We start from the raw sequence: 72,089 nt of genomic DNA on the forward strand, positions 1-72,089 counted from the left end.
CAAAATCAATTTTCAAGTTTGTTTAAATAAAACAGTAAATTAAAGGCTAACATTACTCCAGCTGCATCTTCTATACTTCTCTATCTCCAGACTCTTCTTAGTTTCAAGCCTCCCATCCTCCATTCTTTTCCTTTCTGGGATTTGATACCCTCTAGCTCCTTAAACAAAGAGCTACTTCTGCCTCTGGAGCCCTCAGCAGCCACCAGTCAGCTGCCTGAGGAAGCCCCCAAGTTTATGGCTGAATTCACTCTCCTCTAGTTTTTATCAAGCCATCCAGTCCCCAAGGCTCCCTTTTCCTCCAGCAAGTAATTCTGCCCCTTCAGAAGTTATGCTTTGGAAACAAATCTCCCCTCTGCCACAAGCCTTGTCCCCTTTAGCACTGTCTGTCTTTTAACTGCATGCCCCAGGCTCCAGTCCTGAATCCAAGTTCTTCAAGATGTTTTTTACAGACATTTACAAGACAGAAATAGAGAGCATGTAATTCAACAGCCATTTTTGTAATATTGCTCTTTCAGAATGAAGACAGTTTGAAATTAAACTAACTGGAGCTTGACTTATCAGTCAAACTAGCTAGTGAAGAGCTGTGATACTTCACCGACACGCATCTCTGCCACGGACCAGTACAGAGGTACATAAACTGTCACGCTGAGTGTGAAGTGCATGAGGCTCTCAGTTAAATTCAGTGTCATGAAATGCATCCACACAAGTAAAACACATCAGTCTCATTTCCACCTACAGAGTTAACTGTGTGCATTTTGGGGCTTACCTTCTTAACAGGCATAAGTTTTATTTCTTTGTGTATATGTGATTTAGCATTTTTTAAGATGCAACATGGTAGGTCAGCTTCTTCAGCTGGTATGAAATGTGTACAAGGCCAGAAGTGACTAGTCCCTGGCCCTGCTGCCTGCATAAGAAAATTCTGACACTTATCTGGCTGACAAAAGCACATGGGAAACAGTCACTTCAAGTGAAGAAAATTTAAATTGCATATCACATACATCTTTTAACAGAGAAGTGTATTAACCACTAGAAAAACTACTTAGGTGGAATGACCATGGAGAATATCCCATTGCCTGATCTTTTAAAAAAACAAGAGCAAGTATTTTTTGGTAACATACACTCCAGTTCCAGTAATTGTCATCAGACTTGACACAGGAATCACTTTGTGAAATTCTGAGGTTTATTTCACATGGGAAGTCAGAAGTGCTGATGGCAATAATGGCTCCTTCTAGTCCTAAAACCTATGAATCTATTAAGTCCATGGAACAGCGCCAGTTCATATCCAGCTCCTAATGTGAATTTGAAGAGGACAGTCCTGTAGTGGGGCTGCTGCTTGTCAGCTGTAACAATCTCTGTATGTTGTTCATCATTCAGTAGACAACAAACACAAACTTAGCTGCTTAGGTCACTGCACAGGGAGTTTAGTCAAGAAACATTTTTTTTAAAGTGCTGGCTCAGAAAAAAAGTATGAGCTATTCTAAAAACAGATGTAGAAATATTAAAAAGAGGACAGAGTCTAACACAAGGGATAAGAAATATTTAAACAGAAGACACATGGCAAAGAAATCAGTGCTTCCTTGTTCCCCTTAAAATGGGTATCCAAGGTGTCAGAAGGGCACTTTACATGAAGATGGGAGAAACCCCTGCAAAAGTCATCCAGCACACAACTCTGTGATGGGCTGAGGAGGTTGGACACCTCACTTCAAGATGGGTGGGCAACACATGGTGCACAGCAAGGAAGAATCCTGTTCTCCTTGACACTGAAGCTGCCCAAACCCCAGGCTGCTGTTTTGAAGAAGGCAGAGTGCAGAAGTGTGATATTTGAGTAAAGGCTAATTTCTCCAGATTCTGCAAGATAATACAACACAAATTCATCCTGCAATAAAATAACATGCAACTGCAGTGCAGTTTTTAACTTGCTTTTGCTGAATAGAAAGCACTAGAAATAAAAATAGCATTCAGAGATGCACTGCTACAGGAAGTACTTAATTTTTGGGTGCCTTTAACACTACTCATGTCCACGAAGTGCACATAAAACGAACCTGTTGTAAAGCAGATTCATGGTAGCCTGACTTGAACTTCAATCAGATTTGAATGACAAACTGGAGCATTGTTAAATGCAAATAAATCTCATAACATGTACTCCTAAGATGTAAAATAAAAATTTCAAGCCTCTGTACACTGCAAAGTAATTACATTGCAGCCCTCTTTTGCTTTAAGTCCTTGCTACTCCTGACATTCTCAAAACTCCCTTTACCCTCCTTTTCTCCTAGCAAGAAAGATTTCCCTCTCACCCTTATATTCTTAATGACTTCATTGGAATTACAGCTCGCTGCCACTTTGTTTAGACTTGAGCCACATAATTATCATTTTTTTTCATAGCCACTGAGGCCTTTATCATGCCAGGAAGAGAGCTGAGAACCTTTCGGATAGCTTAAGCGATCCTGACCTGTTCTTCGTAAGCACTCTGACGCAAACACATACAATATTTAAACATTATTTCATTCTTCCTGTTTTTCAGCTGTGTGATAGCTCTGCATGTAAAGCCCTGTCCTGTGCACACCCTGCACTCTCTGAAAATAAAGGACATGCAAGAGTTGCTTCTTCTCCAAGCTCCTGGAAGCTCTTGGTCTTGTAACTCTGCACATCTTTGAACGACTCAGAGCAAACATCTTCCCACAGTCATTTTACATATAATGATATAATGATAAAATCCATCAGCTGAACGGGGATATTTTGACTTATCTGTTGCAAAGGTCATAAATGAGGATTTTAATGGTGTGAAGTATAATAATTGGGCTCACAAGGCATCAAAAGGTGCATTTAATTGATGAAGTATTTATGAAGTATCTAGCATCACTTACTGGAAAGGCTGTAATTTATAGGCTGATATAAAATACAGCTGCTTAATGAGGTTACAACAGCAGCTATTCTGACAGCTATTGGTATCATCCCCTCTCTGCAGATTCAGCCACAGGGTTTGCCATCTGTTATTTCACCTCTTCTCCCAATGGAAAATCAGAGCTAAATTCTGACCCTATCTTCATAGACCCTCTCTTGAATCTGAGTTGTCCCAAGGTTAACTAGAAAAACAGCTAATGTGCCAAAAAGAGGCAACCCCCCAATGCAAGTTATTCAAACACGGTCACATCCCAATCCACCAGGAAGACAGGAGCAAAGGGCAGTTATTTGGGCCACCAGTTTCAGCTCTTCTAAATCACAGGTAACAGTGCAGAAGGTCTCACAGGACACTTTCTACAAGCTCAGCTCTATCAACGGCTGACAGCAAACTTAACACTGTGGAGGGTTTGCCTTGATGAAAGGCCAGACTCCCATCCAGCCCTGCCAGTCATTCCTCAGCAGGATGGGGGGAAAAGCAGGGTTGAGAAAAGCAAACAACTTGGTGAAAACCAATGTCACTTACTGCCGGTTAAAACGCCAGTAACAAATAACGACAAGCTCCGAGCTGGTACCTTTCCCCATGGGGCCTCCCCAAGGCCCCACTTCACCCCACTACCACCACAGGGGATGGATGATGCTCTGCATTTACTGGTTTCTCCGTCTGCTCCTTCTCCCTCATGGTCTCCTCTACCCCTGCCATGGGCCTTCCGCCGGTGACAGGGCAGATCTGCTCCAACCCTGGGCGCTGCTCAGCACCACCTACCCCTCCATGCTCTTCCCTGTCCTCTCCCTTGCTCTTTTTCCCTCACACCTCTGCTTGACCAGCGCTTTTTCCCCTTCTTTCACAGGTTTCGGCCCTTTTTGCCCCTTCTTCCACAGGTTTTGGCCCACACCCGTGGCTGAAGGGCTGTGCTGGGCTGCTGGTCATTGGAGTGGCTGGAAGTGTCTAGAACCATCTGGAACCAGCCATGGCCAGACCAGGGTTGACCCCCAGCCTCCTGCCCCAGAGCTCCAATGGCCACCCCACACTGTTGGGTGTGAGGAAAGAGTGGAGGCGAGGTACAGGGCAGCTTCTCACAGCTCTGGGCTGACATGGGGGAGAGAGAAAGGGCAAATTCACCAGCCCGTGGACCAGCCAGCCTCCTGCCATGGTCACCAGCACCTCGCCAGAAGTATGTCTGCCCAGCCAGGACAAGTGAGGAGTCTCCAGTGTCCTGGCCTTCAGGCAGGTTGGCCAGAAGCAGGCAGACATTGTAGCTGGATCACCACGCACACGGGCCAAGCACAGCAGAAACTGCAGCGAACATCCTCAAAAGTGCCTTCAGCATCTTGAAGGCCCTCCTCTCTGAAACACCCTCTGCCCCCAGAATTTCAGAAATTTCAGAATTTCAGAAAATAAGTCGTAAATTCTGACAAATTCAAACATGCTTGGACAGCCAGCCCAGAGGCAGGAGCCCGTCGACCTTTGGAGGCAAGCGGAGTCACATCTGGGACTTGGCGCCTACCATCACTGCCCTGGACACCCAGTAAAGGACAGAGACAATTTCAGAAGTCTAATGAAAATTCAGGAATTGGAAGTATTATTTAAAAAAAAAAATGAAACAAACACAAAACTCCTGTTTTACATACATGACATAATGACAAATATGCAAAACATCTGCAGGGAGCAGTAAGAAATATGTCTGAGAAGCAGTGTCTGAGAAGGATTCTTCATGGGATGGGGACCTGTTCCTGTGTTGAAGACCTTCTCTTATCTCCTTCTCTATAAATAATATACCAAGGCACTAACTAATCAGCCTTGGAGAATTTTGTTGGGACGATACAAGAAGTAGCTGTACTCCTGCCCAACTCTTGCAGGCACCTATGGTACAGCCACATCTTCTCGTTGGTGATCCTGCTGAGTGGCCAGCAACCTCTCCCATCAGTTCCTTCTCATTAAGGGTACAATCATCTTTCTCTGCTGTAAGGTGAGGCTCTCACATGACCATGCAGACTTTGATAGGACTTACCCCAGTGTCTCTCTCAAATCTGAACCCTACTTCTTGGACACAGCAGTTCAGAAGTCATCACTCTAAGAAGTAAAATCAACACTACAAATCATGCCAACCTCTTGTGACACCAAAAGTGTGGCATTTTGGAAAATACCATCACTTTCTTTTCAAGCTGAAGAAATGTCCCATGCTTAGATAGTCATCTCGTTCTTTTCTGAGTGCTTATATGGTGAGGTCTGTGAGGGCTTGGTAACTCTTGTCAAGACCCAGGTTTGTGGATGGAGCAGAGGAAGTGGAACAAAGACTCCTATAGATTCCTCTCTGCTCTGCACAGGAATTCTTTTTCTACTGAGTGCATCTAAGCCATAATTTAGACGCCAGCTCAAAAATTAAGCCTGCATGATTAAAATTCTCCTCTCATTGCAGGAAAAACGCAGATATAAGAACTCAGTAGTATTTTATCTGCAGAATGGATGAAATGCAGAGAGCTAAAGTAGTAAAAGGCTTCTTGTAGCTGGCTGAGGATCTGCAGTGACAGAATGTGATCTGTAAAAGGTACTGAAAAAGTGCAAAAAAAATACGTAACATTAAAATCATTCAGATGCAAAATTCATGTCAGTTGCTAAAGAGCAGAGAATGGGAGAAAGGAGAAGAAAAAAGGCCCAGCAAAAGGCCCTCCTCTCCCTTTGACCTGACATGAAGGAAGCATTTTCTTGTACTGAAGACCAAACTATTTTAAATTCAGCTAACAAGTCTCGGGCAGGCATCAGTCTCCATTAAGTATGAGGGTGGAAAGATTTTGCCATCTGGGGACACTGAGTGGTCCTGCATCTGGTGTCTGTTTGGAGAACAACAGGAAAAAGATAGGAAAAAAAATGCATAAGGGGAATATCCAGAAATCCTGGAATAAAGGACAATAAAAACAGGTAATATTTTTCAGGAGGTACCATAGTGCAAGAGAAGAAAAATAGTGAATGATTGAGGAGTTCAGACAAGGGAATAATTTAGAATGAGTATCTTAGACTGACTAAATCAGAATAGCTGGGGAGAGAAGTCAGGTATTATGACAAATTAACAGGCTAAAAATGTCTTGCTTTAGAGGGATTGGAGCAGAATGAATGAAACCAATGAGAACAGACACATTTCTCTATTACTTGAATGCTTCAAACCGCCTTCAGCCTATTTCTAGCATACTCTGTTCAAGCAAAATGTCTATGTAACCAATTGCATGGGCATCAACAACAGCCTTCCCCTGCCTCCCCCCAGTCCCCCAGTTACCAGTCACTGGCAAATAGTGCTTTGTGTTGTGTGCAACAATTGAGATGTTTTCATTTTCAGTCCCCATAAATGTAGAAATCTCCCTGAAAATTCATGTGCAGACACATGTTCATTTCATGTAACAATATCCATTTATTCTAAGTGCCCCAAGTTCATTTGTGTTGTGAAATTGAGAATTTCCAAGTCAAACTGTAAGCTACAGACATTAGACTTCCTTTTTCTTTGGCAAAAACTCCAATTTTCAGAAAGAAAGTTTGCAGGAGCTTTTTTTTAAATTTTATTTTATTTTTACATCCAAACACATAGCAACCATCTCTTTTATCTTAATTTTGCTGTATCTTTATGTTCTCTTCTCATCCTATTGTCCCATCAAGAAAACTTGGTCATTCCTGTCTTTGGATTATTTCTGAATCTGGAGGAAGTTTTTGTTAGCAAATACCACTTAATTTTTACCTCCCTTTCACCTGTTTTTCCCCCTTTCCTTGCTCTGCTATGCTACACTCCATCTCACTCCTTCCTGGTCTGTCAAAGCTATTTCACACTGTCACAGGAACACCAACTATGTCTCCTACAGCAGAAAGGTAGGAAATGTTGCTTTTCAAAAGATAGGTAATGAACCTGGCCTCCAAAGAGATGTGCCAGTACCTCCTTTGTTGTCAAGGGTGGAAAAAGGTGGTCACCTGGGAACCTGTATTCTGAAATGATTTAGTAAGCACAGTAATGCAGCAGGGGGGAAAGGAAATTAAAACTAAAGCTGACTGACTACTCAATTATTAATCCTATTCATAAAGAATTTAGCCACTGCTTTGTTTAGCCAATAATTTGCAAACTTGTCCATTCCTCCTGTGCAATGTGTTTGTTATTTGAATGGTATGGAAAATGTTTTTCAGATAGAAGGCTTATCTATGCTTTTTCCCTTCATCATTTCCTTTTTGTTGTAGCATGGTGCATACATGTTGTCCAGACAGCAGTAGTGAATTCATGCCTGGAAGTTTTAAATGGGGGCAGAAGGAGTACATCCAAAAATTTATCATTTTTTTGCAAATTATCAGTCAGGATGAAAAATACCAACGTCCTGAATTCCCACATATTTTTCACAAATACTAAGCAGTGAATTGTATGCTTTTTAATAATATATATTGTGTTTCAGTCCTTCCTGTGAATCTGCTACTATGGACTCTCAGAACCATTACAATTGGAAGAGGCAAGGGGAAGTTTCTAGTCCAACCTCCAGCTCACACCTCTATCAGCATATATTCATGTCTGAATTCACACTGAGACCTCAGGATCATGCAATATCCAGTCATGTTTCAAACCCTCCCAGGATAGACATCTTACAGCCTCCCTAGGCCCCTGCTCCTCTGCCAGGCTGGCTGGTTCTTTCTTTTTTCAAATCAAAATCTCCCCTCTTCCAAATTATAACCATTGCCACTTAGCACAAATCAAACCCAATCAGATTTCATAACCATCAGATATGTAAAACTCAAGAAAATAATTCACTACTCAGTAGTCTTTATTAAAGCTTTGGTTGGCCATTTGAGCTTTGATCTCTTCTCTAGTGGTTCTTAAGGGGCTTGGAACTCTGGAAAAGTCTGGTTTCAGTTTTTGTTGAGTTTCTGAAATTTAGGACAGTGGATCATGGAAGCCTCACTTAAGACTGTTTAGATACAAGATTCATGCAAATTCACACCCATTATGGCAGTTGTAAGAGGGTAATTTTACAAAGAGGTCATAAGGGAAAAGGCCTCACATAATGGTGACTTGTTTCAGAATACTTATCTTTTTTTTAATTTATTTTCTGATCCTAAACCATAACCTAGCACCTTCCTATTGTTGTGTCTTCTTCTGAGAAGCGTGCACACAGATGCAACAAGCCCACACATCCATAAGCCTTTCATAGATACAATAAATGAGCAACAGAGAGGAACAGCAAAAAATCACTTGTGTGATACAATTAACTTTATAGGAATGTTCTGATGAACTGATGCATGAAACTTTTGCAGTTATTTGCTTCTTTCATAAAAGGCATTTTAAAAAAAATTATTTTTAGTTTTTTTACAAAAACTCTTTACAGAACACAAGAATTTAACAATGCTTTCCTTGTATTCCATGAACACGGGAGTTTGCCATCTAGCAGGAAATACTTTTTTACAAACTTCAGAATGGTTTTTACTTCACTATTCTTTGTGTTGACTTTCTGAAATGAAGTCCTGTTGACCAAGCTCCAAACCAGAGAATGGCTATGTCTTCAAAGGCATTATATCTTCTAACTACCCTTCTTCCATCCCAGAGGAGGCAGTTTCTGTAGGTCAGGATGTAATAAGGAAAGTGTTAGTGCAGCCTTGTACTGTAGCATCTCTTCCTAAACCAATTGCCCATAAGCAACCAAAATTAGCATTGAACTACTTAAGAATAGACCTGCAATGCTTCCGTTTTTGACATATGTGATTTGATCTTGTATTAATGACAACAGTAAATAATGTAAGGTATTTCTTCTTAGTAAAGGACAAATCTCTTGCAATTTTTCTTGAATTGAACAAGGATCTTGTCTTACAGAGCAGAATTGAAGGCAAGTTGGGGGACAAAAAAGAGGGTTAGATAAATGCAAAGCTGGGAGAAAAAATGCACTCAGCCTTCATATATCGGTGAAACAATCTGTCAAGTGAAATTCCCCAGAAGTATCTCATTCAGTATTTTCATTAGTGACTGAAACTATGGATCCATATTAAATTTGCAGGCAGCATTAAGCTAGAAAGTCTCAGTAACATCAGAAAATGAGATTAACAATTCAAAAAGCTTCTGATTAATTGGGACAAAACAGCGCTGAATACATAGAAAAAGTTTGATAAGAACAAGGGCAAAGTTCTATTTGAGGGTCAACATAACTGCACAAATTCATTTAGGGAATTGTTGACTAGTCAATAGTTCTATAAAATAGCTGAGCAACTTACTTATTTGATTTGAGGATGCATGAGCTGTGCCCTGCTGCTCCAAAACAAGGAAGTGACATAGTGGGTGACACAAAAAAGAGTGTCATACCCAAAGCAGAGAAAACTATACCTCGAAGCCTTGGAGTCCAGAGAGAAGAGAAATGGCAAATTAAGGGGGAAAAAGAAAAAAAAGAAAAAAAAAGGAAAAAAAAAAAGGAAAAAAAAGGGAAGGGAAGGGAAGGGAAGGGAAAGGGAAAAAAAAAAAGCCCGGGGCTTCCTAAGTAGCCCTTCTTAGAGGGGAGGGAGAGAGAGCAAGAGAGAGAGACAAACATCTGGGGATTGGACCATATGCTAAAGCTTTGTCTTGTCCTTCAAAGTTAGGCTGCCCTTGAAGTGATTTGTCAGGCGGCCTAACTGTGACAGGGAGAATATGTAGCAGGGGAGGGAAGGGAAGGGAAGGGAAGGGAAGGGAAGGGAAGGGAAGGGAGAAGGTACATATTACATAATAATGGAAAAAAATAGGATAACTTAGTCTTCAAGAACAGGATAGCAATCTTAAAGCATGGAAAAGTTGCCCCAGAGTTGTGGATCTTAAACTGCATCAGATTTTAGTCAAGACTTTAAGAAAATATTTCTAACTGGAAGGAAAGAGAAGCATTGGAAGAATCTGCCTAAAGACAAACTCATACAGTGAAAACTACATCAGTGAAAGGTTTAAGGGGCATGTTTTACAAATATCTTCTAGAAATGACAACTGCATAGTTGATCCTGCCTGGAGGCAGCAGACCAGACTAATAATTTTTGAGAGGCTCCCAGCTTTATCTTTTCCATCTCTTTGATAGTTTGGCTTGCAGCAAAAAGAGAGGTTCGTTGTTTTGGTGTGGGTTTGTTGGTTTTTTTCCTCTTGAACTTCTTGGGTAATTAGCTTTTATGCTGGAACATGAGAGGCATCTTGTCTCATGGCTTTGCCCTCTTTGTTAATGATGTTTAGCTAATCATTAGTTGGAAAAGTAGAAGCTGGCAATGTACTCAGAGACCGATTGACACAGAAGTCCCCTACATGACTGGCAAAATAAGCACAGGCTGGTCGTAGCCTGTAAATCAGCCCCTTGCTGCAGTGCTTCAGCAGCAATCAAGAGAAATAATTACGGTTTGCAAAACAACAGTTACTTTGCTACTCCTTGTCAGGAAGCTAGTAGTCTATTTTATAAGCCTGTTATTACAGCTCCCAGGTCAGTTTATCTCAGTGCAGACTGTGCCCTCATTCCCTTGTGGCTCCCAGCCTTTATGCAGAGCCGTATCTCTGTTTGGGTGCATGCTCTGAAAAGCTATTTTAATGCCATAATATTTAACATATCGTTTCTCCCAGCCCAGGAGAATGTCTCACATCAAGGATTAGGTGTCTTTTCCCATTAAACCCAGTTGTGCTTATTTGTCTGTTTAGTCTATGTTCCCTTTCTTGATCACTCTTTTGTAATTTCTTATCTTCCTGTATTTTAAAGTACAAACCAAATAACCTAATAGTAACCAAGGCATTCTGATGATATGATGCTGCAGTTACAGATGAAGATAAAGGTTATGATGAAAACTGAATGGAAAAAGAAGTACTCAGCCCACTAATTTATTTTAAAAAAGCAAAATCTAAACATCTTTTATAGGAAATCATAGTGATAAAGATCCTTCTGGATTATATTCCCTAACAGCTGATTTCCACAAACACTGTTTCCATACGTGCCGTCATAAGATTATACCCAAAAGTCAAAGTCACCTGCTGCACACATCACAACTCATTTAACAATAGGCAGTGAAACTCGAATCACTCATCTGTCAGAACAACACAAAACAATGGAGCAGAAAGTGGATTCATGCAATCTGCCTTTGGGCACCAAAATCAGGAAGCTTGATAAATCATTAAGTCTTATAGTGATGGAAAACAGTGTTCCTCCCTATTAATCAAAGGAAACTCACAGTTCTGGAGCTTTCCTCTCTCCCCTGACTGCTTCGACACTGAGTACCAAAGCAACCTCAGGAAATTTCTGAAGCCTGGGGAATACAATAGCTGCAATGGCCTCTGCACTTCCTGAAAAAACAAAACAAACAAACCAACCAAACAAACCAACCAACCAAACAAACAAAAAAAACCACCCAAAAAAACCCCAAAAAACCCCACCCCAAAACCCAGAAAAAATTACAGATTTTTCACTCAGGAACTTTCTGTTTTTACCCCTGAGACAGCATCATGTTAACTGAAAGATGCAGTTATTATCACAATTATTCCCTAGTATTTTGCATCCTGTTCTGCAAACCTTTCGTAAGCTAGTGAATGTTTATTTCACCAGTAATGCTACTGCATTCTTCCTCCTCCTGGCTGGGAGGGATTTGCTGTCCCTCCCCATTCTGAAAGCGCAAAGAGATGACCTAGCTGGTGAGACCCCTGGCCGCATGGACAACCTGATCTTCGTATTGTGTTTGTATTCAGCAGCAAAAATACAGAGACCAAAACTTAAAATACTCATCATGGAAAATGATGGATAGGGAAAGAAATTTTTTTTGCAAATAATAGATTCTTATCTTCATCACCTTGTGCTGACTATTCACATAACTTCTGTTTTAATCCTATCAGGCTGTATTCTGCCTAAGCTTTATTTATGTTTATCATACAGCTGTCAGAACTGTTTCTCACTAATGAATAGAGTAAAAGGTTGTCATGCCTCATATATCATGATGTACAAAAATGAGCTAAGTAATTGTGGCATCAAATGTATGCTTTGTACAGTTTTAAAATTGTTTAAATTCCTCCTAAGCCAAATCAATTTCTAAAGCTTGTAAAACCAGAGTCACCCCTCAGCTGAATCTTAACAAAGTGTTGTTTCTAAGAAACAGTACTTTTTCCCTTCGTTTTTTTCTGTTTTATACAACGGGAAAGCCCACGTAGAAATAATTTGTTTTTACAACAAACATCAGAATGCTGACAGAAAAAATCCCAGACTCAGTTAACATTACTCAATAAAATTGCAGCATGTTTGGACAGCGCATCTTCTAGTTAGTAGGATCTGAAACAATAGCAATGCATATTCCCAAACGTATGCAACAGTGATTTAAGAAGACTTTGAATTAAAGCACTGCAAAGATATGCATCAGAAATCAGTAAAGCTTTCTTGTCACATGACCATAATTTATCCAACTTTTGGCAATCTATCACAGTCCTAGGAAGTCATTATATGCTCTTGCACATAAAAGACTCATGCAAAAACAACATGGAGAGCTCTCAGGTGCCGTGAGCCCTCATTTCTGGCCATCTAGCCATCTCAAAAGGTTCTTTTCTCAAGTCTATTCTGAAATCATCATAGTCAGAAACGAAGCAAAAACCCTGCCATGTCAAAGCCCATGACAGGGAGCTGGATCACAAGAGGCATACCAGATGTTAGCATCTCTTAGTAAAGCTGGCTTGAGGCTTCTAATAAGAGCAATTCATGCACCACAGGAAGCACATAAACTTCTAGTACCTTCTTTACTCTGGGAAACAGGCTCCTGATGAGGAAGAACAAAAGCAATTTTACATTCAAGCAGCTCCTGTTATCTCTGACATAATGAAAGCTGCCTCATTTCCTCCAAAGAAGGTATAAGGAGCCAAGAACTGCAGACAGAGAAGTTAAAATATTCCTTAGAAAATGCCCTAAAGAGAAACATTGCTGTCTGCTTCTCTTCCACCAGATAAATATTTCTCACCAGATGAGAAATATCATGTTATTCATTTACTTTAGCTCATTTACAGTACAAATCCATTAATCTGAACTTCTCAGGACACTGCGAGAGACTCAGATGAAAGCAGTTGGCTTTTTCCTTGTAAACTCTTTATCTCTTTTTGTGAATTAACATGTAATTTGTGAACATACTTTATGCAGAGGGCCACAGATGGAAGAACATGTTCATCTATGTGGTTTTGCTAAATTTAAAGATAAACTGTTCTTAATTTTCATTGCTTCTCAATCCTGCTCAGTTCAAGCTAATAAAAACTACACTATTATTGCTATTTGGCCTTCTGATTGCTTATTAAAAACTGGATTAATAATAAGCTCATGAATGACACTCTGTGAAAGATATAACATCTTCTCTGTTGATCTTTAAAAGAGAAGTCAGTGTAAGGCCTCTCCAGAAGAAAAAATTACAAATCCTGAATAAGAGGTAAAAATGTATAGTTAGTATTACCAAAACCCTTGAAATTATTCAGCCAGCTCTTTAGCTAAGGATGCTTGCATTGGCTTGTGAAACTGGAAAGAACATATTTAAAATATAAAATTAAGATGGTCTGCATGCTTCCTGCAGTCAAAAAAAAATATTGAGGGATGAGAGTAATATTTTTTTCATCATTATCATCTTACGTAGTTCAGATGAATAGACTTTAAATCTGAACCACTATTCTTTTCATGGGTTGTCAAGGGATATGTCGTTAGCCACACAAAAAAAAAAGAAAAAAAAAAAAAGAAAAAAAGACCAGCTGCGATTGACTGCAGTGATCTACTGATCTACTTCATCTTCCTTTACACAGATCTCCTGTAATCTTGATTCACCACTCACTTGCTGTTTTATAGTGAGCATTAGAGTCACACTTATCAAAGCCAGCCTCAGTTTTTTAATAGACTTCGATGGCTAACACACAAATCCAGGAAAAAAGCTATAAAAGGAAAAGGGTTCCTTCAAGTTTGTGTAGTGACAAAGTTAACGTGATGAGGACATCTGAGGAGTGTTAATCTGCTCACAACAGCGTATTGATTGTATGCCAGTTAGCAGTGGTCCTTGAAAGAAAGAAATTTATACCTGGGTTTTACATTGAGTCTGTAAACAATTGTTTCACAATTGCTTCAGTGGAATTTCTGCCAAACGGGGTATCCTGAATGTGGTTTACTCCTAATGCTTCAGAGAAACCAAATTTAGTACTTATTTACATAATATTTATTCAGTGGACTGCCATAGGTCCTCTTCAGACAATGTCCCGAATTCAGGCTTTGCCGAGCCTGGGAGAGTGGGAGGGGGGTATCCCACACAGATTGAGGAACGGTGACAGTGGCCACACAATAGTCACTGGAGCCTGGCAAAGTCCCACTTCACTGGACTCATTTGCATTGAAGGCACACTAGTAATTGTCAGCAAAACTGATCCCCATGTCCCAGTTCCTAGTTTGTGTCATAAACTTTCCCAAACCCAAAGGCAATGTCTTTTGCAAAACACTTTCTTTATGTATGGCAGAGATTTTTGACTGAGCTTACTTTTTTTAAAAGATAGAGTATTAAGGGCAATAGTGGATGCTGTAAGTAACATCGTCACATTTGTTCTCTAACTTGTGTGTTAGTCAAGCTCCCGCTTTCTAGGCAGAAATTTCCCTTCTTCCTAGACTGTTCTTTTTTAAAATCTTGTTGAATGGTGAAAAGGTGGAAGACAAAAAAAGATCTGCAACCTTTGATAGAAACTTTTTTTTCTTTCAGTAGAAGAGGACCTTCCATTTCTATGGATAGATCAGCAATCAAACTGGTAAGTGCTTGAGATATTAACCCAGAACTGAATAAGCAACCCAGGGAAATCAGGAGATTACTTAATTAGATGATGCATGCAGAGCACATGCCCTTTAATTTCTAGATTTCTCATTTTCTTTCTGCTTTCTAGCTGCACAAGACGACATAGTTACTGCTGCATGTAAAGGATTGGTGCCATTGACCTTCAACCTGCCATTATGCAAATCCACTACTCAATATTGTAATTATCTGCATGATATAGACAAGCATATATTAAGCTTATATGTATAAGCATTTCCAATGTTTAGCGTTTTTCTTTCAAAGAGAAATCAGTCTCTAACAGTCTTTTATGTAATGAAATGTAATTTAACTGCTCAATTGTAGATGATTATTTCTAGCAGAAGAAGTTACTTTCTCAAATGTTCAAAAACTACTTGATTTTGAAATAGTTTTTCTTGGCTATCCAAGTTTTAATTTGAGGAAGCTGTGTACAGTGTTCACAAGGGACTCTGTAGTGTTCTCTACGAGCACAAAAGAAAATAAATAGCAATTACATTGGTTCTTTATTAGAAAAGTCAAAACTATTTCTCACAAAATAATTGGCATTGTCATCTAGCTACTAGAACTGTTAAACTTACTACAGCAGGAATGCAGAAGAAAACTCTATCAGACTGGCAATTTCATATCAATCTTGAAAAAAAAAAGCCTTTGCAATGCTACAGCTATTTTTACTATAAAGCTATTTTAGAGTTTCAACCAACTTGTGTAAGCTTGATTTGGGAGTGGAGTTCTAGGTCAAAGAAGACTGACAGTATCCAAGCAACAAGTGATTAATTAAACGATACTTTTCAAGTTGTCATTTGTAAGAAGAAGGTGTACATATAAAAAGTAAAGATAAGGGGTGAAAACAAAACAGCTCAAACCACAATCTAGATATAGTCACATTTCATCCAAACTCATGGTATTTTTCTGGAAAAAATCTTGGAAGCTCAAAGCGTAGCCTGTCAGCAAACCACCACACTCCACCATTTACTTGTGAGGGAGATTATTTACACACACCTCGCATAATGTGATCCTTCTTCTTAGACCTCATTCTAATATACAACTTGCCACAGGTGGGGGAAATGGGAAGAAAACTTTTACAAATTGCTTTGGTCTCACTGGAGCAACACTCCATTACAATCCTGGAGAAAATGCAGGAGTTAACTTATTTTTGTGACTCTAGATACCATAATGTCACAGCTTTGGAATCACAAGAGCAATAATTGAATACTTTTTATTTAGTGCCACTGACTCTGTTCACTGTGATCTTCTTTATGCTTTTCTGGGAATTTTCCAAAGGTTTTGACAGCCCAGAATGCCAAGTTTCTCAAAATATTCAGAGCAGGTAAAGAGATCATCAGGAGAGCTTAGAGGTACAGCCCAGGCTGATCTGAAATATCAAGAGTGAAAGGCGAAAGGGTTTTCATTCTTGTTCAAATTCTTATGTCACTTGTTGAAATCATCATTATGACATCATCTGCTTATCTGCCCTGTGCATTTTATGACATACATCTATCAATGCACCTGTCAGATTTTCTGAGTATACCAATGAACATATTCTGCCCATCAAAAAATATTAAACCAAATTAATATAGGATTTAGATTATATTAATTGAATAAATTTTCATTTTAACTTTTGTTTCACCTGGATTCTGTAAGAGAGGAGTCCTCTTCATCTCCTAAATACTCTTCTATAGTAACTTCCTTATTTCTGGATATGATTTTTTTCCTATTTGAAATGAAAATATTTTTTAAATTTCCAGCGATCTGAAAATGCCACAGATCATTTCTGATGGAAATACCAGCACAGAGCATTTCTATTTCTGCTGCTGTATACTTTCTAAGATTCTAGAAGCATAGAAAGATTGGAAAAATTTCAGAAAGTATTAAAATTATTTACATCAAATTGAGCAAGTCTTTGGACAAATGAGAGGTTGAAATTCACTGATATCTGAGTTTTGTATCTTTGCGTTTTAGCCTTTGAGTTATATGTTATAGGGAGAAAAAGAGGATTCATCAACATGGACTCTCCTTACTGCATCTTCCAACATTTTTGTTAGAAGATACATCTTTTGCAGGCACATCACAAATCTCAAACAGCCCTCTTTTTTGCACCACCTGTCTTTTCACCTGAATGCTACCATCTCCACACACGTTCTTCATTTCTCATTCAGCCAGTTTACTGAAATTGATGGCACTTCACAAAATAATTTTAGTCACATTGTTTTCTTGGCAAATAATTTACAAATCCAGAAGAAAAAATGTGCTTGGTTGAGCTGCATAAGTTTAAGAAGCTGAATGCCTGGGATTCAGAGGCAGCATCTGCTTGCAACAAAAAGAAGCTGCAAGGCAACGTTCAGCCTTCCAGTACCTAAAAGCTACCTACAGGAGAGATGGGGAGGGACTCTTTATGAGGGAGTGTAGCGATAGGATGAGGGGTAATGGTTTTAAACTGGAAGAGGGGAAATTTAGACTAGATATCAGGAAGAAATTCTTTCCTGTGAGGGTGGTGAGGCACTGGAACAGGTTGCCCAGAGAAGCTGTGGCTGCCCCATCCCTGGAGGGGTTCAAGGCCAGGCTGGATGGGGCTTTGAGCAACCTGGTCCAGTGGGAGGTGTCCCTGCCCAGGGCAGGGGGGTTGGAACTAGATGAATTTTAATGTCCCTTCAAACAGGAACCATTCTAGGATTCTGTGAGGATCAATTCATGCCCATCACATCATACTGAACCTAGGAATTAAGCCCAAGGAAGAAAAACCACACACCTGAACCCTGAAGTAGTTCAGAAAGAAGGACAAAGGCAGATGAGTGGGAGAAGCAAAGAACATTTTCCTGTGTAACCAACTAGGTATTCAGTTAATATCTACATTATGTATTCTTTTATGTTCTTTCAGTACTTGCCCAGCTACAGTAACATCTAAGGGTGCCTATGCTAATCTGCCTTATACAGCAGAAATCTTAAAACCCCTGCAGGTTGCAGGAGAACAAGTCAGGGAACTGCTATACTTTTATTATTTAACTTGAATGTTCCTGTAAGAACCCTTTCCTAGTTTGACACCTGTTATCTCTGTGACTGGGCACTGATGTTCTCATCTGAAAGAAATGGTACATAATGCTTTGACATTTCTGTAGTGCAATATGATTTATTGTGTTTTGAGCTTCTTACTTTTCACCCCTTCTTCAATGAGTAAAACCAGCCCTGATTTTTGTCGTGGTATACCATGCGGAGTCCACAGTCTTGGTTAAACAAAATGTCAGTTAAAAATATTATTTTCTTTGTGAAGAATCAGCTCTCTCATAGATAAAATCTTGACCTTCTAAGAGTGACTGTTACATTGTTTATTAGAATGCAATTAAATTGTAAACAGCACTCTAGGAAAAGGTGGTATTTTCTCTCTATGTCATAGTGCCAACTCTCAAATATATCGGCAAATAACTGTAATAAGAATCAGATTATATTATTCATCACGATTGTATCCAATTTTTAATAGGCAAGAAGAGTAGCAGGACTGTAAAATTTCTTCATTTACACAAATAATAATGCAGGTATTTGCAGTCTTTGAATAATGCAGGTATTTTCTCATTTAAAAGTTATGATGTGATATCACAAAATTGTATCTACTTAGGCAAAATGTAGTTACTACTCTTGAACTTGTAACTAACTCCCCACTACCAGAAAAATCCCTTAAAGCTGTTCTTTTGTTTGACATTCAAACTTTTCAAGTGTTCCAATGAATAACAGCTATTCATTTCAGCCAGCATATATTTATGGGGCAGGGGAGAATTTCATGCACCTCTCTCCCAATCTTCCACAGAAATTCTGAGTAGTCTTTTTTTGCTGAGAGCCCTCCCAGCTGAGAAGTAACACTTTAACTCACCCTGCCAACATGTCTTTGGCTTCTGCTCCCAAATGAGGAATCAAAATGTTATCCCTCCCCTCTTTCTGTGGAGAATATTTTTTTGTTTCTTTCTCCTATTCCTTTTTTGTGATTTCCTGATATTTTTTTTTGTATGACCTGAATCAGTTTCTTTAAGGAAACTGCACCTTGTCACCAGACATAAGTGCTACATAGTAGGCAATTATTTATCCGAGGCACTCTCCCTGTGACCAGAGAACACCAAATTTTACTATGACCTGTGTGTTCTACTCCTTTGAAAATTTAGTTCTATGTGCAAGTTAAAGAAAATCAAAACTTCACATTCAAAATGGATGTTGTATTCTGACACATGTATGTTGCTTTCATCAGACAGAATTCATGGCTGTACACTGACACATTTCCCAATAACATGGTATCAGTACAAATCAAATGATGCAAAGCAAGGCAGACTTAGAGAATTTCAAAAGAAATTTAATAAGAGCCTAAAAGCTGTTTGCTGAAAGTTTTCACAGTAGAACTGTAATTTTAACAGCTGAGATTTCCGTATATTAGGCAAAATCTGTCTATCTGAAATGCACTATAGAAGATGAAAATTGTCCAGTCAGGACACTGCCTAATGCTATTGTTAAATATAAGAGAGCACAACAGACAACAGGTTTCTTCCATTCCCTAACTCACTCAAAAGATATGCTTCCTTCAATTGCTTTTGGAAACCTGACAGATATTATTTCGTACAGACATTTGAGATTACATGTAATCAGTTTTTACAGATAAAATAAGTATTTTTAAAAATAAGTATAGACTCGTACAGTGTTTATGCTAAGGAAGGACAATCAGAGTGAAAAACAGTGGTTTTTTAGTTTTATGGCCAAGGCATTAGAAGAAACCAGTTACTGGAAACTGCAATAATTGTTAATAGTGCTTCAGGAAAGTTTTTAAAGAACAGCACAAGTGTGCTTGCTCCTGCCCCAGAGAAAGCAGACAGCCTAGGTAAATGTGAGATGATGCGTTGGTAGGTAACAATCAGTGTTTTCTAGGATTCAAATAAAAACCAGGATTATCATAGTTCTAGCAATACAAACTATGGTTTCTCAGTCCATTGCTAAAACACAAGGTATCCAAATACTCAAAAGGGACATATGGCTACATTTTCAGTTTTCTTTTTTAAAATACTTTCAGACACGTGACTTTCATTAGAAATACACAGAACCCTGAGTAAAGGAGGTGCAAAGTAATGCCTCCAAACACTTAAGAAAGAAAACACCTTTTATTTTCTATTAGTCTTGCCACTACATTCATGTGCAAGAAGAAATACCCAATTAGAAGAAAAGATAGTGCTCTCAAATAGGGGCACAGAAAGGAGATTTTAGGAGATAAAATCTGCTTGCTACATAAACAGTCAGGCACCCTATCCAGTTCAAATGAAAGGTCTAATTGCAAAGAACTGAGGTATAACTTGGTCTTTTGTAAGCTTTTGTGAGCTGAGCAACAGGAAGAGTCAGAAAAAAGATTCTATGCAGAAAGACTCGAGACTATGTGGAAAGATAGTCATGACAAAGAAGACCTATCTTCTTCTCAAGAAGACAGACTGCATGAAAATGTACTTCTTTGTCCTAGGAAACATTCTGCTGTGAAAACACATTCAGCCAACAAACTACTTGCATAAGCCTATGCAGATCCATCCAGCTGACTTTCTGCAACTTTCCTTTTAATTTATCCAACAAAAAGACATAGGTCTCAAAGATACTGCATTTGTAACAGCTTTCTACAATGGGCAATGAGCAGCGGTGAGAACCCTACTAACTGCTCGAATGGGAGAAGCAGGAGGAAACCACAAGACACCTCTCATCAGGCACTAGAGAGACTTCATAGAGGTGCACATCAGCAACACTGATTTTTGGAAAGCCAGCTTTCCTTAATATCACTATTTGCTTTTAAAACTGTTCATACTATCATCTTTTTCTACAGACTGGGAGGACTAAAGAAGTCGAGCAGTGATTATCTTCATGCACACTGGCTGCAGAAAACAATCTGCTGTCCAACCTGCTATCTAGCTAGTTTCAACTTCCCACAGAGATGCAGGACAACGCTAGCCTATGTAACTCTCATTTTCTAGACGAGGGAGGGCAGCTTGATACTCCACTCCTACTCCTGTGTACTGAGAAAAAAAAAAAATTACTAAAAAGGTTTATAATTCTTGCATTTAGAATATATCCATTTCTTCTTAGACCAACTTTTTTCTATCATAGGCACAAATTGAAATACAGAATATTCCATTTTAAAATATGAAAAATACACATACCTTTTTTACAGGGAGAGGGTCAAACACTGTAACAGGTTGTCTGGAAATATTGTAGAGTTTCTGTCCTTGGAGATGTCCAAAACCCAACTGGATACAACCCTGAAAAATCTGCTCTTCCTGCTTCTGCTTTGGGTCAGGAGGGTTGACTAGATGATCTGCAGAGATGCCTTCCAACCTCAACTGTTCTCTGATACAGAAAAAAGAACAAGCATATCAGAAAAGAAAGGAGATACTGAAATAGATGCAGCTGCACACAGATAAAACCCACTGTTTAAGAAAGGAAAAAGAACAGTGGTAAAACACAATGTTTTTTGCAACCATCTGGTGCTTTCTGGCTTTTGTGTGCTGCCTGTCTTGGTTGTTATTCCCTGCGAGAAGTTCATCAGTCTGAGGAGCAGATCTACTTTCTACGGAGTAGGCTATGTGAAGGAAAATTAAATAGGAGTATGGGAAAAGAGAAAAGGCCTGGAAGAAGAAAAATAAAGTGTTTGTAAAAATACTAATTCTTTCTAGTGGTAAATGTGTGTAATTGTGGTCATCAGCTGGTCAAAGTTCTTTCCCACTGTCCTGTTCCATGTATGTTTCTACACTCTAACATATTAAAGTCTTTTTTCGTTTGTTCTCAATTAGTCTTTTATAATATGAGAATTTAAGTATTTGCCAATGGAAAAAAACCTTTAAAATTGATGAAAAAATTTCAAGCTGAGCTGGTGAAAATTTTAACACAACATCTTTCTTGACTTAAAGCACTTGATTTCACGCTTACTCAGTGTTCTCCATAGTTTCTGTGTGCTTTTCAAGAAGAGGCAGCTTCTACACTGATCTCCCACTCTATAAGGACCCCTTCTGATAGCCACCTTTCTAACAAATGAATTGTCTCATGTTAAAGGCTGACACAGAACTTAGGGTTGATCTCAAGTTAGTCAAACTAATTTGTCTTTTGTAATGGGTTTGTGCTTGAACTTAACATTCAAAACATTCTGGGTAAGTGGTCTGTGGGGCAACTGGCTCTCACTTTGGTTAATCTAAGTAACCTTTACTAGTAATCACAAATGATGAAACCTCAGGAAATCTGTCCTCTTTGGGAGGACTCAAAGGTGTGAATAACTTCAGCTGATCTTTCTTTCTAAGTAGTCAAAAAGAGATACCATGTGTGCGTCCCTAAAATCCAGAAGGTTACTTACAGAATAAACTCTAGGTAACTTCTGTTGGCAAAGGCCACATGTAAAGCTGATGTGGTTCACAGAAGGAGACCTGGGGGCGTGATGACCAGAAATCATTCCATCATTCCATCTTCCCACCTCCCTTTCTGTTTCCAAGATCAGCTAGGTTACTCAAGTACTCCAGTCTTGAATTACTGTCTGTTAATGGCATCCACATGAATGTCTTTGGGAAAATGATGGCGATGTCAGATTCAGTTGTCCTGGAAATGTCCTTCAGTTCCACACTAAATGAGAAGCTGTAAAAACTAAATCACAGTACTAGCAAGTTGAAAAGGCAAAACAATGTAAGACCTCTATAGTCTAGCAGAAGGAAAATTTAGGCTTTACAAACATCTGTCTGTCCCTGAAGTTTGTTTCTAATGGCTTCTCGGAAAGACTAAGTTCTGTCACTAATCAGAAAATCATTCTTTAAAAAGCCATTAAAAGAAAAGGGGAATAATTTGGGTTTAGTTAATTACAAACTCTCCTGGCTGTGTTCCAGATAGGTTTGTGTACAGTTGTATGAATACCTAAGTATTCTAGGGAGGTGAAAGAACTTAGGTCTGCTTAAAATTAAAGGTCTTGAAAGGAGACTATTTAAACCAGGATGGGCAACACAGTAACTGCTGCAAGAGAAAAAAAAAAGCCTTTGAAGAGCGATATTCTCAGCTTGAATTACGGGACATAAATTTGTCCTGACCTGCCAACAGTATTGTGTGGACTCCCCCATACTCTCTAAAGGTAATATGAAAGGGTTTAGCAGTGACAGAAAAGCAAAGATGCTAGAGAGATCTGTGGGACTTCAGTGCTATCTAATGGGCTGTTATACGTACAGACAAGTAAACCTTTTCACAGAACTGTGATTAAAACATTTCAGCTTTCCTTTCTTTTAAATCTAGTTAGAAAAAAAGTAATCCTAAATTATATCTGTTCTCTCAGCCAACAAACACAAATTTTATGTTTGACCTGAGGAACATGCTAGCTGGCCAGTGAGGAATTTTCAGTGAGTTATGAGCACAATTAAAAGCTCATCTCAAATACTGTGATAACTTTTAGTTTTATGACTGCTATGTCGTAAAGATATATAAGACCCGTCATTACCTATAATATCTGAGCCATAAAGACTTCTGTATGTGCAAACTGAGGAGTTTAGAGCCTCATAGTTCTTAAACGATATAGTTGGCAAAATAAAACATGAGGGATCGTGGTATGAGATAGTAGCTACAGAATACTTCTGTTTAACTTGTAACTTTTTGTCTCAGAATGAGGATGTCTTAGAGGAATTAAATCTCAGGAATGACTAGAAGGTGGTGAGTGTACACATTAGAAAAAGGAAGTCAGTAAATAATATTAAAAATTAAGACAGCAAGAAACGTTCTTGGTAAGAGCTGTAAATGTACTGCTTAACCATAACTGGGACAGATAGAAGTGGCAATTGTTCTTGCCATTTCCTTCTTCAGCCTTCCCTTTTTTTTATATGTCAGAATAAAAACCTTAATTTGACTGATGCAGTTGTGTCCCACATACAATAAAGAAGCTGTGATCTTCATTTGACAAAAGGATGCTTCTAGCTGGATCTGTCAAAAACCTCCATCTCGAGGGTGGCTGTTTCTGAGAGCTAGAAATTCAGGGCACACAAAGAACTAGTAGAGCCAGTTCCTGTGTGTCACTTCCATTCCTTCCCACCTGCTGCAAGGGATGAATTCCTTCTGGAAACAGGATACTTTGTAGACGCAACTTCAAATATTCTGTCATTGCAGGTACTTTTCCCTTACCAAGGACCCGGTGAGAATACTGAGAGGGCATTTACTGGCACACTCACACTCTCCTTCAATGACTTTGAAGGGATTGAAGCAAAGATGAAACAGCTTTATAATGGGATCACTCTCAGTGGCTTCAAGTTCAGAAACATTTCTCTTGCTACCTCTTCCCGAACTTCACCATGTTCTCTATTGAGCAGGACAAAAATTTTTATAAAGCGGATGTTACTGATTAAAACAGGTGAAAATGACAGTGATCTGCTGCATCGGATGTATCTTTCAACAAACTTGTTAAAAGACACAATATAACTTTGATCAATAGTATCACAGGAGGGGATCTTGCCCTCCAGTCCTTGTTATCCTTAAATTTCTGGAGAAACCTATTACAGCTGAAGGATATCTCTACTTGGCAACATAAATTCTTCTTAATCATGCCAGAACCAAGCATCCATAAAGCCTGACTTAATTTGTCATGAACTTCCTAACAGAGAAGTTAGTCTTGAGGTAGATTCAGTTCTGGATAGAAAAGAGTGGAAATCATGGCACATGTAGACCCTTCTGTACACACACTAGCTCAACTGTAATTTGAACACATTCACACTAGGCTGTAAATCTGTAGTTTATACACAAGATACTTAAATATTCTTTTATTGGGATGTGTTGGTCAAAGAGGAAGAATGTAAATGGTACTTTCAGGAATTTGTCCATCATCAGCCACATGTTGATAGCGTCAACTCACTTCTTACAAGCTGACCAGTGGTATGAATGTAGTTTGCAGTACTTTCTGATCTCAGAGAATGGACTCAACACCTCCTATTTGCCTCCCCAAACCCTAGCTGGGCTGATCCAAGGAAGTGGACAAGAACCTTCAAGGCACCAAGGAGAAGCAAAAGCAGCTCTGGCTGGAATGGAGTATGCAGCAGCCTGGAAGAAGCAAAGACCTGGAATCTGCTCAGACAGGGGTATATCACCAAGCAGTACAAATTGATGCTATCCTAATGGGTAAGCATCACTGAACTCATACCATGATTTTTCTGCAGAGAACATTAGGTACTGTGTCTCTGATTTTCTGACTCCCTTTACAGCCTATAGAGTCTCAAGCTCTGGCAGCAGTTTGTAGTATTATCCAGTTCTTTGGGGACACCTGTCTTGGCCTGTCGTCTGGCATCCATGGTTTCCCAGCTGACATCCAAGAACAGGTGCATCAGATCAAACACCACATTGAAGTTTCCCAGGCCTCCTTCTCTGATGCCACATCCTTCCAAAATCTTTCTAGCAATGATTTCTGCCAGAGTAGAGAGAGAACAAGTAGAAGAAAGCAGTGTCTGGATGTCCTATTGGACTACCTAATTCATAAAAAGCATTTAGGACCCTTCACTCCTTCTGATAAATCTATGGAGGAGGAGGAAGAAGAAGGCTAGATAACTCCAACTAACGCATTTTGGACTTGACAATGTAAAATTGTAATCATGCTTCTTCTCTGTAGAGTATCAAGAATAGTCAGAAGGTCTAAGTATCAACTGTTATTTTCTTAGCTTATGTAAAAGTGACTGGTTCAGTACACCTAGAATGTATCCAGAAGATAAATCAATATTTTTACATAAGGCCTGCAGCCTTAGGTCTTCTCCTCTGCAAGGAGTACCCCTTGTAGTCACTCATTAAGCTGCAGATACCTGTATGACAACAGGATTTATACAGAGCTAAAAAGGTAGGAGGGAAGGGTTTGACTACTGTGCTTCAGCATGGAGGGCACTAGTGTGTGTAGTTCAAGGGTGACCACATATGTGGCTCTTACATTTTTTCCTCTGTACTAAAGCTCTTTCAACATAAAAAGCTTTTATGTGTGATGTAATTTATGTTTATGTGTGACCTATTTATATCCTGCCTAGCTAAATAGACTAAACACTTGCTGTCAGTCAACACAGCACTAAGCACGCAAAATGACATTAGTCGAACCTGGCTGTTGCAAATGACTTATCGATCTTTTGGAACAGATCCCCTGACTTACCATAAAACATGTTGATTTTAAAATGTTCTAGACAACAGTTCTTGCTTCAGAGTAAATAATACCCGTTCCATTCTTAAATTACTGTCTCATTCTTTCAAAAGTAAACTTATTTGTGTTTAAGAATCAGGAGGCACAGTTGAAAAACCCTTTAAATAAATAGCACTGGACCTTGCAATAGTTCTTCTATCCTGATTAGTGATATCAGGGTGCTAATGCACGTAGCTAAGGCTTATAATGATACAAGTAAGTTCTAGACAACAGCAGCTCCATTACCTCTTGAAGCAAGGCTGTGGATCTTCAAAAATGCAGCCAAGCTCCTGCTGCCTCCTGGGTTAACAGGATGACCATCTCCAGTCAACCCATAATGTGTCCTCCGACATATAGTTCAATAAACTTGCAGCCTTTGGCTATTTTCTTTGTTATATTATCTTGATTTAGATAAAACACATTCACTACCAACACCACCAGCTTCCTCCCTGGCTCACTCCCAACACCAAGATCAGGACTGGGGAGAAAGTAATGAAAGTAAAGAAAGTAAAACTTAAGGATCTGTGGCAGAAAAGAGAATGGTGCTTCTACCATTGCTTTCCCTCTTGCTTGCAATTGCAGCTGAGTTAGCAATATGTCTATGAACTTAAATTTTGATGTAATTATCTTTTCTTCTCCCCATCTATTTTCCTCAGAGCCTTCTTTTCTTAACAAAAAGGACGCTTTGTATGGTACAGTTTATTCAAGACTTGCAGTATAACCATGTAACTGCTGAAGGTACATTGTTTCAGCACACCTGCTGGTACTATACCCCATTGTGGGCAAGGTCTACATCTACCCTCTGTAAGGAGTAGTATGGCTTTCAAAGAATAAAGGCTGAGTCAAAAGACTGGCAGGTCTGCCTATTGTCTCTTTCATTTTTCTTTTTAAAAGAGCATTTTATTGTAAAATGAAGTTGTCTTTCATTCCATTAACTGAACCTTGGTCCATTTCTGATTTCTTCTCATCATTTTGTGCTGTTTGATCTTATCTTTTATGCCCTTCAAAACAATAAGGTTAATGTGATGCATTTCGGTTAGTACTTCTGTTACGCTGCCACAGACTCAATGCCAAAGTCCAAGTCACACTTTTGAATGTAGTGGCCTCCTATGATTACATGAGGCTTAGTACAAAGTATATCTATGCTGAGAACAACTCTTTTCTCAAACATCCATCCATAATGGATTATGTTATGTTCCACTTTCAGCTTCAAACAGAAGCTATCCTCGCTGAGCACAGATATGTTAACTTTGCTGTTTTAAGAAGCTGCTGACTGCTTAGACAGAAACTCTTCTCAGTCAGCTTCTGTGCAATCACTAGCTGTCAAAAAGGGTTGGTTGTGCTCTGTCTTGCCCTATATTGTTCCTATGTGCGTGTATACATATAAAGTCCCTGAGACTAAATTATGGTATGAAAGTAAAAACAAGTTTTGACCCTGAGACAAAGAATAGTAATAATCTCTACTATGCCTGTCTCCAACACGTATGTGCTATGATGAATCTGGAGACTGAACGCAAGCACCCTTCCCCAAGTTTGGCTCTTTCTCTTTTGCAATTGCTGTCTTTATGGCAATGTTCATAGCTGGAGCACGTCTAAAGAACACTGACAAAACACTTTACTGTTGTGAAAACTACATACAAACCCCTTTTGTTAACTGTCTTGGAAATGGTTAGTATTCATTCCTGTCCCACTCCAGTATGTGCAGCACATCCATGAAAATGTTATCATCTACTGACAACTACATAGGAGCATCCAGTCCTGCAGTAAAGAACTCCAAAAATTTATGTCAGGAATCCTCCTTGAAAAAAAAATATATTTTTTTTTAGCATAACTTTGCTCCAGTATTACTGTCTGTCCTTTTATCAAGATTTGAATCATTACATAGTATAGCTGGAGGGAAGGGGGGACACTTTTTAAGTAATAGTGAAGTTTGCACTGTCAGATAGGGGATTTGAAGTGTCAGAATGTTAATTTATTCCCACTACACGTATAGAAGCTATTCTGTTTTTAATCAGAAGATCATCATCCTCCTATAATAAAGCTCCATCAGCTTCTATGCAATCATTAGCTACTTTCCAGAATCAGGAATAGTAGCAGTGTTACACAAAGCTAGGTGCAGAGTCACTAGTTTATTTTTTTGTAGCAGTCAGCACTACAGGTTATCACAAAACTGCAAGACAAATGGATCCAACAGAAAACAACTGCCAAATTCATATCAGGTTTTTCTTTCGGGGTTTTTTTTTGGTGAATGATGGATGTTGCCTCATGTTTTGGCTCGTAAACTTGATTAACCAAGAATCTGTTTTTAATACTCTCCAGTTTCATCCTGTTATGCCTCACCTCTGAAATGAAAATAATAAAATTTGAATGTGTTGAAAATCCTGGAGGATAAACACTTTAGTATTCCATGATACCCAGACTACAAAGCATCCTAAAGGAGTCTAATTCTATTTTCAGAGAGATGCTATAAAAGGTGTAAAATAAAGTGCTTTCCACAAACCTCAAGCCCTTAAGCTCCTCATCCCAGACCACAGCCTCATTTGAAGAGAGAGCTCTGGATTCAGCTTGGTCCTCACCACTTCTTCAAGAAATTGTACATTTCCTTTTGGACACCTGAAGGAAGTCTTTTTCACTGTAACCTGGAGCCTTTCAGAGTGTCTGTATAGGTACTTCAGGAGACCTTGAAGAGATTTACTAAGCTTTGTCCAGCCTGAGGGGCCAGTTCAGAGATTGTCCTGGCTTAACCCCAGCCAGCAACTAAACGCCACACAGCTGCTTGCTTATTCCCAATAAGCAAGGTGGGATGGGGGAGAGAATCGGAAGAGCAAACTCATCGGAAGAAAACTCATGGTTTGAGATAAAGACAGTTTAATAGGTAGAACAAAAGCAACAGATATAAGCAAAGCAAAGCAAGGAAGTCATTCAGTACTTTCCACCAGCAGGAAAGTGTTCAGCCATCTCCAGGAAAGCAGAGCTCCGGGTAACATTTGCTTGGGAAGATAAGTGCCATAGCTCTGAACATCCTCCCCTTCCTTCCTCTTCCTCCAGCTTTTATTGCTGAACACAATGGCACACAAAATGCTCACCTTTCAGCCTAAAAATAACTGGAAAAAAAATAAAAAGGAAGAATCTCAACTCCAATCAAAGTACTTTGCTGTAAAAGAGATGCTAGAGTGCAGAAAGACTCCAGGTGATGATTTCATGTGGTCCCAGTATAGGTATGGATCCCACTCTTATTGTTGTTATCCCTGCCTCAGGTACAACAGCTCCCTCATATCAGCACATCCTCTTGTAGTACATCCATCACACTGAAAACTGGCAGGAGACACCTCTTTCTGCTGACATCAATTAAGCACAAAGTCAGGTCTGCGAGCACAGTTTTCAAGAGAGTTAGTGGAGTAAAGCTGTACAAGAAGCTGTACAACTCTCCTGAGCATTCCCCTGTGACAGGAGAGGAACTTCACTTTCAGCTCACCTCAATAATTGCATCTGAAACTCCCTCCCCACCCAGTCTCAACGCATCCTCCTGAAACTGCTCCCAGCAATGCCAGATAACTATGATGAGATAAAGAAGCAATTGGCTAAATATTTGTTTTGTTCTTTTTAGCTGATTGAAACTGTGGCTTATGAAAAAATTTCCACTGATAGACTTAGCCATACTGAAAACAATTGTGTTTATATCCTCTCTACAGCATGGACTTCATATCCACAGTTTTCCCTTTCCCAAGCCATCCTTGATTACTGATGTTCTAGTATTCTCTATTGATTTTGCACTGGAAATTGTGATCTCTGCAAGAGGACAGAGGAGATAACTTGAGGAAGAAACCTCTTAAATTGCTACTGCAAATCTGTGAGAAATCATCTCTTATGAGTCCCTAAGGCTTCAACACTGTGGTGAGAACTGACTTGGCGAGTTGACGTAACCTGAAAGAAAAAGTTACTTTTTCTCCCCTGGAAGGTTTGGCCTCCTGTTAACATTCAGAAATGTCCACTCCAGCAACAATCTACCTACGCGAACCTGACTTTGGTGTCCTAACAGCAAGCAATTCTGACCTGACCTGTTGTGCTATTTCAGTCAACTTTATCACTTATTCTCAAGAAATATTTTTATTCTTCAGTTCTCAGGAGAGCAGTCATGAACGCATCAACCACCAGACCATGAACAAATTCAATCAGCACTAAAGTGCCATTCTAACATACATGTGAGTGCAATTCATCCTTCTCACAGGTGGTCAAGCCAAGCAATTAGCTTAACAAAGACATCACAGGAAACCAATGAAGAGCTTGATACCAGCTGGATACAAGCATATCAGGGACTAATTGGGCCCAGCATGCTAAATAACTCCATTGACTTAACAGTGTGACATCAGAGATGAACTTGGTTCATGGCCAAGAAAAGAGAAGGGCAGAAAGAAGGAAAGGGAAGAGATGTTCAGAAGTCATTAGAATAATTTGGTACATTATAGGGGAACATTTTCTCAGGCAAACAAAAAAGATCCCAATATTTTGAAGTGCAATTCCACAAGCATCTAGACACATTGCATATTACAGTTTATAGGTCACATATAGAAGAATGCTTTCAAAAGCAAATATGAAACTAATGATGAAATTTAAAGTGGGAAAGTTAGTTGTATGAAACAGCAGCCAATAAGTCTATTAGAGTATCTTGAAATTACTTTAATGCCACATCCCATTCCATTTCCTAGTCCATTAAAGGTATTTCCTACAACATGCAGTTTCCACAGAAGTCTTTAAAAATTTTTTTCTTTGTCCAAATTTCTTTTCTCATAGAAATCTTCTATTGCTTTCTCTTTTTTTTTTTTTTTTTTTTAATACACATATGTCTTATAAGATTAAAGATAAGAGACTCTAGGTGCTCCTTGCAGTTTTATTGAATACAGAGCTACAACAAGGTGCTATGACAGAGAAGATTTTTGTCACCTGGGTCTTTGGATGCAGATAAAGAGATACAGCAAAGGCAACTACCTCTGGCAAGACTTCAGTCTTTTCTCTGTACAGCAACAAGATTTAAAATTGTTTAACTGAAAAGCATACAACAAAAATGGTGAGATGTTACATTTTTATCTTTGTCAGATTCTCCCATCTTTCACATGGATGAATGGCAGCAATGACATTCCTTATTTCTCACTCATTAACAGACTGCAATGTTTGTTCTATTTAGGACCAACACATATGTTACTCATAGGCATAATACCTAGCAAATGCAAAGAAATTTTTTGGATTTACACCGCAGCAATTCTATTTCACTTTTACTAGTGAAATATGGTAAACAGCATGCATTGATGCACACTAATGTGTATGCCTTCAACTATGTGAAAGTATTCAGTTTCTTAAGAAAGTGACTTAAACAGATTTTTTTAATTAAGATTTGCTTGAATTCCAAACTGATATTTTTTTCTTCTCAAAAAAGGAGAAACTCAAGTGAGTTCCCATTTTGGAATATTTTTAATACAAGTCAAACACTACATTTATAAAATTGGAGAAGGATGGAATAAACCTGCCACACTGAAGTTAAGCGCTAACATGGAAAGCAAAGAAATAAAATCCTACAACTTTCTACAGAAGCAAATAACTTTCCTTGCAAGAGTTTTCCAACCTTCTAGAGGATTAACCTTATAAATGTGACTTACAGTGTTCTGCAATTAACTCATTTCAGTTTTGCCTGTTGATGCATTATATACTTAAAGAAACTGAGACTGAAAAAACTCAGTAGTCAATAGAACACATTTAAGAGGATTGAAAACTTGTTTGCAATTATTCTTCTAACTTCTGCTTGACCTATCCTCGTGGAACTGCCTTGCCCTGAGATATTTAGAAAGTTTTGTTCTAGAGCCTTTCATATACTACTTAAGGCAGACAGTAATAATGTGTGGCACTTTGGATCCAATCCAGCTGAATCAGGCAAAAGAAGATTCAAAGTAAGACTCCCACATCCCAGGAGAGCGTGTACCTGTTGTAACACTTCTGCCTTAAAGAAGGTCACACAAGCATCTCAGTATTCATTCAGTCCAGTGATTCAGTTCATTGTTCAAAATCATACAGATGATTGTTTGACCAAAATTGTATACAAATCATTCACCATAATATCTCCCATGTTCTAGTTTTCATAAAATAAAGAATCAAGACCTTCACTAGGAGGCTTATTTTTGAGCATTCAGACCATAAGTGAAAGACTATCCCAAGCTACCCAGTTAGAGGTCTGTGGTATTTATAAAGCCAAGAGGCACAGCAGATTTCCAAAGCTGCACTCTTAGAATAATATGCTGGAAAAGCAGATTTCCCTGGCTAAATATTAAGGCAAAAATTGAAATTGGGATAGACAAGACAATAATACTGTGTATATCACAAATACAGAAAAAATGTAATTTGTTTAAGTCTGTAAAATAAGATTTTGCTTGTCTTTTCCTAAACATGAGCTTTCACTTCTGTTAGTGAAGATCCATCTAACCCTTTTCGGCTTATGTATGGGTTGTTCTGAATAGGTAACCTCCATTTACTATTATTTACTGGAATACAGTAACCATTTCAATATGTCATCTGCCACAGGGGCCTTATTAACACTCTTCCACATACACACAACTTCTAAAGTAAGAAACCAAAATGTGTGTTTGAGCAAGTAGGACAGAGTCGCTAGGGCAGAAAGTCTCTCTAGCTCTGAGCCCCGTATTCAACTCACAGGCCACAGACTTGTGCCATTAAAAGTTAAAATTACTTGGCATTGTTTCAGTTCTTTTCTTGCCAGAAGGCGGTACAGCTGGCATCAGCGGTGATACGCTGCGCACACAACTGTTGTCTTCCCAGGTCACAGGAGAAAGGCCTGTGGCTAAACCAGTATTAGTCTGTTGTTGGGCTGAGGCATAGAATAGACAAGGAGAAAACCCTCACGACCCTAGAAGAGTTGCAAATATATAGGATGTGTCAATACAGCCATACAGAGACTATCAACAGAGATAACAATAGGCTGGACACTAATTAGAGAGAGGGAGGCCTCTCTCACCCAAATATTTGGACATAGGTGGCCTACTGTCCTCTTGTACTTTTGACCCAATCTATCATGGAGACACTCAACCCTTCCATGAAAGGAGTAGCCCACATAAAATAATTACTTCTCCTGTACGCAGGAGCGAAACAGATCTCACTGTCTTTGCTATTTAAAGTTTAAAATCAAATTAAGCTTAAAGAATAAAGGAAATACAACAGTTGTAATTAAATGTGTGCTCTTTCTCTAAGACAAATGTGCTAAAGCATGGCCCCTGTGCCACACTTTGTGAGAATGTGTTGTATACAAGCCCCAGAGGTGATAAGGATATATGGGAGCACAGTGAGGTTGGTCTGTGAAGAGCAAAAAGTGGAAAGGACTCTCCAGAAACACACTACCTAAAATACTGTGCAGAAAAACCTCAGAAGATTTTAATCTAAAGTCCCATTTATTCTGTTCTATATGGCACTGTTAACTTCAGTATGATTAATCCAGTATTCACTGGTGGTGGATTAAGCTCAGAGAAAAAATGCAAGAGCTTCATTCAGGAAAGGAAATGCAAAGTTCACCTGAGAATGAAGCAGAGAAATAACCTGTAAGAAACAGAAAAAAGGGATGAAAAGGAAGCACCCATTGCACCAGCAGTGTTCCCCACTGTTCCCCAAGCACATCTAAACCCAGGAGAGCCCATTTCCAGCTTCTGAAACAGGCGGAAGATTTCCTGACAGAAAACATAACACACTGTTTACAGAAAAGCCTTGCTTTTAATCTATTGTTTATAGAAACATCTGGTTATGAAAAAGAGAAAGAAAGGAAGGGAGGAAGGGAAGAAGTGACGAGGGAGGCAAGGAAGAAGGGAGGTGAGGAGAAAGACGTGAGAGGAGTAAAGGAAGGAAGGAAGGAATAAAGAGCCAGCATCAAGGGAAAGAGCTGAGGGTCTTTTGCAAAGTGAAAGCGCTCTGCAAAGAGTACATTTCTGAAACCAGACCAGAGTATCTACACAAGGAAAGCTTGACTTCAGGGCATAGAGGAACTATGTCATTTGTATTTGCGGAGAGTGAAAACCAGTGCTGTACAGAGATATCACACATTGTCCCACACTTTTACAATTACTTTCATGACCTGAGAGTTTGGTGGGTCTTGAGCAGTCACCACACAGGAAGCAAGAAAGGCTGCTATTTCAGAATATACCTGGAAAACTATAGAACAGGGAGAGCTTACCCATCTATACAAAGTATAGGAAAAGCTATCTTATTAAGCCTGTCACTCGGAGTCCAGCATGACACATACTTCAGTGGAAAGGAAACCTTGTACAAGCGCAGAATCTTAAAGAGAACCCTGCTCCTCCAGCACAGGACACAGGAGCCACCATGGAAAAACACTATTTCTTGCATTTCAAGGACTGTGATTTGCAGTGAGTCATAGCTCTCTTCAACTAAGCTTATAGAGCAAGATAGCGATTTCACTGTCTGCATATAGCGGTAAAGACAGCAGCCTGTTCTTTTCCAGCCATTTCTGCCCCAATCCTGGGAGAAGGGGTACAGGCCCCTTTTCAGCTCCACCAGCACCACCAGGAGAAGGACAAGCTGGGGCTGACAGACACACCAAGTCGTCCAGTGGACTCAGTTCCTCCCTACACCCTCTGCAGCTGGAGCAGAAGGGTGTGGAGGAGAGGGACTGACACCGACAGCACGCATCCTACAGGCATTCATGCAGTCGTTGGACCTCTGCTCAGCTGGAACCTCTCTACAGCATGACATTTGGCAGAGACATAATGTACCCTTCCAGAGCACTCAGAGCACGCTCCCTTCCTCACCGTCCTTTGGCTTTCAAGAGCCATTATGTAGCTTAAAGTGTTTTGTGAATGCAGCTTCCTTTACATCTGCTGGTGATGCAAAAACATCAACACCACCACAAAATCCTCTTTAGTGTGGATTGCAGCAGCAGCATCAGCCAGCAACTGTTTCACCCTGTCAGAACAAGGAGCGCTTTGAAGATTCAAAACAACATTAGCAAAAGAAATCAGTTAAGGCAGGAGGGAAGTAGAAGAGAATAAAAAAAAGATCTTGATTGCCTCAAGGACAGAGGGAAGCTGGGTTCACAGGAAAAACAAGCAGGTTAGTAGTAATCAATGATTTTGAAATGCTGGGGGTTTAATTCTCATGATAAAGCCATAGCTTAATTTTTTACTTAATTACATCCTTGTACAAAGATTTTGTGTTTTCTTACATCTTCTTCTGAGGTATCCAATGCTTTTGGTAGTCAGAAATGGGATACTGAATGATACACTGTGAATCTAGGCTCTTCTGACAAGTCGTGTGTTCCTGTCCTATGGAAAGAGGATGGTTTTCCTGAGGGAGCTTGTTTCCAGTCTGTAGAGAGAAAGTTGTCATTGTCAAACCTCAGTAAAAGAGGAAAAAAAGCAGCATATAAGAATGCCTTTGAAATGAAGAATAAAAAGGCACAACAACAAATTCTGCAAGTTAAAGATATGGCAAGTGTAAACAGATACAGCATGTGAGAATAGGCAACATGAAGGAGTCTTCATCTCGTGACGTCTGTAGGTGAATGCTAGATAACTTTCTGCTTCAAAGCAACAGAAGCATACTGAAGATGATGACACTGCAGTCACTTTTAAAAAAAAAAAAAAAAAAAAAGAAAAAATCTATTTCAACAGCTACTGCATTTTGAAACTGTGTTAGCTGGGCAACTTTATTCTTCAACACACGATAGGTAGAGCATACCAAATGTCTAGTAAGACTTTTGAAAGGTCGTGAGCAAATGACAAATCATTTATGTTCCCACTCTTAACATCTAGAAACTGTAATTCCGTAAGCATGAACGTTAAAAGTAATTCTCTATACCTTGAAAGGATTGCAATTTGATATAGATCTGTGATCAATTTAATCATTTACTCAAAGCCCTGTTCTTTTGTTTATACCTTTCATATGATCCTCAGTCTCCAGGTTGATTCCGTGAGGCATATTTTTTACCACCTCAATACTGCAGCAGTAGTGACATTTTGGAGTCTTGTTTGCCCTAAATCACAGTCATGCTGCTTTAGGTTTTAGCAAAGGAGATGCTACAGTCATAGAGCAGACCTCAGTGCTGTGAAACCTGCTGATAAAGGAAGATGCCAGTCGAAGTAACGATGGATACCATATAGACTCCAAAAGGTGTCCCGTCACATAGTGTTGACCCCACATTCAGCTAATCTATTGCCACACAAAACAGGAAGATGTGTCAGCATTTTTTTGATCTTGTCTTATTTTCACCAGGAAAATTGTCACTGATTTCATTTCAACCACTGGATTAAAAGCAATGCAAATATCACCTGGAGCGGAATGGGGCTGTTTCATACAGAAATCCTTGTTGTCAGTTAGGCTTGTGGTATTGGTTTCTCAAGAGGTCTAAAGCTGAGGCTGCTCTACTGATTCCCTGAAGAGTTTCCTTGTCAGTGTCATTATTCTTTATTACTTTGAAGGCAGATCAGACAAAATCCAGCACATCTGCTATCTCACCATTTTGATGGTTTAAGATTAATGGCTGTGATAATAGCCTGCAGTGCAAGTCAAGGCAAGAAATTTTGGAGAGTTCAGTGTCTTCCATAAATCCACATATGGCTGCTTTTTTGATGTAATGAATGCAAATGTTGAACACAGCCAGGTTGAAGTTATGGTGTCCCTGGAGACCCATCCATCCTCAGTTTTCAGCTAGAACGGCAGATTTTACAGAAGTGCTGATGGGACTCCAGACTCCACAAAAGGTGAAGGAGAAAAGAAGAAAAGGAAGGTTTGGTTGCATTTGATATCTTTCTAGTTTATCCTTGGACAGAAGAAAGGGCTTCACCACGTCTCTGCCTTATCATGAGAGCTTATTTCTGTGAGCTCCATGAGCTGGTAGGTGAGTGGCATTCTGAAAAACTAGAGCAGCATAGCACTTGGGTGTGAGGGCAGCAGACCATGAGTAGGGGGACCCAGCTGGAAATCACTGGGTGACAACCGGACGTCTCCCAGCTTGCCAGAGTATAGAGCTGTATGCCCTTTGGTGAAGGGAGGAGACTAGAGAAAAGTTGCATTTTCAGCTCTGAAGAGCTGAAAATGTCTGAGATCCAGGTGTGGTCAAGCATGCAAACCTACTGTATTTCTTTGTCCTGCTGAAGTAAGTCAGGAATATTCAGGCCAGTCAGAGCAATTTGGTATCTAGTCAGGTTGTATTTTAATTCAGTTTTAAAGCAACTCTTCATGGAATTATTCAGAAGATCTATCCAAGAGCAACTAATCAGCAGGTGTAACGCTCCTCACTTGTGGCATTCAACAGAGCACAGGGACTTCCTCAATTATATTATTTCTTAAGACCTAGATAGAAAAACAGTGGTTACCCTTATCACTGAGGAGAGCTTAAGAAACGCATATGGTCTTCACAAATTGCCTTTCTACATAGCGCTTTATTTTTGTTTCTGTGTGTAAACATGGTATAAAGTTTGAGATAGAAAGTGATCAGAAAACTGAGTTGTTAATGTAGAAGCAGTTGAATGAGGAATTATTACCTAACTTTGTCATGTCTTCTAAGTACAGTATGTAGCTTACACAAATTCAGTACAAAAAGTCAAAACTGTCTAAGCATGCCGTCTCTGAAACCAAAACAACAAATAAAATAAATAGAGAAGAATTTGGATGATTGCTCTTATTAAATATACTCCATCAGAATACAAGTAAAAAATTCTCTATAAACAGCACACCAATGGCAATGTCAGATTAATAGCATCATCTAGCAATAAGGTCCAATCTATTAACATTTATTATTTTTTAATTGGTTTTTCTCCACTTTTTCAGGTAACAAAAATACTATTTTTCCTTTATCTTCAGACCCTGAACTCTTTATCTTATTTTAAAAGGCTAAACCACAAAACATGCATAGAGTGAGGATGATTATTCCCAGCAGCAGTTCTGGCAAGTGCAGGTTACAAAGCGTTCATTCTGGTTTTGGCCATTTATTCAATTAGACAGGTAAACAGACTATGAAATTTTTATTACATATGCCTATTCCAGTGATTTGCTAGATTAGCTCTTTTGACATCTGCATTAAAAAAAAGATCCGTTTCTACTCATTAGAACCCTGGGGAAGGATCATTTATGATTAGACTTTGGCTTATTTCTTAAGCTTTTTAAGCTTCCCACATGGAAGGAAATAAAATTAAATGACTTGAATTTGTGCGCTTCCAATCTGGTGGGACTGCTAGCTTATAAGTATAATGAAACTCCTATCTATATATTCTGGTAGAAGTAATCTTACAGGGTATAAGAATCTATCATTTATAACTGAAAGACAAAAGGCTGTTTCTAAAAACAGTAGCTGGGAAATGGAGGAAGAACAGGAACGTAGGAACAGGAAGGCAGCTACCTTGCCCATCATAAATCTTAATACCCATTGATTAAAAAGCATTTGCATATGTAAATCCAAAATATCACAGAAGAAGCATGACTAGCCCCTTTGGTATCACAGGCTACAGTTAAAATATAAAGCCCCAGAAGGGTTACCAACTTGCTTTCAACCCAGTGCAGCATTCAATAGCCCACTGATTTCAGGACAAGAGTACAGTTCCAGTCCTAAATTTGGGAAGCATCAGTTATTACATTTTTAGGCATGCCCAGCATCTTCTTGCTTTCACATGGGTGGTTCCCTCTCCAAAAGAAATGAAATCAAAATGAAACCATAAACCATTGACCAAATATGGTATCTTAAAGGATAAGATCTTAATCTTCCAATTTCATGGTATCACAGAATTTTCAGAGTTGGAAGGGACCTCTAGACATCATCTAGCCCAACTCCCCTGCCAAAGCAGGATTGCCCAGAGCACATCACTCAGGACTGCATCCAGGCAGGGCTTGAAGATCTCCAGAGAAGGGGACTCTACCACCTCCCTGGGCAGCCTGTTCCAGGGCTCTGGCACCCTCACCAGAAAGAAGTTCTTCCTCATTTTTGAATGGAACTTCCCATGTTCCAGCTTGAGCCTGTTGCCCCTTGTCCTATCACTGGAAACCACTGAAAAGATGTGGTCATCTATTGCATGCTTCACCATCTCTACAAAATTTGCATTGGACTCTGGCATGGAGGACGTTGTGCGGGATTTTGGATGCAGGGGCAGAGACACTGTTGGTTCCCAAGAAGACTTTATTTTCTGAAGGTGACTGCCAGGGCTGCAATTCTTCCAGTGCTATCTGCTGGTCTCTTGGAGCCATCTGCTTTGAGAGCTGGTGTCTACTAAACATGACAGCACAGGTCTGTGCTCGGAAAACTTTGCACTGCCTATGGGGCTACAGCTAGACTCCATATGAAGCTAGACTTCTCACAATACCCAGTACTCACCGCTAATAGTACTCAGGAATACTTTAAGCAAAGCCACAGCTGTGTACTTGTTGCTCACAGAGAGTGGAATAAACACCATGACTTGTAGGAATTATTTAGCATCTTGCTTATGTTGTCACCAGACACCTACAGCTTCTTCCAAGATATCTTTTGGGAAAGCCTGAGCAGGTTTTTTCTGCCACTGTTCAATGTCTAGGAGCCCCTGCCTTGGCAGAATTCCTTCATAATTTCCTAAACTCAGATAGATCATGGATATCATTTAAGTCCTTTACAAGCTAAGAAAAGGACAGATTCTTTTCATTACTATGGTACAGATTTATGGCATCTGATTCTTCAAAAAGTATATCTAGGATAAAAATAGGGATCTGAAATTGAGTTACCGCTTCAGGAGAATAACAAAATATCCAGGTGTATTTCTGTTTACAGCAAAGGGAGCACGAGACCAACAGTTTTCTTCTGCTCCCTGAGGCGTGGATCCGTGCCCAGCTCTTCACTTTTCCTCATGGCTCTCTACAGCTATATCCCCTGTTTTCCACACATGCATTGAGCCTGTAACTTAAGCAGAGCTGCCACTGGAATTTTCAGCCGTGCTGCACAGGACCAGTGAAAGTCCAGGCTGCACAGGACCAGTGAAACCAAGGTCTGTGCTGCAGTAACAGAGCTGCAGTCCTTCCTTGCCCCTCCTGCCACAGAAAACACAAATGCTGCTCTTGCATACGCAGTTGCACAAGGGTTGAGGCCACAAGAAGGGTCTCTTCTTTTTGGGTGCAGTGATCCACACACCAATTCCAGCAACACATAGAAAATGAGGAGGACTGACATCTTCCAGGCGTGTGTTCCTACCCCTAGGTGCAGCCATTTAGTGGACCCCATCTGCCCTTTTAGATGCCATTGCTGGACCCAGGTTTCATGTATGAAAGGTGGTTTTCATCTTTCATGGGACAGAGTGTATTCTCAGCAAGTTTGCTGATGATACCAAATTAGACCAGAGGGCTGGCTGACACCCCAGAGGGCTGTGCTGCCATCCAGCGTGACCTGAACAGGCTGGAGAGCTGGGCAGAGAAGAACCTAATGAGGTTCAACAAAGACAAATATAAGGTCCTTCAGCTGGAGAGGAAGAACCCCAGGCACCAATACAGGTTAGGGATGGATCTTCTAGGAAGCACTACTGAGCAGAAAGATCTGGGAGTCCTGGTAGATAGCACACTTTCGTTGCGCCAGCAATGTGCCCTTGTTGCCAAGAGGGCCAATGGCCTGTGTAGGGAAGAGTGTGGCCAGTAGGTTGAGGGAGGTCATTCTCCCTCTCTATTCTGCATTGGTGAGGCCACAACTGGAATCCTGCATCCAGTTCTGGGCTCTCCAGTTCAAGAGGGACAGGGAACTACTGGAGAGAGTCCAGCAAAGGGCAACAAAGATGATTAAGGGATCGGAGCATCTCCCTTACAAGGAAAGGCTCAAGGAGCTGGGACTCTTTAGCCTGGAGAAGAGAAGGCTGAGGGGAGACCTTATCAATGCTTATAAGTATCTAAAGGGTGGGTTGAAGGATGTTGGAGCTGGACTCTTTTCAGTGGTTTCCAGCGACAGGACAAGGGGCAACAGGCACAAGCTGGAACATAGGAAGTTCCACTCAAATATGAGAAAAAACTTCTTTCTGGTGAGGGTGACGGAGACCTGGAACAGGCTGCCCAGGGAGGTTGTGGAGTCCCCTTCTCTGGAGATCTTCAAGACCCGCCTGGTTGCAGTCCTGAGTAATGTGCTCTGGGCAATCCTGCTTTAGCAGGGGAGTTGGACTAGATGATCTCTAGAGGTCCAACTCTGACAATTCCATGATTCCGTGATCCATCTGAACTGTCTTTGGCCTCCCCAACAGGAGCATGGGCTACTTTACCAACAGCATTGACTCGCACCGTTTAAGTATACTTAAACCAGGCCCTGCATTTCATTTACAGATACAGAGATACTCACACACAGAGGGGCATGCATAAGGTAAAGGTATTTACAAAGCCATCTGCAGTACATCCGTACTTCAGTTTAGACCATGTCAGAATGAGCTGTTCCTCAGACTATTTCATGCACTAACTCAAGTGCTCCACTCCACTGTCAATGCAGCTCAGCTGAGGTAGGAGCACACACACTGAGAACAGGGAGCTCAGATAATGCCTTCCTAACAACTCCTAAACAACTTTTCACTTTCAATTGCACCTTCCAAGTTGTGCTCCTGTGACCCTCTCATCTAACGTTGCCCGCAGCAGTCAGTACGTCACCATCGCTGTTATTAACAGGCATTTTGCTAATGCACACCCGGTACTTACTGTAGTCAACTTCAGATGGGAGAATAATAGGCAATCAGACCAAAAGACGCAAAACAGTCTGCTTTATAAAAGACCACTTTGAATTGAATTTTCTATAAGAATTCTTTCACTATCACAACCGGCTAGAATTTTATCTGATTTTCTCACAGTGACTATTTCAGATTTTAGGTTTTCAATCTGGCTGAAGTGTATCAACTAGCCACTGTTCTTCTCCTCATTAGAATTATACTTGGGGCAGGATAAGGATTAACTGCTAAATTTTTGGCTGATGCTTCTTTTTTCTGCCACACCCATCCTAAATTACTCAACCCCCTCCCACATACCCACTATTTAAATTAGTGAAGAAACATTTACCTTTTATTAAAACTGTCATGAGAAGTGCTTGCTTTTCTTAAGAAAATGAAGAGATTGATGAGATCGGTCAAACCCTTTTTTTTTGTTTTGACAAAGAACTAGGAAAATCAGAAGTTTGGCTAAATCTTCATAGCTTTCAAGTATGAAATAATCTGGGAAGGAAAAAAAACAGAAAAACTGCTAAAACACTGTCAGAAAAAAAAATTAAAATGCTAGTACAGAACATCTGAAGATGAAATACAGAAAAAAATGAGGATTTGTTACCATTTCATTTTTGTCTCTTCCTTTCCCTCAAATGCAACTTTCAAAACTCCTGAATCTTATGTCACAATGTCCATTGTGTGCTAATAAATGTCTCTGCATGACCTTGTAAATAGAATAATTTATGAAAATGTGTTTCTCTGCTGCTCAGCTACTCTGCAGCCCACTTCCTTAGTCTGAGTCATAACAGCATAGATTGGAATTAATAAATCCTGATCCCTAATACTGTTTTACCTTTTAACAGCCTACCTTGCAGGGACTGCTATGTCTGAATTTGTTGTAAACAGAAGTATTGGGTATTCTTAATTATGTAATTACATTTGCTTTACCCTCATTGGAATTAAGTAGAATAACTCAAGAAGATAAGGACATACTATGGGGTCTTGGCACATAATATAGCAGAAGGCCTGGGGAAAAAAAGAGTGCATCTCTTATGAAAACCATGACAGCAGTAGCTAGAAGGTAGTCTAGATCAATGTCATCTCAGGATTATGAACTGTAGGAGTGGCTGCTGGGTAGACATGCCCTTAGACAAAGGTGAAAAACTATTACTATTCATGTAGACAATTGCTCTGGTCATCATGATGGATATATACCCTTTCTACAGTTAGGCTGTAACCACAGGCAGTGTTTCTCGAATCATGAAAACCTGTAAGACCCATAGGAGGGAGGAAAACATCCAACAGTGGTCCACAAAATGACCATAAGATAACAAATCCATGCACCCACGCAAGCATAAGCAAGCTGAAAAATTGTTGGGAAAATATTTTTTTTAATTTCAGCACTGTTTTTCTTTGGTTGGAAATGAGAACCATGGTGGCAGCATCACATCAATTGCTCCTTGCATACTTAAATAAAAATTTGATGGTCCTAGGATTTTAAAAGATCCAAACACTTCTCTGCAAAATAAGAGTTATAATTAGTAGTAGTAGCTAAATTGAATTCTTATCCTTCCATGTAGCTCCCTATATAAAGGGAACCATCCACATAAAAATGTCCTTCCAAAACCTCCCATGATGGTTTATACTCTTCTCCGAGGTTTCAGAAGACTTCTGGGTAGGGAAACGATGCAGCAGCTGGCGAGATCATTTCACTGTCCCTAGACATTGCCACCTTTCCAGTTGAATTCCAGGTACTCCCCCAGAAGGTGTAGCAAGATCTTGTACATCTGTCATCACAAAGTTTATTTGTTCACGTATAGGAAACTGTAAAAATACATGAGCTTCCTCCCTGCCTGGAAGTGTAGGAAGGGTTGCTTAACTCCTCAAAAGAAACACAGGCACAAAAGAGTTTGGTTTTTAAGGTGGTTGCTAAGAGAGAAAACTCCTCATTTTCACGCACTTGTCCCTATTTAATGGAGCAGAAGAAAGATCTTTCAAATCTGCTTTTAAGAAGATGAAAAGAGCAAAGGTCTGATTTAACTAATAGAAGGTCAAATTCTTCTTCTGTCATTGTGGTGTAAATCTGGAGTTCTCATGAAATCAGAGCTTTAGCCTGGAAATTTCATACAGAAAAGCCAGTTTATAGAAAAGCACAGAAGAAACTATTGCTGAAACCATGTGTCTTCACTGTCGTCACCAAGTAAAGCAAGAGGATGGAACAATCCTACATTTAAAGAGATCCAAAGTCTGAAAATTTTCCAACCAGTTGAACTAAATACATTCATCTATGAGAACAAGAGCCCTACAGTTCATGCTATTTACCCTTTCTGATTAACAGGCAATAAAAATAAATAACAATAAAATCTACCTAAAGACTCAATGAAAACGGAAAAAGCCTCTCCAGCCCCCTACATGTCTTAAAGTATTTTAGAGGAAGCCATTCCCCTGTCCCACTATAGGGGAGAAGTGTGAACCTTGGTAGCGTTGCTTCTGCTCTCTCCTGTGCGAGAACATTCTGTTCTCATTTTTTACTAGGGAGCTACAAATAGAAGAAAACCAACATTTTCCCTGTGGTTTTCTCTATCTAGGCATAAAGTCCCACCACGTTGTACATGAAAATGCCAGTAAAACTGTACTGTAAACTCTGTGCTTAGGAATATTCTCTGAGTTTCTGATGTTTGAGTCATGAAAAGATAAACATAGAACCAGTGAAAAAGTAGGGCTGGAAGGGATTTCAGAGAAGTCATCCAATTATACTCCTTTGCCCTAAGACAAGAACATCTTTCAGGGTTTTAAAGCCATGTATTAATTGTGATCTATTAAATCAGACTTGTAAACCACTTGTAAACTACCATAAAGAAAAAGTAAATCTTTTTCTGTGTGCAAGCACTGCAGATACTGCAGGGTAGGGTTCATGAACAACACAGCTGCCAAAAGATTGAATACACATTGTCTTGACAGGTCATTGGTGAAGAAAAGCAAGAATACAAAAAATCTTGTGGATACTAAACCCTGTTTACAGGCTTTCTTGCTTACTGCCCTCATTGTAGACATCAGCAACTTCCTAATGGAAAAATAAATTGATTTTTAAGGCTATATCTATCATTTTTATCTGTCTACATTTTCATTACATTATTACTTCTTCCACACACCTCTTCTATCTGTTCCTAGCTCTCCCTGTATACACACTAGATACAGGAAAATATTCCTAAGCCTATTACTGGTACATTCAGTCTCCAGAAAGATGATGAACTAAAGATGATCTCTTCGGTTCAATGACTTTTAAAAAGACAGAGGCTGTGGATCTGTACACTCAGCTTCTATTTCCCTGATCCCTAGCAGCCTGCAGGAGAGGATTATTATTTCAGGGTGGTCCCTCCTCTACCTCTCCTGAGGAATAATTTGTTGTATCCCAAATCACCTCTAAAAGACTTTACGCTTATGTATTCTTAAGGTATTCAAAAAAAGATATTCCTTGACTTCCCTAGGTAGCTTCTTATATTGCTCATCTATCCTTAGTGTAAAAAGTTTCACCCAATGTCTCACCAGGTCTTTTTTCTTCTCTTTAGCTGGAAGCTGCTCTTAACTTTCCCCATGCAGAGGTCATGCAGAATGGTTTACTGCTGTCCCTTATGCAAGTATTTTAGTTCTGGAAAACAGCTTCAGTTCATCTCCCTTCAGCCTTATATTTCTAAGATGAACACAGCGAATTCATTCAACCTTCCCTCATAGGCCCTGTTTCATAAATCTCATTCCTGGTGTTCCCTCCTGCAATCCCTCCAGTTTGTAACCAATATTACTCCAGTCCTCTGCTTACACTGGGACACAGTGCCCCAGCCTCACCAGCGCCCAGGAGTAGGGCATCATTTCCTTCCACATCTGATATTTGATGTTCCTTTCAGTAGATATTTTTATTATAAGTGCTTTCCCCTCCTCCCAAACAACACAGCTGACACAGACTCAGTTCGTGATCTGCTGCATCTCTGTTACTCGCCTTTTCTTTGTTCACTTGATTATTATTTTTTTTGCCTTAAACATAGTACATTGCACTTGTGCTTACTGGATTTCATCTTGCTGATACTGTGCACTTTTTCCAATTTATCAAAATCATATTGAATTTTAAACCCATTACCCATCATGCTCTCAGCCCTTCCCAGCTCCACACCATCTGGATTTGCACAACATTGCCATTTTGTCATTTAAGTCATTAAACAAGACATTATCTCTCTGTTACAATTAACCCTCAGGACAACATTTGCAACATCTTCCCAATATAAGGCAGCAAATATATCCACAGGCCATAAGTCTCTATCACATTCTACAATGCAGTTTATGTCAGTGTCTCATAGCACTGTATCAGGAATCAGTACACCACGTCTTCTCTTTCCCTCATGCCCAGCAAACCAGGCACCCTGTCAGGAAAAAGAGTTAGATTAGACCTGATATTGTAATTAGTGGGAAAATTTGAAGGCTTCAGGCTGCAGAGAGTTTTGGAGTGAACATATTACCAGGTGCTTCTGTTATTGGTTTGTTTGCTGGAGTGGTTTTAGTTTGTTTATTTGCCATTTGTGATTCTTCTATGATCAACTCATAGTTTTCTGCTGTTGAATTCAGAAAACTGAAACATTCTTCCCTTCTGGGACTCAAAAGGAAAGCTCAAGATAAATCTGTAGACAGGTCCTCAGGAGCAGGAATTTCAGTCCTTATGGAACATCTTTCTTCCTTCTACCTCTGCAAAATCCTACTATTGCTGTCAGTAGCACCTGTAGTTCATGGTGCTATGGGTACATCAAGTTCAAGAAGTACCTTTCCACTTCTTGGTCACACGTCCTTCCCACTCAGCTGGTAATGTAAACCTATATTACCTATATTACACACAGCCATGCATTTAGAATCAAAAATTGAAGACAAAGTAAAGATAGAGACAAAATGAGCAAAGATATTGTTGATTAATACAGCTTCCTGAATTATGCCACCAAGAGTAAAAATTACCTTGCAAGTGGCCGGTCGTTACCTCTGAAACACCCTCTGTCCTGTAAATTGTCCTAGCAACTCTCCTAGGAACAGAATTGAAAAATCCTGAGTAATAACTTCCTGATCTCCCAGCACCAAGGTCATCAAAAGAAGTGTCTGGAGTACACAGGATAGGTTGATATCATCACTTTCAGAGACAAGTAGTCAAACACTCATCCTGCAGCATCTATATGTTGCTCAAGGTGCAGGACAAGAAGATAAAGAGATGTCCAATCCAGTGACTAGTATGAATGAGTGGTCTTTGACAGAGCGAGTGCTCCTGCTTTGCAGGGACATAAAGATACTTGGTCTCTACCCCACACCTGCCTGAGAGGACGCTTTCTGTTCATCCCCATCTCATAGAATCATAGAATCACAGAATCCTTCAGGTTGGAAGAGACCCTTGGGATCATCGAGTCCAACCATCTACCCTACTCTGCAAAGTCCTCCCCTACACCATATCCCTCAGTCTCCTCCCAGTCCTTTCCATTTCAGTCATCTTAGCACAGCCCTCAGCCCCAGCAGTCTCAGAGCACGGAAATGCAGTTGTCACAGAACCGCGTTTCTGTGCTTCTCTGTGGCTCCCATCATTTTGATTCAATTACACTTCGGTGCATAGATAAGAAGTATCAGCAGGAATTGGCTTCTAATTCTGTCACTTATGACAGAACTGCTATTTGCTGCATTGTGTGCACCAAGCAGCCTTGCTTTATTGCAGTTCTTTTTTATGATGATCTGGGACAAGCTTTATCAACAAAACAACTAAATTCCTGTTCTCTCATCTTTCTTTATGATCTGAAAGAAAATTGGCACTTGATATGTCTAAAATAAGTTCCATAATGGCAGCAAAACTGCTTAAATACATTCAGTGTGCTGAAAATATCAGATAAATGGCAGGCTTGGCTCATGTTAACAAGCTTTGCACTTTTTGTGTTCTTTTCATCTGTGACAAAATTCAGCACTTACCAGCCATTAAGGTTGCATTGTGGAAGTCAAAAATGCAGACAGATATTCTGAGAGAATTTTAATCATATAATCACTGTACAAGACATTCAAATACTGTATGCTCAGATTATCTTTTTTATGTTTTTTCTCCTCTTAACAAAACTCGCACATAGACAAAATCAAGAATTATAAGTGACAAGATTTTATTTAAGTTCATCAAAACAGCTGTTTCGAAGACGGCAGGACCGATGGCATTTTCAAGCAACACCAACCAAAAAGGTCATACCCTAAAGGAGTGAGAGAAGATACACGTGATATACACGTGATGAGATGTTTTCAAACTCCAGAAATCTACAAATGATGCCAGAGGTGATTTGAGCAACTGTATTACACCAGTCTGCATGAGCAGGCGCTGGATATGTCACTCCTTAATTGCTGACATGCAGAATTAAACCTTCCTGAAGTGAACATGGCAATTGTCCCCTCATGCAGTTACTATCTCTGGTTCAGGCAGTCAGTATGGTGGTATATAGCAACTCCTTCCTATGGACCTGGCTCACAGGGCAGCAATTCGCTGTTCCAGGGCCCTGCATAAAGGAAATAATAAAACAGGATCCTCAGAAGAGCTCAGGCAGTCTAAATGCAAGGAAAACCACGGGAAGGGTTGCTGAGGGAGGACAGGAGGAGGAGCGCGTGAGGTTGCTCTGCTCAGCTCCTCAGCCTCCTGGCTGCCTGCCACCCTGCAAACTATTAAATTCTTTAATACAGCACCCATAAAAACCAACAAGAAAGGATGGAGAAGTGCAAGATGAGTAGGAAAATGCCACATACCCTGTCAGCAACCTTCAGTTGTGTAAGATTTTTATCTTTATGAAAAACAAAGCTTCATCTCTGTTTCAATCAGTTCATCGCCACATGGAAAGCACGGAGGTGTCATCCTTGGATGCACAATGAAAGGATGTAAATGAAAAAAAAAAAAAAAAGAGGTTGGATTCAGTTTAGGCTGTCCCATTTCAAGTTATCAGTGGGTTTCTGGGCCTGCCAATTCAAAATGGAGTTACTTCTGAAAATTGGATTTCTGAAAAATTACAAACTAGAAGAATGATTTTCTCATGCTAGTCATATCTGAAATTCAAACCAAACAGAAAGTAATCTTAGGTTTGGTGAATTGTATTAGGAAAACAAAAAGAGAATCTTTCTCACGGCCTGAATTTTCACGCTTCAGGAACTGGAAAGAATAGAGCCCTTTCCAAAAAAACAAAACCAAAAGTCTCTCAAAATCCACAACTAAAAATTTTTCTCAATAAGGAAAAAGAGCAAACACTAGAAAGATCACAGGATAGGCTATTTAAATATCCTTTTCAATAAAATGGAAAAAAAAGGTAGATAATCTTCAGAATATTCTTGATTTCCAGAGCTCACAATCTCTTCCCCTAAAGAAAGGAGCCAGATATTAAAAATTTCTCCAGGAATAGGTGCCTCTTGCAGTTTTTCTTCAGAGCATTTAAAAGGCCAGTTACTTCACCTAAATCATGAGCAGAGCTACTCGGAAAGGCTTTCTAGCAAAACTATGGCTGTTTGCTGAACACAAATATGTGGCTTTCACAACCTGGCACCTGCAACAAAAGCAAGAGCCAACTTGTGTTATCAAAATGTTCATGAGACAAATACCTGTTAGGGATCAGAGGGACAGAAAACCTGAACCATTCCTGGCTGTGAGTTTGCTGGGTCTCAGATTTATTATTCTGTAAGAGTGCTTTCCATTCTGAGATCTCAGTATTTATTAATCTTAACTGATCAATCATTACAACATCCTGGTACTATGAGACTGTGAAAAACTACAACTGAGGTAGGAGTGAAGAGAAATTCCTTTTCTGCTATGATTTCAGAAGTTATCTTTGTTTCCTGGGTTGACATGAGCACTAAGACAAAAAGACACACTTTGTCTTTCTTAGAAGTACATTTTTTTAGATCCCTGTCACAGCACTGCAGCATGTCTTTATAGGACTGTTTTTAGCCAATGGCATGAGTTATATCAGGTGTTAGTTTCATCTTCATTTTCTTTAAACTGGATGATTTTTTTCCATAAGGATTCCTAAGAAGTCTGTTCACATTATAACAAATGTCAGTGAACATCCATGAGTCACTGCTCATTTGCTCAGGCTATTGGCCTCTGGCTATCTCAGCTCTTGACATATTAGCCACATGAAAATATATGCTCCCATTCCTAATGCATTTCTAGAAACACATCTCTATCTGACTCTTCTGGTTAACAATCTCACATCTCATTCGGTAGCTTCTTGAAAATTATCGGAATTACAGAAGGAAGGTTTTTTTCATGGAGGGTATATTTAAACCCTTCTGCTTTAATCCAGAACAAGCCCAAAGAAAGGCAGAACTAGCTGAGATTTACAAAAACACACCTGAAATAAACATTCTGCCTTTTTTATGTCTATAGCCAGAAGGGTAAGAAAACAGATGGGATAAACCTATGTATTTACTTTAAATTTCATTCAATATTCAAGGTGCTCCAAAACAAGGGAAACAAGCTGTGCCATAATTTTTAATTCTTGTTTTGCCTGAAATTCCTGGTCTAAGAACCAGGTTGAAAGAATGCATGAAATTCTAACTTGCATGGCATGTGGTCACACTCCCCTCTTGGTTTCCTTCAAGTAACGCCATTGACTGTAACCTCTGGCTCACAACCAGTCTAGAATTTCACTTTTCACAACATGGAAAATGTAACACATAGCTTTTTCTATTTTTCCTTTGAATGGCAGAATTTCATGTTTTCTGTTGTACTCTTTCATGTATAGCCATCACACTTTACTTCACCTGATCATGACTGAGCACACTGAATAGCTGTCTTCCCATCAGATTTGCAAGAAGCACAGAAAAGTGTTATTGATTCCCAGTACATGTAGATAGACTGGATGTAGGAAAATATTTTGAAGAGTAAGAAAAGCATTTTATTATAAGAATAGATGACTCGGAGAACCAAGATCAATTTTTTTTGTTTTGTTTTACCATGCTCACCATGAAGAAAAAGGGGGAAAAAACTGTAAAGAAAATTTAAGTTTAAATCTGGATGTGAACTGAAGTTAGTTCATACTCAATTTGTGCTTAGACTTCTGATTTCTAAGTAAAACTCTGCTGCAAGTGCTGTCACCATATGCTTCCACTCACTCATCCTAAACTGGACTCAGAAGTACCCACATATGCACGATGCACAGCAAATCCTCCAGTTTAGACACTGCTGTGGAACTTTGAACAAACTCTATTTCGTTTACGTTTGAACTGATTTTCCATGTATACCCCAGATTCACCTGCCTTCAAACAGGGAGATGTTTCATTAGCAGGGACACGTTCCCAAGGCAAGCAGAGTGGCAGGTGATGGAGCAGAGTCATGCCAGGGGACCTCAGATATGGACACATGTGAGGTTCCCCAGCACATCACAGACATACGTACATCTTGTCCCCAAATCCTTACAGCTGCCTATGTGATGGTCAGGAGTCTCAGGGAAGACATGAGATCTCAGCACTGTGGCAAGTAACCACGAGTTACTGCATCCTTATTCTTCCCCTCTTTTCTTTCCCCTTCCCAACAGTAAAGCCATATTTGTGATCAATGGTAATTTGCAAAACCACACTTTCAGTTGTCAGCCACCTAATCGTAATCTTTTTAATGGTCAGGAGAAAAGACAGACCCATGGGGTTAAAGTACTGGCTGGGAACTGGATTTCATGTAGATTTACTGCATAACTGTGAGGAATTTGGTTACTTAGTAAGCATGAAGTTCTTATCTACCAGAGACATCAGAAGCACATACATAACAGGTTATTTTAGGGTCTACTTATTTAGATTTTACAAAATCTAATCAGCATAATGATATGGTGTTGAAGCAAGGACCATAATTCGGACAGGAAGAAATGTACTTGTTTTATTATAATAATAAAACTGGTTTGTCCCTGGAACTGTGCAAGATGCAAAAAATATTGAATTATTGCAGGTTCAAAACCACACTATTTCTTGGAGAGAAAATGAAATTATTAGGTAAGCTCCATTATTCAATATTGAAAAAGCAACAAGAAAAGTAAAACTGGAAGTATAAGAAAATTTTCAAAATAAGTGTTGTTTGAATACTGCGGAATGTCATTAACTTCAAAAGTTAGGATTTTCCTGGCATGAATGGTGTGCCAGTTGTGTGATATCAATTGAAACAGAGTGGTATGGCAGTTAGCTATGGTATTCTATGTTTTCTTTGCCACGCTGCTGGTGTTCTCAGGGTTACAAAATCTGAATTCTCTCCTTATATACCCCCTCGGGATCTGTATGGAGCTGCTAGGAGTAGTCTTTGACAGTTGTGCCCCTTTTGTTTCTGAATTCCTTTACTCAGCTTGCTCAGTTCCACTGGCGCCCCAGGATTTGGGAAAGCTGTACTATCAGTGTGAGTTTTCTTTCCAACACGCAGCCTTCTTGTTCTTCCTTGCAGCTGTGAAGAACAACACTCAGCATCCCTACTGACTTTTGAGAAGATGGGACAGAGTAAGATGTCTTTGCTGCATGACAGGTACTTGCATGATAGGGGTGATTTGGACCACAGACTCCCCAGGACTCCATTCAATTCAGCGCTACCTTCTCAAGGTGCCAGCATCAGAGATGGGTTTTATGCAGCTCAGCACTTCAATCTTCTCACCTGCAGCCTATTCCTACACTCAGCAGGGTGCAAGGCTGCAGCACCAACAAGAACCCGTGTTTGCATGTGGTTATGCCTTTCTCATCTCAAAAATTCTTCATTCCTTGCTCTGTGTGCTGCAGAGAAAGTCTCCTATGACTGAGAGCTTTTCTATATACACTTAAACGTTGCTAGCAAGCCAGTACTTGTTAAAAGCTGATCAAAAATCAAAAGTTTGGCATTAAAACAGTGACTAGAAGACAGCAAAGATTTTTCTTAGATGTGCTAATATTTGTCCGCTTTGTAAATTAGCATCCTGGGCAATTGTTCCTAGGCAAGGACAGGAATATTTAGTAGCAATTTTACAGAGCCTGTAGTATCTGGGGTGGCTTAAAATACATTTGGCTGGCTATTGGCTGCCTTGCCCAACCAGCAGCTCAGGAAAAATTGTAGTGAATCATCACTGAAGTCAATGCATTCAGATGCAATCTTATTCTGTAATGTCCTTGCATGTTTACTCAGCACAGTCTAATGGATGTTAGAATTTTGCCATAAAAATATGTGGAATTGTCCTGCTGTGTTCCAAGACAGTTTTAATTATTATTAATTGCATCTCTTCCCTCTTTTGGTTTAACCCCAGCCAGTAACTAGGACGATGCAGCCGCTCTCTTACGCTCCCCAAGGCATGACGCAGGAGAGAATCAGAAGAGAGAAAGTGAGAAAATTCATGGGTTGAGACAAAGGCAGTTTAATAAGTGAAGCAAAAGTCACACACGCAGAACAAAACAAGGAATTCCTCCACTACTTCCCATCATCAGGCAGATGTTCAGCCATGTGCAGGAAAGCAGTGTTCCATCACGGAAATGGCTACTTGAGAAGATAAATGTCATAACTCTGAACATCTCCCCCTCCTTCTTCTCCCAGCTTTATATACTGAGCATGATGTCCTAGGGTATGGAATATCACTTTGGTCTGTTGGGGTCAAGTAATATGGGGCAAGAAACATGTGTACAAAGGAGAAATTACAGAAGCGGCCCATGTTTCCAAAAATAACTATATAGTACCAGGCAGTGCTTGAATATTAGGAAGGAGATAGACAAAACCCATTGTAGTAATTTACTGTTCACTTTTAATAAAGGAGATTCTAATCTTAAAAGATGTTTCGTCCTCTGAAACAAGCTGCTCTGAGTCCCTCATAACTTGAACTTGTTATGGTAGTAATAGATTATTATCACTATAGTAGTAATGTTTTCAAGCCCCTTTTCTCCTCTGTGTTTAAATATTTGAATTCTCTTGAATCTCAAGCAAAGCACAAAGTATCCAGTTTCCCCCATGAAATATTCATGTTATGGGTTAGAAAAGACAAAAAACCTAAACAACTGTACAGGAGGGATCATAAACCTGGACTTATAACCACATTGTAACAAGCACAGGGAAAAATAAATGCATCAGTAAAGAAACAACAACAAAATTTCCCAAAGAAAAGGGGCCAAACCTTCAGCTAATGTGAACTGCAGCTGCATTAATGTCAATGGATCTATGCCTGTGCACACCAGCAGAAAATACGGTTCCGGATCTCTGCTTCTCCTGGAGAGGGCCATATGGTAAGCCTTCACATGACTGAGTCCTCTTCAGAAATGAACGATTGTGTTTAGCTAACTTTATACGTACGAGTTTCCTGTCTGTGACTTGAGTAACATCCATGAATAATTCATGATGGAAAATTACAGTTTTACAGTGCTTGTCCATCATTTTACCACCAGGCTTGTACTCAGCATACTCATATAACATCGCTTCTAAGTCAGGCGAGGCAACATACCTCCCATGTAAGAAGTAATTGTTTGGGTAACACCTGATGTCTGCAATGCCTTTCTCATAAATGTGCTTGAATTTTGGCAACACAGTAAAGACAAAAGGCTGAGAATGAAGAGAGGAATTCCAGACCCAGCTGACTTCCATTAAACCTTTTGTGTGCAGAGATATTCAGCAAAGTACCTGCAGAGCCTTCAGCTGCAGCAATAGTGCAGGCAGGTGTGAAGGAGACCAATGTGTCACCCCCCTGCCCAGACATCTACCAGCCTTGATGGAAGTTGAAATAGCAATGTCCAGAGCCTGGTCAGAGCTCACGATACCTTTGCTAAGCATGAAGACACATGGTATGTCAGTAGCAGAGACTCAGGACCAGATCCACTGCTCCATCCCACTGCTCTAATACATTCCATTGGCACACAACAGCCATTAATCCACTATATGTGCAATTTAATTAATGCATAGCTTTTTAGCATGGTGGTGAATACAACTTATTGTCACCTAAATTGTCTGAGAGACGTTTTTTGCCGGCTCTTTCTCGTAGTCAGGATCACCTGTGACACAGGGCAAAGGACAGCACTGCCCAGAGGGCTTCCTCTTTGCAAAAAGTATCACTTATTTCACTCAGTTAATTACAGCAGACAACCTGATTCTTAATGCACAGGCTTTTAGACAAAATGCACACGTTTTCTTCCTGCCTCTTTAATTGCAGAGCATGCCATTCCTCTGGTATCTATCACTTTTGTCTCTTTTGTACTGTTACCACAGGGTATCCATAAACCCCTTCTCTGGCTGTCAGTATGCTTATTCTGAATTTTCAGCTGCAGCCATGTTGCTGTTTGTCAGTTTGCAAAAATAGAGATTTTCCAGTGTGCTACATAACTTCAAAGTGATAATTTTTTGATTGTGGTGTTGTTTGGTTTTAGTATTTTTGGGGTTTTTTTTCCTCTCCTAAGACATTGGCCTTTAGAGCTAAAGTACAATTTTTCAAAATCAATTAGTAATTTTGGGCTCTCCATTTTAGTGCTTCCCGCATCAGATACATCAATACTACCTCATTTTCTGAAAGAGCTCAGTATTCAACCTTGGAAAAACGAACTTTCAGGATAACTAGTCACTAATCCTCGGTTCTTATTTTACTAGCCCCTCAGCCACAAAGCTCTTACTCAGAGAAAGAGAGAAAGCATCTGGATTTGTTTCTTTAATGACATATTCATTTACTCATCAAAGAAAAAAAGATGCGAATCAAGACAGGAGGAAAAACAAGTAGCAGCAATGAACTGTGAGTCAGACTATACTGAGCCTGAGAGGAATGACTGTCTGGAATTGGGGCTCCACTGAATCTAATCCATCAGAGATTGATGAAGAACACCCTCATTATTGCCTACAAGAATTTTTCTAAAAGGATTTTAAACCAAAATTCAGATTTGAGAAGGAGGAAGTTGGTGAGTCATACGGTTTTAATAAATCAACTTTCACTGTGACTTTGTAGGATGATCTTACTTTCTCTTGCTTTGAATTAATGAAAGGAACTCAGCCGTCCTTGACAACAGCCTGTTAGGACTCTAAGATATACCTTTTTATCCAAGATATAAATTTTTTATCCAAGATCTTTAAAAATTACCATCTATTTTGCACTATTCAGACAAATTAAACTTTGGTAGACTGTTTCTTTTCAAAAGTAACCTGCAGAGACTTTTTTATGTCTGGATCTGTATGCTGGAGAGCCTGGAGTACCAACCATCAGGAAAAGCAAGATTCTCTGCCTGAGCCTGACCTTCAAGGAAGAACTGATAATCAGAGATCACCATCCTTCCCCTCCAGTTGCAAATGTTCAACAAAGCAAAATATCAGAGAGAAAAACAGATGTTATGAGAGACATGGGTATTACAAAAATTCTTTGCAATAGCCAGGTGGATTTCATCCCCAACAAGCAGACCCGGGAAATGACCAACTGGCAGATCATCTCCAGAAGAACTAGTAGGAAACTGACTGTGTTTGAAGCAGATGCTCTGAGTATTAATAGGCAAACTCCTACCTCCAGCTGTCAAGTCAGGACCCAATGTGAAGGAAACAAGGGTGCCCCAAAGAAACTCAGATGAGACCTTTACAGAATAATGAAGGGTACAGAGAGCAAAGGGCCTATGCAGGAAATGGAAAATAGGGAGAATTGGAAGAGTTTGGGGTTTTTCCCTGCAAGCTGGAATTGTTGTGAGAGCAATGAAGGAATGCACTTCTTTCAAAATTTTCAGGAAAGAGAATTATGGTGATTCTCTGTGAAGGCTGTATAACAACTTATGGAGCAAAATTCATGGTGAATAATATACTCTTAAAACACTTTATGATTCTTTTTGAAGACCTAATGTCTCTCAGTTACCTTTACTAAGACAGTTCTTCAAAATTGTAATGCCAATGATAAATGTTCTCCTGCAGGAGCTTCAGGTTGATGAGATCCAGGTAAAGCACAATTAAAGGACCCTTATCACATTTTATTTTAACCTTATTATCAGCAGACATTGACAAAATTAGATCTTCAGGTAATTAACATAGTCTATACCAAGAATTATTTTTTTTTATGAACATCCCAATTAGCAATGTCTATCTTTAAAGTTAGTTCCCACAAAAATGTCTGGCTCAACAGATCAAAAAGATCAGTTCCCACAAAAATGTCTGGCTCAACAGATCAAAAAGATTTTATGCATAGAAGCATAAGCTAGTTTCTCTTATTCAGAAAGTTATATTCAGAAGGAAGTTATGTTCAGAAACTGTTATATCTGTTATATTACATATAAATCACATTAGTTTATTAATTTCCACTGCCGGATACCTTTATAACATTGAACTAGCAGAAGCCAAACAGAGCTTTACAATGATTTTCATACCTACAAAGAGTTGAAATTTCTACTAAGAGAGGATACATTATCCCTGTTAAAGGAAGGAAACAGGATTTCATATCCTGTTCATTTGCAATTCCCAGAACTGAGCTCAGATAATAAAATAAAGGCCAAGTAGTTAGTCAAGGCTCTATGCAAATTATAGCATAATAAACTTCCAAACTCCCTTGTTTTATAGTTTAGAAGAGAAAAATTGAGGAATCCTTGCATAAAATCAGAAAGGAAATGAAAATAGATACAAGCTGCATGAGTGGCTCTTCAAAAGTTCACTTCAGACTGGAAAAGGAATCTCACTTCATACCTCATTATCATAATGGTCAAAGTAACTAAAACCAATTCTAAAAGATGCCAAAACCCTATGCCCTATATAGAGGAGCCAAAACAGACCATGACTAAAGGCTTTTGAAGATCCTTCTTCTGAGCATCTCCTCTCAATGTGTGGGATACAGGAATGGTTGGATTGAAGTTAACAGGACTATTTGTGTTCCCAGTTATGCACCTGGATAAGCACCTGGGTGAATTGAGACTTCACAGTTTAGCCATGATGAAGTCAGTTCTGATTTGTGTTCCTTGCCGATGAAATATACATAACTCCGTCCATTTCAGGTCCTGAAAAAGCTGAATTTACTCAAACAACAAAGGTGAACCTAACTTGCAGAAGTCAAACTTATATAATATGTATGTTTAGGAGACTTCTAATTCCACTACTGAGCATCCTAATCCACCTGTCAAACAGTAACTCTTCCAGGACTATCTGTGCTCGTGGTTAGAAAAGGACTAAATTATTAAGCAGTCTCATATAGGTTGGGCAGAAACAGAGCATTAAAAAAATATATAGGTTTCATGTAAAGAACAAGTCTTGGAAGTTTGCGGGTTTCCTCTTTTTTTCTTGAAAGTGAAACCAAACCCACCATCCTAGCCAGATGGGTAATATCTGCCCACCATTTCCCAGGAACCTCCCTCCAGCTACCAGGACCTTCCCAAACCAACAAAGCAACTGCACAAGGATATTGCCAAACTACCTCAATGCCTTTGGGTGCATCCTTCTGCTCCCATGGACCAGGGTAGTTATTCCTCTCTTGGGTTTACTTTCTTTCCCCTGGAGCTAAAACCACTGGTCTTCCCATGGTCACTGTGACCAAGGCTGCCCTCTACCCATAATTCTTTGCCTTGCTAAACTCCAAGGATACAACATCCACGGCTCTTTCCTTATCACCAGAGCCAAACAGCCAAAAAAAAAGGCGGTCAGCGTAGTCCGACATGATTTGCTTCATATTTCCAAACTTGCTGTTGCCTAGAAGTATTTGCTGTCGTCAAGCTTGGGGGAAAATATCAGTATTCCAGCCTTCTTGGATGGTAATGACCTTGCCTTTTTTTTTTTTTTTCTTTTTTTTGGATGTCATTTCCTTTTTGTTTATAAGCCAGTGTCTTCTCTCAGTATTTCACCTTGATTCATGAACTTGTTTGGGGAGTTCCATTTTTAGATTAGGTGCTGAATGCCGTCCCTTAGCTACACTGAAGGTAACTGGAAGAGTTAGAGCTTTGCTTTAATAGTGAAATGTTCAGGTTTGGAAAAGAAAAAGGTTAAAAAAAGAAAGGTCTTCTAATACATGACCACTACACACCTTCCATAACTGGGAGCTCCCTCCATAAAGTGTCAGAAATTGAATAGGAAATATTTTAGTAAAATAAAAACCAAACTAAACTCCAAACTCTTTCCAGTGTCTGACACACACACTCTGCTCAGTACTATGTCCCAGGAGCTCTGATGTTTTAAAATATTCATCTATTATGAAATTCCACAAGTTAATATTGACATTCTTCATCTGGGTGTCTGAAAGTTGACTTTTAAGTAAAAATCTCTTAACTGTTGGAAGGGATTCTAGCGATTTCGGAAGTTGTGGAAAGATGTAAAGTTCTCTCAGGGTTTATGTACTTAACAGTAAATTCAAAGTGCTGCCTCTTCACACTCCCAGGTGCGTAAATTTTTATTCTAATCTTTAAACTCAAGGTATTCTGGTCTTATGACAAACCCTAAAAGCATAAAGTAAGTGCAATGTATAGATCAGTGTAATGCTAGCATTTGCAGTTCCTCTGTTGCTACTAAAGCACTGTCCCTATAAATCATACTACTGCCGAGTCATCATTCCTCTAATTAATTGGCCTATTAACTAGGCCTGTCCAGATTAAACGACTCAAAATCCACTGTTGCCTCTCTACAGTGAGCGAGAATATCTTGGTAATCCCAATACTAACACACGTCTGGCATTGGTCTGAAGTTAAAAAAAAAAATAATTTAATGGAGATACTGTTATGGAGGATCTCAGTTCAGTCCTTGTAATCATGGATGGGTGACAATCAGTCAGGATGTGAGAGCTGCATAAGCATCTCAGGCACCTTCGGGAATTTGATCCTCAGCCCCTTGAATGACACAGCACAAGGAGATCTCCCTCCTAAAAAATAACATGGTGTGGGAGAAACACATTCAACCCATGCAATTCTTCCGTTGCAGAAAAGGCTGCTATGTTGTGAAGATCATTGAATAAAAAGACAAGCAGAGAGACAATGAGGAAAAAAAAGGAAAACTACTGGGGTCTTAAAGAAGACTCAGATAGCATGGGGAAAATTGCTTAGATAAGCTTAAACATGTCCCAGAATAGGCTAGAAATAAATAATATTTACAACAGGAGTCCATTCTTTTGCCATTTTCTAAGTTAATAGGCTTGGGATTGATTTTGCTCATGTGCCTTTTATGTCTAACACAATGTGTTAGTAGACTAAAAATATGTTTTGTATAGTGTGTTTCAGACACAAAAATACTCCAGAAATTTTCAGGCATACTTCACACAGCTGCAAAAATTGAGTGAGCACATTCTCGTTTGTGCAACTTCACTCTCATGTCAGTTGGAGTTGAAGTACTAACTTGGTTCAGGTTTGCAGAGTGGCAGCGAGCTGATATATGAGTTTCAGACAAGATATGAAAAGAGACATTACTGTCTGAGGGGAGACTACTGATGGTGCTTGGCAGGGGCAGAAGATTTTAAGACAAAGTGCTAAAAGATCTTAGACTGTGGAGATGCATACAATAACAGAACAAGTGCAGAAATGGAAAGAAACAGAATCATAGGTGCGGGTTGTAGGGGACTTTAAAGGTCATTGCATTCCAGCCCCCCTGCTATGGGCAGGGACATCTCCCACTAGACCAGGTTGCTCAAAGCCCCATCCAGCCTGGTCTTGAAAGAAGCAGAAGAGAACGAAACAACAGGCTGACAAGCTCAGCTACAGCAAGTCTCTATTGTGTTTTGAAAATATATACAGACATACTTTTTCTTAAGTGAGGAAATATGTGACCATCCCCACCCCCCAAGGCGCTCCTAGGTTCATCAGAGCTGGGGCAGCAGTAAAGTGATATTCTGAAATGCCTATGAAATCAGTGTACCGTGATTGACCAACTGATTGATTGATCGATTGTTTGATTAATGAACTTATTTAGGTTATATCATCGATCTGATTTCCATCACTGAACTCCAAAATCTAAATGTCATGTTCAGACACCTAGATGGAGAGAACTCTGGGAACCCGGAAGATGACCGTAGCAGCAGGAGATAAAAACATAACCACCAGCAGGGAGCAAAACCACCTATTGTATTTCTATGTGAAGGGTACAAAAAAAGCATGGATCAGGGAACGAGTACAATTTTTATTAGTTCAGGTTTTTGTCTTGCCTTCCTCTGAGGAATTGTCATGTGGAACTTATTAAGGATAAAGCAAAAAAGATTCATAGAAATTCAACAAGTTCTATAAAAGAGGCTTTAGACATATTTGTGGGGATTTAACATAACCTTTCTATGGGCCACATGAACACATATCAAGACAACAGACTGATTGAATCAGACAACTGTGCATTCACCAGGGAGTCGACACCAGCTACTCCATGGCACTCCCTTAAGGAAGCCATTCCAATTAGGAAACTACTGGTCTAAGACCAGCTTTAACTGCCATAATGGGTTTGGTTCAAGGTCGTCATCCTTAGACCCTTGTCTTTTAAAATCTTCCCATCAATGTGGGTCTTCAAATGAGATAGCACTCTTCAGCAGAGTCAATGGACATTTAACCCTGCGCACCAACCAAAAGGCATATGGTGGCTCTCAGTAGTCCTGCTTCCCTCTGTCACCCAGGCCAGGTCAGCTCCCTGTGCATGCCTTGGATCCCCTCCTTCCCTCATGCCAGGGTTTCTTCGGGTGGAGAATACACAGTGTGAGGCACCATGAGCACCCAGTTCATCCTCGGCTGCAAGAGCCCTGCCATCCCCCAAAGCACCATCTATTTTATCCATGATGTTACTGTCTGCCCTATGAAAACCTGCAGTAGGAATACAGTTGACTTCTAAAGGTTTTAAGGCTTTCTTCTGAATCACTAACAAAAGATTATTATCTTTTCTAAGCTACTGAACTTCACATGGACATAAAATATGTCTCCACTTTATATATACCTGTTGACTTAATTAGAAAGCTGCCCTTTATCTAACACAAAGAAAAATGGCTTTTAAAGTATTTCTAACTCATTCGGCTTTCTGTTCGCTCATTAGCTGTACACATATTTCACCTGTATTTTTCATTATTCTCAGTAAGTCTATTTTTACAAGAGTATTTTGACAACTTTTAAACTGCAAATGCTCGCTGATTTTCTGGCAGCCCTCTGCAGAATTTTTAGCAGGATATGCTTCCCTGGCATGGCACCAGCAGAACTCAGTGTTTGCTCTTCCAGCAGTTTAACTCAGTGTATGAATATCTTTTTTGGGGGGGGCTCTAATCTTTTAAATTACCCAGTCCTCAGCATATGCAGTTAATTTGTACAATTACATTGACCTCTGTGGAGCAACCTCAAATAATGTCATGGACCTTCCCCACTTGGATTGTTATTCTACCAGGACCCTGTTGTTATTACTACTTAGTTGGTTTGATCACAAGGCATTCTGCTGAGATAATATGTGTTCATTGTGATTAAATCGTTACTACACTCATACACTTATTCCTCCCACAACTGATGACTTCTTGCTGGAACAGTCAAAGGGGGTCCAATTTCTACTGAATGCCTCTTGCTTTAGACTCATAAACTCATTTAGATCTAATATTATATCAACATATGATCCATCTGTATCTAAGCTAACTTCAAACACAAGTTAATGAATTTAACCAAAGTGTCTGCCCTAAAAGCTTTCAGCAGATGTCAGAAACCTTCCTAAATCACCATGGCTTTAACAAGCTTTGTCAGTTTACCTGGGAAGAGCAGGTCAGTCACACTCTTTGTTTTTCTTGACTCTTCAGTGTCTTCACTTTGCTGGGCAGAAAGGCACGTAGTCATGTTCTTCTCCTGGTTTCCTTCAAGTAATGCCATTTACTGCAACCTCTGGCTCATGACCAGTCTAGAATTCAATGTTTCTCAACACAGAAAATGCAACATGCAATTTGTTCTGCAAACGTAGCTCCTCCTTTGTTAAAAATACTGTCAACATATACACTGTTTTACCTATTCTACTGTTTAATGCAAGAGTAATGACACAGACATCTCAATCTCATGTGACTTAGCTCTTATTCCAAATTTGCAGCAAGTTTTACGGGGAAATGAAAGGACTGAGCAAGGAACAAACACCACTGTTTCACATAAAAATGTAGTTTTTTAAAATTACTTATTTAAACCAGTCTGGAGAACTGCATAAAAGAACACATATTATAGTCTGAATAGTGCTTATTTTAGATTAAGATTTTTTTCCCTGGGTGTTTGGCACAACTTTAACTAAACCATTTGCTATGTTAGACTAAAGAGATTCAACTCCTTCCTGTAGACAGGTTTAGCCCCTTGACAAACTTGTATTGCTCCATATCAGCTGTGGGTTGTTAACAAGCCAGGGATAGCACATCTAGCCCAATAATTTTTAGGGTTTTTTTAACTATTATTAGTCATCAGTGAATAATTCATAGCTGCCTTAGTGATTCTTGTTTCTTTTTCTGTTCTGCAATCAACCTATGCTTCTTTCTGGAATATTTGTTGCTCCTCACATTATTTGCCAAATGTAGTCTCACCTTGTAGATTTATCAAAAGCAGTTTCTTCTAAGTCGTTGATACACAATTGAAATGCATGATAGGTTTCATCAGTCACACAGGGCTAGGGACAACTTTCTTATTCTATTAATTACAAAAGTGTAACTGCAAGACACAGATTTGAGTTAGGACTCATTCATTTGATTACCAGTTGGGGATTTCTTTGGGGGACCAAGGGAATTTTAACTTCTTTCTTCTTCCCACTTTAACAACACATGATGCAATCATACAGCTTCCAACCAGTCAATGTAGTTTAAGACTCTTATCAGCCCTGAACTGATGAACTATATTAATTTTTTCCACAAATATATTCAAAGAAACCCATTGTCCTTATGGAATTTCATTAATTGCCTATGTTATCTGCAAAAACAAAGCAAACCCAGGACAAAAATATTAAATTTACAAGTGTAAATAATTTTAGGGGAAAAAGACATAGAATTCTCTTAGTTGGAGTAGCTGAACTCTGTTACTCCTGTAAAGAAATGAGTGGCTTAATCAAAATCAGAAAGATTTCCTCAAAATACTATCTGCAGAAACCACCCACTATTTTTGGTAGCCTCGGGTCATATCAGTTTGTCATGAGGCTGTTTGATATTGGATTTCAATCCCTTATTACAGAGAAATTTTCTCTAAGTCACATTGAATTTTTTTTCAGTGTAGTAAATTAATTTCTGGTTTTGTCTTCTCCTTGTGTTCCACTCCTAGCCAAATCAAGCAGTTATGTACTCCCAGCTTACAGTTCCACATGAGATATCCTCCATGGCTGGGTAACACTTTGGAACATTTAAGTAATGCATGGAGCCAAGATACAGTTCTGCTTTCCTCCCTACATATTTATTCAGGTTCAGTTTATGAACATTTTGTGTGTATGTGGCAAACATTTCAGTTTTCTATTGAAGACGACCCCTCCATGGCAAAAATTACTCTGAGACTCTAGAATAACTTTCCTGTTTATATTGAAATTCATCAGCTAAAATAGTATCTTCCCACAGAGTTTCCTGTTGCCTGTAGAAAAAATCTGAGGTAGGGGACACTGAGCACTTTAAATCTGATCTGCATTCCAAACAGCCACCCAAATTTTCATTTCTCATCAGCCTTTGTCAGCCATAAAAATACTTTTGCCATCAAAGGTAGGGGCAGCCAATGCCCAGGTTGCCAGCTGTTCGTGTCACTGAGATACTGTCAGAAATGCCCCTCCTGCTCTGGTTGCATAGTGCCTCACTCCACCAGTAATTCCACTGAGGTCAATTTGCTGGGGGCAAGCAGTGCACAGATGCAGCAGTGGCAGCATTTGGCCTTCAGTGGTGGGTCTGAGTCTTATTACGAAAAATGAGTAAAAGACAGAGCATAGTTTGGCTTCCCTAGAACCAAGTGAGAGAAGTACCTAAGCTCGGGATGCCAGTACACTCTGCAGTTTCTTCTTTATTCCTAGAGGAACATGTTGTCTATTTCAGATTCTCTCTCTCTCTCTCTCTCTCTCCACTATCTTGCTCACAAAACCTGCTCCACTGGGGAAATAACCAGGACAAGACAACTGCTTTCTTCTGGAGACCTCTCATCTAAACTGGCTGTACGGTCATATTAGTCCAACCAACATCTTACATAGAAATCATTTTAAAATACAGAAGGCAAAAAGGCGAGCCATCTGAAGGGCCTTATTTAATAATTTACTTTTCAAATATATTGAATTTTATATATTGAAGGTTTTGCTTTCCTTTACAGTATTTCTAATAAAAAGCAAAACTGCATTTTTTGCATTTTTGTTGAGGGAGAGGAATGCACAAGGCTTCAGCCACAAGAAAAATCCCAACCCTAAATCATGTTCAATGTGTTGTGTCTCAATTTTTGATGCTTTGGGGTCTTTCCTGGAGATTTACGCAACAGTGTTTAGCCACACCATCTGTAAGGGTTACAGTTTCTAATTTGCTTATTCTCCAGGCTTGCGAACAAGAGAGAAAAACCTTGACTTTCTTTCTCCTCATCACAGAGCTCTTAGGTGTTTAAAGCAGCTCGTCAAAAGGATGCTTCAATAATCTTTGGTGGTGCAAAAGTGGTATTCTGTTTTCTCAGAGATGTTTCCTTCCCAGTAACACCCTTCTGTCTCCCTGCAAGGGGCTAGAGCAGTGCTGGAGTCTGTATTAGATAGCAAGAAATTGAACTCAGTAAGGACTCATGGAGTGTATAACAGAGCTGGAAAGCACATCATAATTTTGAAGCCCAGAATTACATCATAAACCCTGGGCTATCTTTACTTGTTCTTTTCATAGGATATACCTATCCACTGCTACCCAGCACCGTGTTAAAAATACTTGAGCTTCCTCCAAGACAGCCCATTTGTACAACGGGAATACTTTGGCACTGGCATTAGCACCTGGGAATTTCACGAGTGTGTTGTTAAAGGGAACTTAAGTTTTTAAAAATAGTCTTTATAAATATCAGACTTCATTTTTATTGAGCAGATGTGTGCATTCTTCGGTTCTTAGGTTGCTTCTGGAGCATGACGAAAACCATTAATTATATGTACATCTGATTTAACTGTTGCTTCTGCTGCACTACCTTACCAGGAGAGCATCCAGCATCACATTATTTAAAGGCTCCCTGGAACAAAAGCCACACATCCAGTTCATCTATTTCCTTCTAAAACCATGACCTTGGGTGAATGCCATTCTCACTTGTACTTTATCTCACGTGTCAGCATTTTACAGACATCTCCCTTCTGCCAACTAATCTCCTATGTGAGCCTAATCCTGTCAAATTTCAGCATTCTTTAGCCTTCTAAGACATTTACTTGTATCACACATTTTTTCTGATATTATTTTGAAGGGGGCTTAATTGTAATTTAGACTAATATTGCAGCTTATACCCCTGCTAGGTAGCCTATTCCTGAGCTTGGATGCGTAGGAACAAGCTGCTGAATACCTCCTTGATGCAGAAGAGTCTTATCTCCATTCATGCATGTGCCCTTATCAGGGTGTTTGACTGGGAAAGATAGCACAGCTGACACCTAGGACACCACCTACTGAAGCAAAGAGTAAGCAAGGTGTGTGATCTCTCCCAGGGCTTCCCCGAGTCATTAGTAGTCCTTAGGCATAAGAGAGTGGGTTTTTATTTGTGTGTGGATTTTTTTTTTTTTTTTGTCAGTATTGCATGTTCTTAAGGGACATTTCAACAAGCAGCATCTTTAAAGGAATCAATTATTTGTTACACACACACACCCCACACACATATATACGCCTGCCAGTGAGATAATACTGTGCAGAAAAAGCAATTTATTGGAGAGACCAGCAGCCTGCTGCTCAATATGACAACCACACAGGGCTCAACCAACAGGTATGGGTACCACACTTGCCTGGGGGCTAGAAGGCGTGCTCGTGCTGTGCAAACACAGACCCTGAGGAGGTTTTTCCTTCTGATAAAAGGAGATCTTGCATCTCTTTCAGGGTGGCATCCCTCAGGTGCATCCCTGGGAAGCCTCATCTTCTGCTGTGCAGCTCCAGGCAGTGCCCAAAGGCACGAGGGAGCCCAGGGACTTTCGGGACCACAGTTGTCATGACAGTGGCTGGTGAGACAACTCCTGCCCCACTCCGTTTCGCTTGTGCCAGAAATCCTTATTAAAGGCAATAATTTCAGTAAGGTCATCCCAGCTGCTTTGAGCGAGGGTTTGCAAAATTAGTTCTTTAAACAGCGAACAGAAGGGTTAAGCCCACGCTGCCTCCGCGCTGCTTGGAGGAGATGAGGCAATTTGCCAATTTTGCAGCCCTCAGTAAACTTGACAGAATTGTTTAGCTGGACAAATTGGGTGAATTATCTCTCACACAGATGCTGTTGTGGCCTTTCCTTAGTTTGCTTATTCAGTCTTTTCCTGTTTTTTACACCACCTTTGTAATTTAACTTTGATAAGCACCCATGATTTCTCATGCCTCCCCCTCCCCTATTACTCCTACCCTTAAGTCAGAGGGAGCAGGATGGAAGGAACAGTAAAAACCCTGTAAGCTTGCCACAGCCATGCAGTGTGGGGCTGCCCTCCTCATCCTGTGGAAATTGAAGACTTTGTCTGAAAGTTAAACGGTCTTTATTCATCTTTATTGAGCACTTACACCAAGTGGCCTTTTGAAGCCAACCACAACAGTGCAAAGGTTGCACACAGCCTATAATAATTTCATATTTGCCGCAGAAGCATGGGGGAAATTATATAATGCAGAGGGCACCACGATGCCAGCAAAGCTGTATTGGTATTTTTTTTCAAAACCATGGGTTTGTCCTGTGAGAAGGTGCTTTTCTGACCTCACTGCTCAAATGACATTGAGCAGTTTTGACACAAACCAATTTTGACACGGACTTCAGACAGGTTTTTTTCTCTTTTTTCTCTTTCCACCTCCCAAAATTTTCACATATGCTCAACTGTCATCCTGGAATTAAGAAGCAAATGCGCACAGGGGGAGCTGCATTAAAACCAGCGCCCATAAAACCTACAAAATGCCATGGAATGGCATCCTGTTTTCATGGGGGATGCCCTGAGGAGGGCCGTGATAGAGGATCTTCTACTACGTGGAAGAAAAATGGGGGAAGTACTTACCTGCCTGTTGACAAAAAGTCAGAAAAGAAATGGATGTAGTCACAGTGATGACACACAAACACACTCATGCATCACCCTAGGAGCCACTTCCATTGTCTCTGCTCAGGGCCTGCCAGCTCAGGGAAGCTGGACTGCAGTGAGGATGACTTTTCTTCCTCAGCAACTCCCTGTGGATGTTTGGATAACACATTTCTGGCATATCACATTTTTTGTTATAGATTGAAGGGCCCTGGCCAGATCTTTCCTGTACCTTCAGCTTTGGAGTGGTCAGACAGCTCTTTCATGTGCAGTTTTACCCACCACAGCTTCACTCCAAGACCCAAGAGGGAGACTTTACATTCAGCCAACCCCTGGATTCCCAGATAACCATGCTCCTAAACTGAGGGTCTTCCTAACCTGGCTCTCTGTGCCACCCATCATGATGCTCTAAGCAGTGCTGGGTCCATTCTGGGACTACTGGAGCTGTTTTCATCCTCATCGTATTAACTATGAAGGAACAACACAGGACATGTGACAACAGAACAGAAAAGACTTAAAAATAAATAATAACTACAGGCAGAAACTTCAGGTAGTTACAGCCAGAGGCTTAGTACTCAACTGAGTCATTATGGTGCTTCTCTACTAGCTGTAGCTCTGACCAGAATTAATGTATCTCAAAGGTAAAAACTATGGGGAGAGCTATAAAAGAACCAGCAATAAGGAAAAACACCACTAAGCATCAAACTCAAAATATAGAGCATGAACAGAATATGTGACAAGTGGGGATCTCATAAAGGTTTTATAGCTACATGTTTGGGAAGCTATACACCACCACCTCAGAAAAGGAGCAATAAAAGCGATTGATTGGATCACTCACATTAATGGAGAGAACAACGCTTTCACCTGCAATTAAACTCTTCCTTCCTCGTTCTGGAAATGGAAACAGGTCACACAGTGAGAGTATAATTCTTGCCTGTTTTAGGCACCTTTACACAGCTCCAGTGTCGGAAAGAGGATTCGACTGCACACTAGTCACTTATTTTTTTTTCATTTATAGGTATCTCAAGATCTTCCAGTGGTAGCATCCGTTTCAGAGAGCAGACCACCCAAATCAGAGGGGCTGGTGGGCTGTATGCCACCATCTGGCAATGTTACAAGATCTCCTGCCTGCTCTTCTACCCAAAGAGATATGAAGTGGTTCACTGCTTGCTTTCCTCTCTGACTCCTTCAGCATCCTCTGACAGTATCAGAGTTTCTTCTGGACTTACACTGCCAGAAAAAACAAAACAGGAGTTCTGTTTAGGGAGTGAGAACTGTCTCAGCCTCTTTCCTGAGGCAGGAAAGTAGCACATAGCCCTTACTGGTGAAAATCAATTTGGCTCCAAAGCGGTAGTTTGGATTTGGCACCAGGCCTGCCCACAGGAGGATATTTGGGGGTGTAAATCTGGAGTAGCCAGGGTGTTGCCGATTCGCACCAGATGAGCACTACAGCCACATGAAATTTCTCAAACTTACTATCCTACTTAACATTCTTCATGCAGTTTTGGATATCTGAAAGTATTTGCAAATTTCTTCTGGCTGGAAAAAGAGTGTGGAGGACAGAAAGTATGTAACATTGACAACTTTTTTTTTTTTTCTTTTTCCCTTAAAATGGTGATACAAATGAAAAACATAGCATTTCAAAATGTTTGAAATGCTGTTTAGATAAATTGGGGGACCTAAATATAAACAAAAGTGTATTCCTATTCCATTATTCCTAAACGGTTACTCGAGAATGGTTTATTTTTCCCTAATTCTTATTTTTTAATATTGATTGTGAAAGGAAAAGAAAAAAAAAATATCATTCCAGGCTGACCCAAAATAAATCCCTCACCCTCTCCAAGGCTAAGGAGATAGTGTGTGGTACCCTGCATCTCAGCTAGTGACTCGGGTGTTTTGAAAAATGTGAGCAGCTAAAAAAGGGGCAGATGAACATGAGTTTAAGCAATCTGGCTATCACGCTCTGGCAAGCCCAAGGAGCTTCTCCCTGAGAGCTAAGGGAGCAGAGCAACACAGACATGAGCGGGAGGACAGCGATAACCTACTTCCAAATGAGCCAAGTTGCTCAGAGGGAACAAGCCTTGCAGAAGGTCGCCGTGAAACACAGAGGACAATTGTTCTGCAGCCCAGAAAGCAAACAAACCAACCCTACTTCAAAGAAATGACAACGAGCCAAGCAAGCGGAAAGAGCAGCGAGGAAAATACGAGTGGTGATTTTAATCACATTCCCCTTCCTGCATTTTTCATTGCTGAAGGGTTTTTACCAGCCTTAACTGTGACGCTCAGCGTCTGTGATCAAGGATGAATACTTTCTGTGGTCACCGTTCCCCAGCCATCAACGAGCATCATTCCTGTGCTCATGGTTACCAGAGGTGACCACCTGTTCAGAGGAGGTCCATCCACTTGCCCGGATCTGCCTGGTCTTATTTCAGCTGAATATTTCACGCAGGAGAAGAGCAGAGTGGACATTCCAACTGCAGCAACCACCTCGAGAAAAGGAAAAGGGGGAAGGAGAGTAGAAGGCAGCCAGTCCCTTGAAAGATGAAAATAGTCAGGAATCTGTCAAAAAGTTTACTCTGCCAGCAGGCTTCGAAGAAGGACTGCAGTGTTGCTAAAAAACAGGGTGCAATTTACACACAGCAGTCTCCAATTCCTTTATTAGACTAAACCAATTGAGCTCTTTTCCACATGCATACTTATGCAAATAAAGCAGAAAAATTAATGACACAACTTCACCAGTGTTATATGTATACACTTTCATGGGGTGTATATCCTTTTTCAGATCACTTTCTGAAAACATTGCAGCCTCTTACAGAGCAGCACTTAAGGATTTAAATGCTTTCTTAAAAAAAACCCTGTGTTTAAGCACTTTGGCATATCAGGGGTATTGTAGAGAACTTCATTAAGAAGAATATGTGAGCAAAAGATAAAAAAAACAACAAATTTGGAAGAAAAATCCATAATTTGTTGTTATAAATAATGAAGCTGAAAAGATAGCTTCAAGAGCTAGAGCCATTGGAGTGAAAATTACTACATTGCCTGCGGAGTTTGCCCACTCCGTACAGCTCATGTTTCTGACTGTGACCACTTGCTAGAACTTGCTCAAAAATGAGCTCCAAACCAGGAATTATTTACAGCAGCAGCCTCAAGAGTCGTACTGCAAAATCACCAGAAAGAGCAGAGATTGCAATCTGGTCGTAGATTTGATTATCCACAAATGGAAAAAAAAAAAAATAAATTAAAAAATATGGAGATACTGAATTATTTCCCTTTATTAATCAATTTCTTGTGCAATTTTCAGAGCTGTTTCAATAATGTTAGGTTACATTTTCTAAAACACTTGTTTTTTTAAAGTAGTGTGACCCGTGCCCCAAAGCCAGAGAAAGATGCTCTCCCATAATGGAGCTTCAAATAAATAACAATTTAGGGCTGTCTGTTAAGACACAGAAGAGTAACTGTTTCTTACCAAAATAATTCCCACACGAAAACCAGCAATTACCTAACTGTGCAGCAGAGAAGTTACAGGCTTACCAGTTTTTTCCAAACCTGACAAAAAGAATGCAAATACAGATGACGCCTCTGGAGTTGAACAGATCTCAAGTGAGCTAATTCTCACAACCTGAAAGCTTAACTCCTGTGATTTGAGATGAAAAAAATTTTTTTTTTCTCTGCACTGTGTGAAATTTACTATATTCAAAGCCAGATCTCCCAGCCAGTAATTCCATATTGCTAACAGAGGAGACTTTGAGTACTTGTGTTAATATGATCCATTCCTTAAATAAAAACAAACAAACAAAAAAAAAATGAGGCACAGGAGGAGCCTGGTTTGATCTGAGAAGATACCAAGAAATAAAAAAGTGATTATAAGACTAGAAGAAAAAGGAAGAAGAAACAGGGAAACAGGAAATTGTTAATTCTTAAGCATAGTACTAGCCCATCTTTACATGTAGCAGCTGGTATAGTCAGTGTTGGCCCACAGACCACCACTCTGCCATTCATGGTCTTCCACCTAGGAACCAATTTTGCAAATCAATTTAGAGGGAGTAGTATGAGAAGAACACTAGCTTTGGAGGTCACTTGGAAGAAGGTAACAGCAGGTGAGCACGAGGAGGTACCAATAGGATGGGTTAGTTAAGGATCTGGGAGAGAGAGAAATATCAGCAGAGCTGCATAAGACCTCAGTAAGACCTCACTTTGAAGACTGTGTATACCTCCAGTGACCTCCCCTCAAGAAAGATAAATTTAAATCAGAAAACATGCAGTTCAGATCTACTGGAGAGTAGCGGCCACCTCTTTTATACAGCATGATGAACAGGGTTTCTTTCTACACGGATTTTATGCATACCAAATGATGAAAAAGAAAGGGAAAATATGATGTTTCCTCATAAATAGCTCTGAAGGCAAATCTCAAAGAAAGGGGAAGGAAGGTTAATATTCAGAGGTGAAGAGCTCTTTAAGTGAAAGGATGAGGCTAGACACCAGGTCAGGGTAAGCTGCTCATGAAGAAAGGACCAAAAAGGATTTCTAACCACTCCAGGGGAGTGAAGGTCTC

At 39.8% G+C, this 72,089-nt stretch overlaps 1 long non-coding RNA gene across 1 annotated transcript; it reads left to right on the top strand.

The window, feature by feature from the left end:
* Positions 1–34,729: 34,729 nt before the first annotated feature.
* On the top strand, positions 34,730–53,236 carry LOC106893790. Its single transcript, XR_001413166.1, has 3 exons — positions 34,730–34,945; positions 51,956–52,033; positions 52,779–53,236. It is a non-coding gene; the product is annotated as an uncharacterized LOC106893790 (long non-coding RNA).
* Positions 53,237–72,089: the final 18,853 nt, after the last annotated feature.

This window comes from Calidris pugnax, unplaced genomic scaffold, assembly GCF_001431845.1.
Source record: "Calidris pugnax isolate Ruff unplaced genomic scaffold, ASM143184v1 scaffold216, whole genome shotgun sequence".
In the NCBI taxonomy this organism is placed as follows: Eukaryota; Metazoa; Chordata; class Aves; order Charadriiformes; family Scolopacidae; genus Calidris; species Calidris pugnax.